This window comes from Rhipicephalus microplus, unplaced genomic scaffold (genome assembly GCF_043290135.1).
Source record: "Rhipicephalus microplus isolate Deutch F79 unplaced genomic scaffold, USDA_Rmic scaffold_14, whole genome shotgun sequence".
NCBI lineage: Eukaryota > Metazoa > Arthropoda > Arachnida > Ixodida > Ixodidae > Rhipicephalus > Rhipicephalus microplus.
The window spans coordinates 29,054,845-29,126,933 of record NW_027464587.1 but is presented as its reverse complement, the minus strand read 5'-3'; the positions used below and the strand labels follow the sequence as shown (position 1 = coordinate 29,126,933).

Sequence of the window (72,089 nt, the reverse complement as noted above, 5' to 3'; positions counted from 1 at the left end):
ATGATGTTGCTGGTATCCCAGTTCAAGTGTCGTTCAATCTTAAGTGAAAAGTTAGATGCCGTGCTTTGAGCAATCGTCGCAGTGGTCATGTTCGCACAAACTTTACATCGTGCTTTGTAACAGAGGTGACATTCAACAGGAGCAATGAATCTAGTCTTGGAAGAAGTTACCATGTCGCGCAAGTTCCTTGATCTCCGATATACAACTCGTGGTGATTCAGTGAAAATGTCCTTAAGCCAATCGCTCTGTGTCAATAAGTTGTAATGCTTTCATAGTATATGCGACACGTTTGGAATAGATATGGAATGCGTTAGAACGAGGTTGGTTCGGGAAGGTGGCGCTAATCGCTTGTCCTTACTGACGAGCTCTTCATGATCGAGACATTTGGCCCGCTGGAGAGCATCGTCGATTATTTGTGAAGGATATTGTTGTTCGGCTAAGGAATTACGAAGCTGGTCACAATTGTGAGTGAATTGCCTGTTGTCCAAAAAAAATTCTTTTAAAACGAATAGCTTGGCTATATGGGATACTTGTTTTGCAGTGTTCGACATGGGTGCTTTTAAAATGAAGATATTGTTGTCGGTCAGTGGGCTTCCTGTAAAGGTGCGTCGTTAGTTTACCATTGCTTAAAGCTACATTGACGTCAAGGAAGTTTAAGGCGACTGGTGAATAAGAGTGAGAAAATGAGATGAATGGTGCTACGTTGTTGAAGTCATCAATGAAAGAACATAATGCGGCTTCACTATGGTGCAAAATTAAGAAAATGTCGTCAATTAAGCTTTTGTAATAAAGTGTTTTAGGGTCACGAGTGGCGAGAAAGATATTTTCTCGAATGCCCATAAGGATGTTAACATAATTGGGACCTATTTTTGTGCACATCGAGGTGCCGCTGGTTTGAACGTAATGTTCACCATTATGTTCAAACTTGTTGAGCTTGAGTGTTAGTGCTAAAATAGTGCCTAAGGTGGAACCATCGATGGGTTTGTTATTCACCAAGTCATTGTATGCTTGGAGTACAAAGCGAATCTCGTCCGCATGGGGTATATTTGCGTACAGTGACACCACATCTAGTGTGACCAGAAGAGCTTCCCTCGAAACACGCATATTTACAATGTTACACAGAAAGTGATTAGTGTCCTGGACATATGAAGAAAAGGTAGGAGGAATGGAACTAATTAAGCTGTCTGCATATGGAGACATGCTTTCCGTGATGGTTCCTATTCCAGAAATTATTGGCCGGCCTGGATTGTTTTATAAATTTCAAGAAGCAGATAAAATCCACCAGCTACCGCACTTAGGGGGACTAAGGGTTTCAGAGCAGTTTCTAATATTTAATTTTTTCTTACAAGTTTTTTTAAAGTTTCTTTAACTTTGGTCTTAAATTCCTCGGTCGGGTCGTAGCTCTAATATCTGTAAAATGCGTGGTCATTCAGTTGTCTGTGGCCTCATGAAGGTAATGAGCCTTATTCATTATTACGATGGCTCCACCTTTATCAGCCGGTTTGATGACGATGTCGTCTCGGCAAACCAGGGTTTGGATCACTTGGTTTTCTTTGTCGCTTAGGTTGCGGTGAAACAGCGATTGCTTTTTGTATGCTTGGAGTGCATCTTGCTGCACTGCAATGATGTAAATATTGGGACATTTATCCCTTTGGGAAGGGGGAGTCAAATGCTTAGTAGAAAAAAACACTCTTTTGATAGATGGAGGCCGAATATGAAAGTATTCGCGTAAGTGCATGCTTCTTTCAATATTGTGTAAGTCACTGATTAGTTGGAATTCATTGTATCCTCCAGTGGCAGGACAAATTTCAAACCACGGGAAAGAACACTCAATTCCTCTGCCGATAACGTGGCACTAGAAATATTTACTATATTTTCAGCTTCTGCGGAGGACGATTGCACTCAAGACGTTGCGTCATCAGGAGTGCTGACGCTTGTGCAAATGTTAACGCGCATCAACTTTTTATATTTTTTGTCGCTGAGCTCGCGAATCTTTTCTTGCCTGTAGTTATCAAGCAACGCTCTTTCATCGGCAGTAAAATTCCGCGCGGCAAGGAGTTGGTTCTCTTTGTTCCTCGGCTGTTTCCAGGATGACTCATAATGGTTAGAGACAATGCGCGTGAGCTCCAGAGAAGCTTGTTTGAGTGTGCTGTCCCACCTGGAGAGATTATTGCTAGTCATTTAAGACGTAGCAGGCCTTAAGGTAAGGCTTAAATTTTTAGGTACTGTTGATGTACCAACATACATTTTTAAGGTGGAAGCATGCAGGTCGCAGCGAATGTGCTTTTTGATCACTGTTTTAAGCTTCCGAAAATGCACGGAGGCATCCGCAAAGGGAGTCTTTCCCCGGCTAGGTGGTAGTCATTCGGTTGCTTGGGTGGGATAAGGCCACTTGTTTCTGAATTGATGATGATGATATATGGTGTTTTTTGGCGCAAGGGCCAATTGTTGGCCAAAGAGCGCCAGTTAATCTTACTAATAATATGGACAATGATTGTGATAAGCGACTGTATAAGGGCCATAAAATTCCTCGCGATAAGGCGGGTAAGAACATACAAATAATAAAGCGATGACCATGCCGTGAAAGATGTGTGTGGTGTGAATAGATGACAAAAGTTGGTGATAATAAAGACGATGGTGGATATGTATGGCATTAGCGCAAGTGCCTCAACCGTTCATACCCTTGCGTCCAAGGGACGTGAGGCAAGTGCTTTCTTGTGTAACCTCCGCAGCAAAAACCTCTCTAGAGAGGTCGTGCTACGGAATGCCCGGGTATATGGTATGAAAATCATGAATTTCTTTTAAAAACGCTAACAATGATTTATAACTAAAAAGCGGTTCCCTACCGACGAACATTGCAGGGTGTAAAGGTATATGTTGTCGGTAGGGTAATTGAAAATATCGTTTTCTTAGAGTTTCTAAGTGTTTGCATTGGATTAACATGTGAAGGACTGTCAATTCTTCACCACATCTGTCACACAATGGTGGATCGCCACCGGACAAAAGATATGAGTGTGTCGTGTGTGTGTGTCCTATCCTGAGCCTCGTTAATGTTACCTGTGTATGACGTGATTTTGATACTGGTAGCCAATGGCCAAGGTGTGGCTTGATAACGTGTAGTTTGTTTTGTATGTGTGTATCCCACTTGCTCTGCCAGAAGTCCCTGAGCTTTCGTTTGATAGACGGCTTAAGATCAAGGGCCGGGATTGATGTGAGTGTAGTGGCGGTGCTTTCGTGGACGGATGCAGCAAGCTGATCCGCCATCACGTTGCCTTGAATCTCACGGTGCCCTGGCACCCAGCACACTACAACATGTTGGTTTAGTGTGTAGAGTGTGCATAAAATGGAGTAAAGTGAGACGAGGACAGGGTTTTTTTGTTTTTTAAGACTGTGCAGAGCCATTAACACACTGAGGGAGTCTATAAAGATTACCGCCTTTTGTATTTGAAATTGTTTGATGTGTTTAGCTGCCACAAGTATCGCGTAAGCTTCCGCTGTGAAGATACTTGTGCCTGGATGTAGAGGGCCAGCATCCAAAAAGGAAGGGCCAACAGCAGCGTAGGACACAGAGGAGTTGGACTTAGAGGCATCTGTAAAAAACTCAGGACGTGTGTATTTGTGTTGAAGTTCCAGGAAGTATGTTCGGATATGGGCAATAGGCACGTGTTCTGTAACTTCTAGGAAAGACACATCGCAGTCTATAGTCTGCCACTGCCACGGTGGCGGGTATGCTACAGGAGCCATTAAACTGTGTTCAAGTGACACTCCAGTTTCTTCAGCTAGGCCCTTCAGGCGCACTGAGAAGGGCTGCCTCATCGAAGGACTGTTTTGGAACAGAATGAAGCTCGACAGATCATTAATAGTAGAGTATGAGGGGTGCTTCTTGTCTGCTTTCACCTTCAGAAAATATACAAAGGACATGTAAGTTCTCTGCAGATGAAGCGACCACCCATTTGACTCAACATAAAGGCTTTCTACGGGGCTGGTGCGAAAAGCACCCGTAGAAAGGCGATGCCCAAATGGTGCACGGGGTCCAGCATTTTCAAAGCACTTTGAGTCGCAGACTGGTAAACAAGAGCCCCATAATCTAAGCGGGTGCGAATGAGGCTTCTATACAGGTTGATGAGACATTGCCTGTCACTACCCCACGTAGTATGTGACAACACTTTTATAACATTCATTGCTTTTAAACATTTGGTTTTTAAATACTTGATGTGCGGTACGAAGGTCAACTTGTTGTCCAAGATTAAGCCTAGGAATTTACGCTCCGCATTGACAGACAGACGTTGACCGTTCAGTTCAATGTCAGGTTCCGAATGCATGCCTCTCTTTCGAGTGAACAAGACACAGGTGCTTTTTTGAGGGTTAAGTCGAAATCCGTTTTCATCTGCCCATTTGGAGACCTTGTTTAAACCCAGCTGAACCTGCCGCTCACACATTGCCAAGTTGCATGACTTGAAGCCAAGCTGAACGTCGTCGACATATGTACAATAAAACATATTGCGGGGGATGGACAAGTGCAAGGAATTCATTTTGATAATAAAAAGTGTGCAACTAAGTACACCACCTTGTGGCACGCCTGTTTCCTGGACAAATGTTCGGGAGAGAACACTGCCCACACGGACACGGAATGTTCGGTTCGACAGGTAACTTTCAATTATGTGAAACATTCTTCCGCGCACACCAAGGTGGGACAGGTCTCTTAGAATTCCAAAACGCCATGTTGTATCATAAGCCTTTTCGATATCGAGGAACACAGAGAGAAAATATTGTTTATGGACGAAGGCGTCTCTGATCTGTGCCTCGATACGAACAAGGTGGTCTGTGGTGGATCTACTTTCTCGAAACCCGCACTGAAATGGATCGAGCAAATTGTTTGTTTCTAAGTAGTGGACTAAGCGGCAATTAATCATTTTTTCAAATAGCTTACAGAGGCAGCTTGTTAACGCTATAGGTCTGTAACTTGATACAGTAGAGGGATCCTTTCCCTGCTTCAAAATTGGAATTATAACAGCCTGCTTCCAGGAGGAGGGGATCACACCTGAAAACCATATGCGATTATAAAGAGAGAGGAGGGTTTCTTTAGTTTCGGAGGGTAGTTCCTTCAGCATCGCGTACATTACGTTGTCAGAACCTGGGGTAGATGTATTACAGCAGCTGAGTGCTGTTCGCAGTTCTGCTAAGCAGAATGGTGCAATATATGCCTCATTTCTTAGGGATTTTCTTTCTAACTTTTGTTTTTCTATTCGTGCCTTGTAATTCTGGAAGGATTCGGAGTAGTGTGAGAAGCTCGATATGTGTTCGAAATGTGTGCCAAGAAAGTTGGCTTGATCCTCCAAGCTTTCCCCGAGGCTATTTACTAGTGGAAGGCAATACGTTTTGTTTCTGAATTGGCACCTTGACTTAAACGACATCGCACTACTGGGAGGTGAAGAAGCTGCCGGTGTCGCCTTGCTGCTCACTGGATTGTTCGTAACACTGTAAAAAGTCACTGCTTTGTCTGTCATCGTCGTGCTCATCATCTTTACCGGTGTCTTGTGTCTCGTTTTCGGGCTGGTCGTTGCATTTGTTGAAGGTACACAGCTTGGCAATGTCTTTTTTGTTGATATCAACTTATTCACTGCATCTCTCGATGTGGCCTTGTTCTCAAAAGCTTCGAATTCAGAACCAGAATACAGTGAAAAGATCCACGACTATCTTTCAAAGCACACTAATTCAAGATCTAAATGTTATCATCGTGGAGGATTTCGATTCACCCGGAATAAACTGGAACAATCCTTCGCATGACGGATGGAAAGCACGAAGCTCGGATCTACTGTTGTCCTACGCGTTCAGTATTCATTTGATCAACTGGTTACTGAAGATATCCGAATAACTGCATCTTCATCATCGCTCCTTCACTGAATATTTGTGAGTAGCTCACTGCACGGATGCACAGTGTCCACAAAAAATGGCATTTCAGATCACAAAGCGATCATCTTACCCTGTCTCCTATCAACCGCCCGAAAACACAAAAAAACGTTGCCAATATACGTAGCAAACTATGCCCATGCAGACGATCCTGCCGTGTTCAGCTGCCTGGAGATGAATTTTGCATCTTCAATGAATTGAAAGACGTGAACAAACTATGGTCATGTTTCAAACGCATCGTTTCTTTTTGTGAAACTGCCCCGCCGTGGTGGCCTAGTGGCTAAGGTACTCGGCTGCTGACCCGCAGGTCGCGGGATGGAATCCTGGCTGCGGCGGCTGCATTTCTGATAGAGGTGGAAATGTTGTAGGGACGTGTGCCCAGATTTGGGTGTACGTTAAAGAAACCCAGGTGGTCAAAATTTCTGGAGCCCTCCACTACGGCGTCTCTCATATTCATATGCTAATTTTGGGACGTTAAACCCCACATATCAATCAATCAATCTTTTTGTGAATATAATTTTATTCCGCAAAAGAAAAACCGTTCCAATCGAGAATATCCTTCACTTACTCGAGAAGTAATACACTACAAAATAAAAATAAAGCACCGGCGGAAAAGGAAGGCAACGCTAACACCTACATCCTTATCTCGACTTTAAAACAGACGGTCACGGATGCGCAGTTACGCTTCCACGAAGTAACTTCATCTTCTTTTATCACGCACTGTCCTCAGAAATTTTGGCGACACTTAGCTGACAAAAGCAACGCCATTTCACAAATAGAAATGCACTATCGCATTATTTCCGAACCATAGTATATTGCACAGAAACTAAACGTGTTTTTTCAATCTGTTTTCACGAAATCTGCTTCTAATGCCCAGCTAGAACCGTATGCAATCAGATTACCCATGCCGCTATTGACCATAAACGAAGAAGGTGTCTTTTGTCTTCTAGAAAACCCGGATTTAACGAAATCCCCAGGTCCCGACAATATCACAAATTCAATTTTAAATCAATATGCCGTATGGGTAGCTAAATACCTGCATAAATGATTTGTCACCAATCTTGAGTCAGCAACGTTACCACACGATTGGTGCAGCGCTAACATAATTCTAATCTACAAATCAGGTTCAATGTTTGAATTCAATAGTTATTATCCAGTCTCACTAACGAGCACTTGTAAATTATTGAAACATGTAATCTCTAAAGCCCTAATATTCCACTTAGAAAACAATGAACTACTTTACAGCTGGCAACGTGGATTTAGATCAGGCCTTTCAACTGTAACACAGCTCGCTGAACAGACAGATGACATTGCTACTGCAATTAATAATGGATACCGAATAGATGCGATTTTTTAGACTTTTCGAAGGCGTTTGACATCAATCCGCATGAAGATTTACTCACAAGGCTACTCGCATTTGGAATTGACAGTAAAATAATTTCCTAAATCTTCAGTTTACTAACAAAGCGAACACAACGCGTTAAGATTAGAAAACATGTTTCACGGCAACTTGAGGTTTACCCAGGGGTTCCTCAAGGGTCCGTTCTCGCTCCAATCTTGTTTCTCATGTACATAGTGATATTTATTTCAAGGTTCATGGAATGACTCAAATGCGTCTGTTTGCCGATGACTGCGTAGTATATTGTCACGTTACTCTCGACAAACTTGATAAAAAATGGGCTCGTTTAGTCGACTACTCAAGCAGCGGCTCAGAGAGATCGTCTTTGTCTTCTTTCACCCTTCGATCTCACCCAAGCAAACCATGTGGCAATAGTCCCCCCCTTTGAAAGCATCGACTCGATGCTCGTAAATTGCCACATGGTTTGCTTGGGTGAGATCGAAGGGTGAAAGAAGACAAAGACGATCTCTTTTACTTGTGTCTGAATAGCCTCGCGTTCTTTGGCAGAAACGCGATAAGGCTGCTGCCGGATGGGGCGGACGTCATCGTCGGTAATAATTCGATGCTTCGTGAGGTGAGTTTGACGGACTTTAGAAGAAGAGGCGAAGCAAGATCTAAACTCCCTTAAAAGGTCGTGAAGTGCAGCCTTTCTCTCGTCTGACAGCGTCGAATTGATGTCGATGTGGTCTAGAAATTCCTTATCCTCACGCGTTTCCTCGGACGCGAAGCACTCCGTGACGTCGGCAACAGGTTCTCCATAGGCTAGGGTGGTTCCACGGAAAATATGCCGGTGCTCGTAATTGAAGTTCGTAGCTAGTATCGTTGACTGTCCGTCACGGACGCGCACTACACTTCGGGCGGCGCATGCACCTTGAAGCAGCAGAAGTGATAAGTTGCTTTCAGCCATCACGTCGCCGTCTTGAAAGTCTTCACAAGTGACTTCGATGGGAACAGTTGCTCGAGGTGGCAGCGTCACACTGTCGTCACCAACACGCAGCGCAAGTCTACGGCAGTTATCGGCGTCTCGATCTGTTGCGCCTTGACTCGAGAAGGTCACGATGCGCTCACGGAGATTTATGATGGCACCGTATTCCCGAAGGAAGTCCATGCCGATAATCAGCTGACGCGAACAGTCGGGGAGAACGAGGCAGCTGAGCACAAACGTTGACGCACGAATTTTCACTCTTGCGGTACAGCGACCCAGCGGTGTTAAAACGTGTCCTCCAGCTGTTCGAATTCGCGTTCCATTCCACGGCGTGATCACTTTTCTGAGATCTTTCGCTAGCCTCCCGCTGATGATCGAATAGTCTGCACCAGTGTCTACCAATGCACTGACCTGAAGACCGTCAACCAGCACAGGTATGTCGAGCGACACGCGGTCACTAAGTTCAGATGCGGATGTCGGCGTTTCTTCGGCACTGCGATTATTGTCTGACGAAATGCCTTCGGCGTTGCGTGCAAGCATCGATGGGAGGTCTTCCGCACTTTGAGTCCCAGCGACCTTGCCCCCGAAGGCCGCTGCCTTCAGTTTTCCCGACGAGGGCTCGGGGAGCGTTCCCGTGCCGTCACCCCGAAACGTGGCCCACTGGCTGCGGGTCTCCTCGGAGATGGTGACCGCGATTGCCGTCGTGTAAAGGGTGCACGCTGTTGCGCGAGATATTCTTCGATATCCCTTGGCCTTTGACCAATTCGGGGACGAGGGGAATTGACGGAAAATCCACGCAGTCCAAGTTGCCGGTATGATCATTCGCGGTAAATGTGACCAGCCTCACCGCAATGATAGCAGAGGGGTCGTCTGTCTGGCGTACGCCAGAGATCAGACTTGCGCGTCGGTGTACGGCGACTATCGATGTCCAAATCAGCGTGCGCTGACTGAATCGCGACTGACGGCATCATTGTCTGGATCGGGACGTATGGCATTGTCTGGATCGGGACGTGCGGCACTGTCTGGATCGGGACGTGCGGCACTGGCTGGATCGGGACTCCTTGACCCGAAAGAGGAGTGGCAGATCGCAAGGCTTCCGCGTACGTACGACGGCGACTGTCAGTAGACACAGGAGTCGTTTCCAGATCAACCGACGTGGGCGGAAAACGATGGGCGTGCAGCACCTGCTGGACCTCGTCGCGGATGACACTGGTGATAGACCCAACATCGATTTGCCTTGTCCCGTACATCTTTTCCATTTCTTCCCGGACGACAGATCGAATGATCTCGCGAATCCATTCGGGGCTCTTGCTCCCAGGGGTGGCGAAAATCTCGGGAGTTGAGGCAGCATTCACTTGACGGTCAAACTGGGCAGACCGTTGGTGCAGTACTCGCTCCATTGTTGCCGCTTCAGTAAGGAAGTCAGCAACACTTTTGGGGGGACTACGCACCAAACCAGCAAAAAGTTGTTCCTTCACACCACGCATGAGGTGGCGCAACTTTTTTTCTTCTGCCATAGCAGGATCCGCTCGCTTGAAAAGCCGTGTCATGTCCTCGACGTACATCGAGACGGTCTCGTTGGGCATCTGGATGCGTGATTGAAGTGCACGCTCCGCCCGTTCGCGGCGGTCGGGACTCCTGTAGGTCTCCAGGAGGCGACGCTGGAACTCGCGCCAAGATGTCAGAACATCATCCCTGTTCAAAAACCACGTCTTGGCACCGTCTTTTAGGCACGTGTACACGTTCTGGAGCTTCGCGGCATCATCCCAGTAATTGATCGCTGCGACACGTTCGAACTCACTCAGCCAGTCGTCAACATCTTCATGCTGCGCTCCGTGAAAGGGGCTAGGCATGAGCGGGTTCTGGACGGTGCAGTAGATCGGCGTGGAAGGTGTCGGAGCTTGCATGTGATCTTGTGTCGAAGTCATAGTCGCTGCGTCAGTGGTTGGTGTCTCAGGCGGTAGGCCTCGTTGGCGGTGGCTTACTCCATGAACAGGAGTGTCCACGGGTGCAGGGCTTGTGTTCCGGCTGCTGGACGGGGTCTTGGGCATCGGTTGGATTGCGAGACGTTGTACCCCGCACCTCCACCAGTCTTGTCACGTTACTCTCGACAAACTTGATAAAAAATGGGCTCGTTTAGTCGACTACTCAAGCAGCGGCTCAGAGAGATCGTCTTTGTCTTCTTTCACCCTTCGATCTCACCCAAGCAAACCATGTGGCAATATAGTGTAGCCCGCCATCATTATGACCAAATCCAACTGAACAACTCCTTACAATGTATGTGTTCGTGGTGTAATACATGGGGTATGAGACTTAATCCGTGAAAAACCAAGTGCATTGCATTCACCAATAAGGAAATGCCCATTGATTTGGATTCACTCTTGGCAACATTGTACTCGAAGAATGTCGTCAGGTAAACTACTTGGGCCTTATCTTCACCTCAACTCTTAGCTGGTATCCTCACATCTCCTCCATCTGTCAGACTACCAAACGCAAGCTATCAATCTTACGAAGGAAGTTGCGCAACACTCCACGAAATGTCAGATTAAATGCCTTTAAAACACTCATCAGACAATCTTTAGAGTAGGCTGACCAAATCTGGAGCCCTCACCAGAAAATATAACTGAAAAAACTGAGCGCATACAAAAGTTAGCGGCTAGATTCATATATTCTGTCTTTTCTAGACAATGTAGCGTCTCGGAATTATTAGTGAGAGCAAACCTTGAACCACTGTCAAAACGAAGAACTGTTTTAGAGCTTAAATTTATTTCTCTCCTGTACAACAACCATTTCAAAATTCCGAAGTCAGCTTATTTGCATCATCCTTTCTCACATTCATCAAGAACAAACCACAGCAAAACAATTAAACAGCCTTCTAGTCGCGTCAACCTACATGAACATTTGCTCTTTCTCTCATCACTTTCTAGGTGGAACAAGTTACCTGATAGTGTTGTGCAAAGTAGCACCGTGGAATACATTGTTTCTAAAGTACAAGCCATTGATTTTTTTTCGTGACTGCTTTATGTTGCCTTTTGTAACCACTCCTGCAAGGGCCGAGTGAGCCTGCAGTATATTCAAATAAAAGCAAGAATCCCTGCTGGTTGATGGCCACCTTGTCGTTGGCTTGCGTGTCGCTGCACTGCTTCCATATGTGTTGTTTGCTGTTGTCGCACTTGATCGACCTGTCGCTGAGTGAATTTCTATAGCTCCAATACCACTTGATGGCATCCTCGCAGAGGGTGGAGCCACTTTCTCTGATGACAGAAGAGTATCGCGAGAACGAGCTTTTTGGAGCGAGGCACATTACAAATATTTACGCTGCTTGCGTAGTCTTCCCAAGCAGCCGATGGCGCATCATGTGGATTTTTGAAGCACAACGGCCTAAAGTGGCATGCAAGTAGCGCAAAGCCCTCGAAGCTTGGGTAGAGACCATCGCTTGCGAGCACGCGAGATGGCGGAAGCCATTCAAATCTATGGTCGCCGTGAAATACCAGATTTGAACGTTGGCCAAAGTTACGAACGAGCTGGTTGAAAAATCTTGCGCACTTGTTGCAACGTAGCACAAAGGCTTGTTTTCTGCTACCTTAACGGCGGTTGCAGAATCGTGGCAGGACCTCTTGCGTAAATTCGACGTATGGTGGGGCGCCGTTTTTTTATGATACCCAGCATCTCGCGGTACATGGCAAAAGCCACGTTGCTGGAACACATTGTGACATCGTTGCTGTCAACGTGAAGGATGAGCGTTTTTGTTAACGGAGGCACGAAATCCAATAGTGAACTTGCATCACTAATGGTAGCACCCCTCAGAGAGATGAAGGCTGGCGCACCAGCATGGAGCAGATCAAACTGTTGATATAGATACTTCGTCTGTAAGTCTCACAAGAGGGCTGTCGATGCGGCAATCTTAGGGTACATGCAATCAACAATTTTCGTAGTTGGTTTTACGGGACTCAAAGAAGTAAATAGATTTAAAAACGAAGTTCTGTGGGTCTGGGGCACGTATAATCAAGAAATAAAGGAGCACACTTACGAAAATTGGATACTTTTACTCTACGTTTCGGCCGTGGCACGGCCTTCGTCGGGATGAACAGAAATGCGAGTATGTAGCCGCTTTTATGGGCAGGCATGAACACGTGAGTACAAAGCACGTGCGATCAGCATATGAGTGTCACAAAATTTTCTAAACAGCCATGACTACAATAAAAGCCATTAGAAAAAAATGTAATACCCATATACTTGTCTATTGTATTACACACACACACACACACACACACACACACACACACACACACACACACACACACACACACACACACACACACACATATATATATATATATATATATATATATATATATATATATATATATATATATATACTTTAAGGACACTCGGATAAGATCAACTGAAAGCTTTTTGTAGTGTGTGGTCAAAGTACGATAAACAGATATCGCGAATGGGCTTTCGCGAAACACATATCGCGAAGTGTACAACTATGGCAAGTTGGGCCAGTTGGATTTTGTTCATAATTGAAAAGTTTGTTGAAGTGCACCAAAACAAAAAAAGACTAACTGAAGAGGCCTCCAAGAAAAGTGGACAATGACAGCATGTGCTGTTCCTGTCAGCCCCTTCTGTCCGTCTGATTTTTCGTGGTGCGCTTCAACATAAATTCTAGTCAAATATACTTCAGGAATGTATGCATGACTTTATCTAAAAAGAAGGTATTTTATTTTTGAAGCACTCTCTCATTACGTGATTCACGTGTCTTGACACCTGGCGCAATTTTACTCTTCTACCACGAAATATAATGTGCATTAAAGAGAATCCGATCACTTCATGAGATTCATATTGTACTTTTTTGGAAATAGACTAAAGCAAGCACTGTGGTAGAACACCTGGTTGCCACGCTTTGGTTCAATTCTCGCTCAGACCGAGGTTTTTGTGCTATTTTTATTTGCACCTGACTTCATTGATATGTAGGGTTTAACATCCCAACACCACCATATGATTATAAGAGACGCCGTACACTCTAAGGCAAAAGGGTGTGTGGTTTGTCTTTTTTGAAACCAATGGGGCTGCCACAACCATTTTTCCCTTTAAGGACTAATGGCCCCGAGTCTGCACAGATGAGCTCAAGGGACTACCATTCAGTCCTCACATTTACACCTTAGTGAGCAACCGTTAGTCCCACCATTCACCTGAAAAGACTAACATTTATTCCTCGCATTTCCACCCTATAGGGCAACTGTTAATCCCCACATTTACACCTTACCGGGCAACCGTTAGTCCTCACAGTTGCACCTTGCCGGAAAAACGGTTGATCCACTCAAATACTCCAATCGAATGAACTTTTTGTCCCCAGTCCAAACATTGTTTCTTTGTTTATTTTCCACCAGACCTAATACTTTTTTCGCCTGTTTTTCTGCGCAGTGAGCAACAATTTGCGCAGAAGAGAACACGTGAAAAATTAGTTAGCCACCTATGTGTAACTGCTTTCGCCGTCACGGCAACAACGAAAGACAAAAGTGAAACATCGAAATCTTTTATTTTTCTACATACACATGAAGTTTTTTTCATATTTTTAAGTGAATTCATTGTGAAGTGTACAAGTCCATTGCCGTTGTCAAATTTTTTTCACTCCTTGGGGAGCTCCTCCGACGGAAGCGATAGATGACAGGCATTGCAGACGCCAGCGCACGCAGCCTTCTGCCCGTTGTGTTCTTACGGCTGCACGTACAATAATAAAGCAAAAATAGTTAGACACAAGTGACAGAAGATGGAGATTCACGCATATGACAAGTACGTGCACGTTGATATAAAAACAAACGTTAATATATGCCACACAAATAACTTTACCTTCACATGTCGCATAGTCCTTCTGAAGCTGCTCCGACGAAAAATGGATGAAAGGCATCGCAGACGCCAGCGCGCACAGTCTTCAGCACGGTGTGTGCCCACGGCTGCACAATAAGTATGTAAAATAGTGAGTCACACGTGACCGATGATGAATACAAATGCATATGAGAAATACGTGCAAGGTGAAATGAAAACATACGTGAGATATGACATGCTAATATTTTTACCGTGATGTCACACATCGTCAAGGACTCATTTCGATCCCCATAGCACAACAGCTTAGGAGCGGCGGCGGCAACCAAAACTCCGCGAACCACCGTGCCGCTAACAAGTCGGCTAGTCCTAAGCGAGCGACGTCGTTCAGCTCGAGCAAGCGAACGTGAGACCAAACACTGCACTGCATGCAGAGTGTCTGCGGCCATCGAAATTCGAACAGGAGAGTGAGCGTACGCTTGGCCGCCGCCACAAACAGCGCAGAGCTGGTTAAGAACAAGCGCCGAAGAAATCGACGGTAATGCGGCCCTTTCCCACAAACTCGAGCGAGTGCAGCGTGAAAACGCGAGTCCGTCGCCGCGGCCAACAGACGGCGCTGACCTGCTTGCGACCGAGTGACGGGAAGACCAACTGTAATGGCGACCAATTTTCAGTAAGTTGCGACGCTAGCGAAAGCACCGCCAGCCCGTGATGGTGCACTTACAGTGCGCGACATACTATAAGCAAGCTTTTTAGGAGAACCCGCAACGTGTTTTCGATGACTCCCAACACAGCGACGAGGTCTCAGCCCAATATCGTCAGCCAGGAGCTCATCGCGGAGGCGAAGACAGGTGAGCACTCGTTGAGCGAGCGTATGGGATGCCGACGGCAATGGCGGCCAATTTCCAGGTGGTCGCAAAGCACAGGTGAACGGCAGACGCCGAAGCTGACCTTCGCGATGGATTTCGCGCGTGCGATATACAACACGACCGAGCCCGTTGCCGGCAAGCGCGATCCGTATTGCACACGCGACAATTAGAGTAGAATAAAGACTCATACCTTCTTGCCTTAAAATTCAGTGCTGTTTTCTGCCCTGAGTCGGACTGAAGTATATATCCAATAGGCCAGTTGTCTTCTCGGCCGCCATACTGGCCTTCCCAACTGTTCGCGTTGGTTCGATTCCCGGCTGTGGCGGCTGCTTTTCCGATGGAGGCGGAAATGTTGTAGGCCCGTGTACTCAGATTTGGGTGCACGTTAAAGAACCCCAGGTGGTCGAAATTTCCGGAGCCCTTCACTACGGCGAAACCCCACGAATAATAATAATAATAAATGGCCTTCCCAACTGTTGCTGTCGTGTGTTGGTCGTGACTATCTTGAAGCCAGAGATATACAGCGAGGCGTGGTGACGTGTCGAGACTTGCTCCAGACTTCATGGGTGCAGCGAAACGCAACAGCAGCAGCCCACGATCATCCAAGCGTACACACAAGCACCACGGCATAATTCTTCGATCGTAGAATCCAGGTGGCCGTGGTCGAGCACTCCGAGCGCAACACAACGGCAACCGTCGCCGGCAAAGTACGGCGAAAGACTGAGCCAGCAGAGGAGGAGAAGAGAGAAGGACGGGCTGGTCACATTGACAACGCTTTTCGCGCTGCCTGCAATCCGCGGGTGGTTCGTCTCTTTGGAGCATGCGTTTTCGCGCGGCACGCTTCCCTCTGTGGTTGCTCCTCAACGGTTTATCCGTTCATCGCGCTCACCTATTTGGCTCCGTTACTCCTTTTTCGGGTAATTTTGGCTTGCTCCGTATTCTAGAACGTTGCTTCACTTAACGCTTCACCTTCACTTGAGAAAGCCGATGGGAGCGCCGTCTTTAGGTACGGCAAGTAACTGCTTATCAGTGATAACCTGCTACGATTCTTGAGTTGCGCAGCGTCATTTTCAGCAGAATGGTGGTGCAGTGCTCAACTCTGTCAGGTGAAGGGTGAAAGTTGAGTCGAGGATCGTTTGTTGATGATGATGATGATGATATGATAAGATATGTGGGGTTTAACGCCCCAAAACAACCATATGATTATGAGAGACGCCGTAGTGGAGGGCTCCGGAAATTTCGACCACCTAGAGTTCTTTAACGTGCACCGAATTCTGAGCACTCGGGCCGATAACATTTCCGCCTCCATCGGAAATGCAGCCACCGCAGCCGGGATTCGACCCCATGACCTGCTGGCCAGCAGCCGACTACCTTAGCCACTTGACCATCACGGTGGGGCTTTGCACCTGACTTGAATTTCGGCCATGGAAAAAGATGATTTTTCATTCACAACCAATGACGCCGACATTGACACTGGAATTTTTTAATGAAACATGATCTGAAACGCTATATCTTTAAGGGGCAAAAAGCTCGAGCTGATACTTGTTATTGTTTAGCCAAACACTGGTGAATTTCGCCATGACTACTTCAGTATTGTATCAGACGCTGTCAACTGCAATTTTCTAATAATATTGCTATCGATTCCTTTTAAGGAATGATTTCCTATATGCTCCTAAAATGCTCCCGCTGCTCATATTACGACGCCTTGCGGACGTTTAACTTATCCTTGACATTGTTCAAATGGTGCTTTTCCGCGACAAGGATGACGCATGAAAATGAGTGCAGCTTGGACAGTTCGCGCTTCTATCATTTTTCCGTTTTCTTCCATAGGCGACGTTTACGAGTGGGGAGAGCGATATCAGGAGTTATGATACGTTGATTGCCGTTTAGTTTTTCTATTATATTAGCATTTATTTTCATAGTTCTATATAAATACCGAGTGAAGTCTTTGCACGATAAGAGTTTTTTTTGTGCTTCAGTATCTTGCAATCAGGTCCGCATTCGTGGAAAGTTGCTCGAAGCATTGTTCAGCATATGTGCACCGGTAAACAGAGGAGGAAAGAGGCTGCTAGATGAATAAAAAGCTCGCAAAAAACTTTGCAGGCTTAGTTATTTGAATTCCAACGGTTGAGTGGACCACACCAAATTAGGCAACAATATTCTGTAGTGCCTGGTGACTGGATATTTCGCAATACCGCATAGTGGAATGAATCCGTGCCCTGAAGAAGGAGGCAGTCTGCAATTCACCAGCATTTCTAAAGGACATCAACTAGTGTGTTCCCTTGTTCCATTTTCAATACCGCAGTGACACGGTCACTTATATTCGGGCAAAACAAGATTCGGTATCTTTTTCTGTGTGTTTAACAGTGTAACCCTCAATCTACGTGTCCTATAAAAAAAGACAAAAATTTCGTCATAAATAAAGCTAAAGATACACGCTGTTTTTTTTCTGCATGCGCTTCATACAGAATGCGAACTGAACTTATGTCGTCACATCACCATGCTGTAGAACTCTGGAAGGTCTTCAAACCTAGTCAGATAAGCTTAAGCGGAGCGTGAAATCAAATGAACATCAGGCTACTGTCGTTCTGAATCGTTTTTGATGGATGCCTCTGAAGAAGGATCGCATTGTCCTTTGTTTCAAGAGGCAAACCTACTGGGACTCTTTGATTTGCACATAAATATAATATGTTCGGTCACATCGCCTTCTTTATATATATATATATATATATATATATATATATATATATATATATATATATATATATATATATATATATCATTATATATATATATATATATATATATATATCATTTACTCCGACGAAGGCAGGCCCACCTGCCGAAACGTTAGTAAAAACTGCGTTTCGTACGTTTGTCGTCTTCCTTTTTTCGACTGCATTTCCTACCGGAACCATTGGATTTATCTCTCGCCTATATATATATATATATATATATATATATATATATATATATATATAATATATATATACAAATATATATATATACATATATATATATATATAATATATATACAAATATATATATATATATATATATATATATATATATATATATATACAGGGGAAAGAAGTGTATACCTAAGGGCTCGTTTTTCCGTGTTTTAACACAATATTAATGAGATCTAACAGACAGTAATGCCAAGAAATGTACAGGGGAAGTTAATAGAACCAATGGAATGTAAATAGGAAGAAAGAAAAGTGGATGAAAAAATAGAAAAATAACCAACCGTGAGCAGGAATCAAACCTACGACCTTCGAATAACGCATTCGTTGCTCTAACCACTGACCTACCACAGCGGCCTTCCCTCCATCCAGTTTTTTGGGGTTTATATGGGAATTTTGAGAAGTAGGAGTGACAGTCAGCGCCATCTATAAGCCAAACGACGAGTGTGAAAACACTCTTATGCTCATGTTTGGCGTCACGTATATATATATATATATATTGTAGTGGGGAAGAGAGAGAGAGACAGTATCCAGGAAAGACGACTACGACGAAGAGCTGAGCTCGTGACAGTGACTGACACCTCTTGAACCAGGCAGTTGGTTTTATTCAATAAATCCCCTTATAATTTGGTAGAAGTGCTGGGTAGTCTTCGAAGCTGGAACTACGAAGTCGCACCTTACCTGCAGTGCCAGCAATGCTGGAAGAACCCTCCACCCAAGGTACCTCGCAAGTTTTCGCCTCTGCATGTCCCGGCATGTGGCCACTGCGTCACTCACCGATCTTCAGCGGCACTGACGGCCAAGACGTTGAGGAGTGGCTGGCTACTTGCCACAAGGTGAGCGCAGCGAACAAGTGGGAAGATGCAGCTAAGCTGACCTATGTAGGCTTTTAGTTGTCCTCGTCGCTAGTCTCTGGTTGCGCAATCACGAAGCCGACATTGCCATCTGAGATTCATTCAAGGCCTCCTTTTCGAAAGTCTTCGACCGCCCTGCTGTGCGAAAACTCCGCGCAGAACAACGACTTGGTGAGCGCACTCAACAGCCAGGAGAGACCTTTACAAGCTACATTGAAGACGTTGTTGACTTGTGCAAGCGGGTGAACCCAGCGATGCTCGAAGCCGCAAAATCAAACAAACCCTCAAGGGCATATGCGATGACGCATTTCAAATGTTGTTAGCCAAGGACCCACAAACCATTGCCGAACTCGTCAGCTTGTGCCAGAGTTTTGACGAATTGCGCAAACAACGCGCCCAAACACGGCGCTCTCTGGAACGTGATTCGATCGCAGCCTTGACTCCCGAAGACCAGAATGACATGTTGGCTCGCATAAAGCAGTTCGTGCGTGAGGAGTTCACTCGGCAGCTCTACATTTTATCGAGCGCGCCCGAGCCAGCACAAACGCATCCTTTGGCCCCAGATTATGTGGCCCCGGCCATAAGGCACGTCATACAAGATGAGGTAGCGGACGCTTTGCTTTTCGCTCGTTCACCACCTCTGGAGGCCGCACCCTTCACGTATGCGCAAGTCATTGCAGCCAGAGCACCTCTACAGCCCACTTATGCTACCTCACCAATCCCTCTTCGGTCATCACCAGTTCCGTTCAGCTGGCCGATTGCAGCGTTTCCGAATCCGTGGCGCACCGCAGACAACCGCCCGATTTGCTATTCTTGCGGTTACGCAGGACATGTGGCTCGCTTGTGCTGCCGCCACCCTCTCGTTCAGAGCGACACCATGCAAAGATTGTCGCACGACTTTCGGCGCTTTAACAACACGGCACGTCCACAAGGATCCTCTTCACCCGACCACCCTCCCTCAGTCAGTCACCGATCTCCATCTACCCGACGTCGCTCCCTGTCACCTATGCGCCGTCGACCCTGCCCTTCAGACGCGGAAAACTAGATGCCGCAGTTCCGGAGGCACGAACTGCGTCGTCGTCGAAAGAATCAAGTCCTCGCATTTCTCCGACAAACCTTATCGACGTTTTTGTGGATGGTTACCGTGCCCTTGCGCTTGTGGACACTGGTGCTGCCGTTTCAGTAATTGATTTAAAAAATTGCCGCCTGCTTCGGAAGGTTACCACGACGCCAAAGGGGTGGTCCCTCCATACTTCAAGTGCTCACGATATTCGACCATCAGCTACCTGTACCGCCCGCGTTCTCTTCAAAGATGTTTTGTATACCGTGTATCTCCTGTTGAGCGTCGTGTGATCACCGAGCAAATGGCCGACATGCTTCAACGTGGCGTCATTCGGCCGTCCAGCAGTACCTGGTCTTCACCTGTAGTACTTGTGAGGAAAAAAGATGGCTCGATTCGCTTTTGCGTCGATTACCACCGTTTAAACAAAGTCAGGATTAAAGACGTATACCCCTTGCCGCGCATCGATGATGCCCTGGACTGCTTGCAAGGCGCTGAATTCTTCTCATCACTAGACCTACAGTAGCGCTATCGGCAGGTCCCCATAGCACCATGAGATCGTCCCAAAACTGCTTTTGTGACGCCCGATGGGCTATATGAATTTAATATAATGCCCTTCGGACTTTGTAATGCGCCAGCCACATTCCAAAGGATGATGGATAGCGTCTTACGTGGGCTAAAATGGAAGACATGCCTATGCTACTTGGATGATGTCGTTGTTTTCTCCCATGATTTCGACAGCTACCTCCATCGTCTCAGCGAAGTCTTGAGCTGCCTCACGAGCGCAGGCCTTCAACTAAACATCAAGAAGTGCCACTTTGGAGCTCGGAAGCTCAGAATACTTGGTCACGTTGTCTCAAAACAGGGCGTCCTCCCAGACCCAGAGAAGCTTCGTGCTGTCGCTGAGTTCCCGAAGCCTACGACCGTAAAGCGCTTCGCAGTTTTGTCGGAGTATGCTCGTACTTTCGCCGCTTTGTGAAGAACTTTGCTTCGATAATCGCACCACTGACACAGCTGATTTCTGGCGATCGACACCTCTCTGATTGGTCGACAGCATGCGTTGATGCTTTTGCAACATTACGCCATCTCCTTACTTCCCCACCTATCTTACGCCACTTCGACCCTACTGCTCCAACCGAGGTGTACACGGATGCCAGTGGCATAGGCCTTGGCGCTGTCTTGCTCAACTCAAGCCTGGCTTCTCGGAGTATGTAGTTGCGTATGCCAGTCGCACCCTAACCAAGGCAGAGCACAAATACTCGGTTTCCGAAAAGGAATGTTTGGCCATTGTTTGGGCATTACAAAAATTTCTTCCTTACTTATATGGACACCCTTTGATGTAGTTACAGATCACCATTCACTTTGTTGCCTCGCTTTATTGAAGGATCCTTCGGGCCGGCTTGGACGTTGGGCGCTACGTTTACAGAAATTTGATATTCACGTCATATACCGCTCAGGCCGCAGGCACACCGACGCAGATGCCCTTTTTCGTTCACCCCTTCCTTCAGCCGTTGCACCTGTTTCCTTCGCCGAAGCTACCATCGGCAGCATCGATACCGCTGACATGCCTTCGGAACAACGCAAGGACCCTTGGATAGCCTCGCTCATTGGCGTTCTCTCCTCGTCTTTGGTGACACCACGCCAGCGTCTACGTCGTGCACTACGTCGGCAAATTCCCCATTATGCAATACGGGATGCCATGTTGTACCGTCGCAACTATCAGCCGGATGGTAGGAAATGGCTTCTTGTTATACCTCGCCATTTGCGCTCCGACATGTGCGCGTACTACAACGCAGACCCTAAAAACGCGCACGCTGGCGTTTTGAATACATACGACTGGCTTCGTCAGCGATTTTTCTGGCGTGGATTGTACTCATACGTTCGCAAGTACATACACTCCTTCACTGAGTGTCAGCGACGGAAAACAACTTGTCATGCCTCTGGCGAATTACAACCATAGCCGTGTCCCGCTCAGCCGTTTGATAAAATCGGCATCGACCTCTACAGCCCACTACCTTGTACTCCTGCGGGATATCGCTGGATTATTGTGGCCGTTGACCACCTAACCCGTTACGCTGAAACCGCCGCTTTGCCAGCCGCTGCTGCTCGTGATGTCGCCTTGTTCATCTTGCGTAGCATTGTCCTTCGCCATGGCGTGCCACGTGAGCTGCTTAGCGACCGTGGGCGTGCGTTTCTATCGCAAGTCGTCCAGAAGCTTCTCAGTGAGTGCAATATTATTCATCGCACCACCACAAGCTATCACCCACAGACAAACGGTTTGACAGAGCGCTTTAACCGCACGCTCGGTGATATGCTTTCTATGTACATATCTTCCGACCATTCTAATTGGGACTTGGTGCTCCTTTTCGTAACGTACGCGTATAATACGGCCGCGCAAGCAACTACTGGGTTTTCACCTTTTTTTTCTACTGTACGGACGCGGGCCCTCTTCTACGCTTGACACGATACCTACTTACCGCCCAGATTCTCCAGAATACCGCCCAACCTCCGAACTTGTTCAGTGTGCCGAAAAGTGCCGCCAATTAGCGCGTTGATTTACGTCCGTCGCACAAGGTCTCCAAAAAGAACGACTTGACCAAGACAAGCGTGCTCACAGCTTCCCCGTAGGCTCATTTGTATGACTTTCGATTCCATTCCAGTCCCCCGGCCTCTGCCGAAAGTTTGCACCCAAGTACAATGGTCCGTACCGCATCGTTCAATGCACGTTACCGGTCAACTACGGCATCGAACCAGTGACACCTGCCGAGGACAGACGATGCCGTGGTCGTGAGACAGTCCACATCAGCCACTTAAAACCTTACTATGATTCCCTTGTGTTTGCTTCGCCGTGAGTCGCCAGGATGGCTTCTCTTCACCACCGGCGCAAATGTAGTGGGGAAGAGGAAGAGAGACAGTATCTAGTCGGAGCACCTGAAAGACGACTACGACGAAGAGCTGAGCTCGTGACAGTGACTGACGCCTCTTGAACCAGGCAGTGTGTTTTATTCAATAAGCCCCCTTAAAATATATATATATATATATATATATATATATATATATATATATATATATATATATATATATATATATATATATATATATATATATATATATATATATATATATATATGTGTGTGTGTGTGTGTGTGACGCTATGATGAATTGGGAGACGTGGACTGGCTCATACGCCATGTTCCCTTCTGCACTTCTTCATCGGCTTCTACCAACCATCGCTTTATACATCACACGATTCCCCCTCCCCCCGAAAGAAGGCATGGATTACGAACAAGAAAAAGTAAACCAGAGGTTAAAAAGTTACAAATGTCAAAATTCACAATTGGTTCTATTCTCCAGGGGAGTTCCGTAAACGTTCAAACACTTCATGGGAGAGTGAAGCAGTCCGGTTAACGCTGCAGTTCTGGTGAGCGAGGCTGGTGGTTGCGTCCTAGATAACAAAAAAATGCTTTGGACGTAGAGATAGGAGTAATCACAGCTGGCATTCTTGTGAAGAACGAACGAGGTTCTAACATCTTGCAGAATCGACAGTTCCGATATTGTAGGCATCGAATGCCTCTTATTGGGTGATACACAGGCCGTGCAGGCAGCTTCCGTGCTCGTTGATCGAGGTTGATTGGGCGCTGCCTGTGTTTCTGCCGAGTACAAGGGGTGCTTTTGTGGCTTTTGGAGATTTTTCTATAGCTATGTCGCACATGTTTTGATCGAAGGCGCATTTTCAATCTCTGGTGGAGAATTTATCCACGACGATGGGCCTTTTCACAATGTTCTTTGAGCCTTAAGAGTGGTTTCGATGAAGTTTTCTTTCGTCGTTGACAATGATATAGAATACGTTGACATTGTAGTTTCTTGGTTTTATCGACTTGCTTGTGTGTGACACTGATCGTGGTGTGCCCGGATTCTCAGCAAGCCCTCCGCAGGCTTCTACGACGCCAACCGATGCAGCTGTTTCTGACGCAAGCCAATGGGGGGGGGGGGGGTGCGCGCACTTGACTTTCCTGTACTCAAAAACCGTGATTGTTGGTCGTGGCCTGAAGGGTACTTGTGTCATCAGAAGTCGTACCTACGGCTGTGGCGGCTGCATTTCCGATAGAGGCGGAAATGTTGTAGGCCCGTGTGCTCAGATTTGGGTGCACGTTAAAGAACCCCAGGTGGTCTAAATTTCCGGAGCCCTCCACTACGGCGTCTCTCATAATCATATAGTGGTTTTGGGACGTTAAACCCCACATATCGATTAATCAAATCAAGAAGTCGCACCTACGCTTTTGTTTTCAGTGTTGGCAGTAAGGTTGTGCACTGGATTGACGTCCCTTCGATCTTGGGATTGATGAACACTAGACGCTCCTGCAAAATACTTCTTCACAAGATGCTGATTCTGAATGCTTCTGCCTTTGAGGAACTGCTGAGCTGAATACCAAGTCAGCTTGAAAAGCACGCATGTGGCACGAAGGATTCAATGCATCTGAGTCATCAATAGTGGATTCAATTTTTTATGCAGCGGAGAGTGAAGCATTGGCGATATTTGCGCGGATGAGGAACCAGGTGGAAGGTTGGGAAAACGACAGCGTGGTCTTTTCATGAGCATGTGGCTAACTTCACCTGACGGGAATTGTAAAGTCATGCTCTGTGCTCGAATGCGTGAAGGCTGCTTATGACTGCGATGACTGAGTTCGAATGTACTGAGAGTGGGTGTTCTAATCGAATCTTCATTAAAGCCTTGAAACCAGACGATCATTTCTTGTTTGTAATCGTTTGCCAAGACTTGTCGTTGTCGAATATGTGGGTGAGGTAAAATTTAAATGCCTCACCAAGGAAGTAGTCGCTGAAGTTCGTAACCATCTCCCGTTCCGACCAAGATGCAGCGGTTGCGTGGAGCTCGAACAGGTCGAACCAGTCCTGTACAGGTCCATTGTCCGCTGCTCCCGTGTACTTGGGAATGGGAAGGTCAGTCGATGATTCTGTCATGATGCTGGTCGCTGTGTGCGGCCAGGAGATAATTCCGTAGTCGATGTATGGTCAGGGCGTCTTGTGGAGAACTGCGTCGATGATGAGACACTGATAAAGTGGCTGGGAGGTCTTCATCCTGTCGACTCGTGTGACGCTATGATGAATTGGGAGACGTGGCCTGGCTCATACGCTATGTTGATTCCATCCTGCACTTCTTCATCATCGGCTTCTACCAACCATCGCTTTATATATCCCACACACATATATACATAAATATACATATATATATATATATATATATATATATATATATATATAAAGTAATGAGCGAGGCAGAGAACACGAGACAACACCCGATCCTGGGCCAGCTGTTCTTATTCTGACTTCTTCTTCTTCCTCTACCTTCTCCTAGCTGCCTACGCGCCCCAGCCCCAGCGTCTTTCTTCGTCTTGACACTCGGCCATGACTGCACGCGCGCGGAGCAAGTGGCAAAATTTCTGCTGTGTGGGCTTGGCTGCATCGTGGTGGTCGTCCGGAACCACTATGCAACATGGAGTGACGGTCTGGGAGAAGCGTCTCTGGTGGACGACACTGGCTGCCTCGAGCAGGTCGGTCAACGCCATGGTGCGCCTCTGCTTGAAGCTCTGTCAGTGTGTACTCAGATGGGCGGAGATGGCTTTGTTGCTGCGGTTGAACTCGTCCATGGTACAACGTTTCCTGACAATTTGTAGATTACCACTCAGGCGGACGCCCCTGACTGTTCCAGCAAGGTCGCAGAGTAACTTGGAAATGCTGGTATTTGTCCCACCGCCGTTTGTGGACTGAACTGCAACGGGACGCTCTGTGAGGCAGCCGTGTGGACGTTTGTGCCATTTCTTGAAACGAATTGCGGCGAAGCTCATGATTGGGCATCAATACCACAGCAGAACTCTCTGAAGTTGTCCAGCTGGTGGCTTCTGGCGAACTGTCACGTACAGACTTCGTGTCCTGGGAGGGAACAACACGAGGGCTGGTCCTTGACAAGTTCTCAATGGCAGTGGCCTCAGCCTGGCTAGGTGTCTGGCTTTTCTCAAAGCAAACATCCCTTGGAAGCCAAGTGCCTGCACGGCTGAGCGTATGTTCGTCTACGAAAATGAATGTATGAGTCGTCTGCAAACATGGCTGTGTCAGGTTATGGCTGATCTTGTTCGCATCCTTGGAAAGGCCTGCTTTGTGAAGCGGTAAGGAGGGCATTTTGTTTCCGACGATCATGGTCTGGTGGGGTTCAGATGTGTCTGGTACGATAGATGTGAGCGCCTCCATGTCCTCACGCTCGTTGTTGTTGGAGGACAGTATCTCCTGAGGAAGGTCTGGTGGTGGTATTCCTGGGTCTAATACCGATGCAGAGTTCACGACCTGCAGAGGAGGACTGTGGTCACTTTGGTCAGGGTCAGCAGCAGGAAACTCTTCAACATACTTCATTTCTCGAGAGGCGTCTTTTTGCAAGGCGGAAATGCTCTCATGTTCAGTTACTGAATCATTTAAAGCGTGCAGACCCACTTCCGTCTGGTCAAGGATGAGCATGGTCAAATCCACAGGCACGTGCGTTTGATGAAGCGGTAGAACGTCCAGTAAGATGGAGGCTGGCGCCTCAGCATCTACCAAATTGTCTGACGACTCCGGATGGCGTTCATTGGGGCCTGTCGCAGGGCGTTTTGCAAAACTTGCCGTGAGAGACCTACCGGACACAGGCGCACCATCGGGCCGCTGCTCCATGACAGCAGAAATGCCTGTGCAAGGCAGAGCTACACGATCGTGATTGTTCTCTACATCTTGGTCACCGAGAGATGACAGGATGGTAGGGGCTCGAACCGCATCCTCTAGGTCGGGCATTTCCCGTGTTCCGTCTTGAGAGAAGGTCGAGTTACATGGACAGGTGGCACACGAAATCGGACCGAAAGCAGCTATGAGCTTGAAGCTCCACTCCGCCTATGACTGCTGCTTCCAACCTCCATACTGGTGCCACGCCGCTGCACCTTCCCGAAGACGGTCTATAGCCACACATCATTTCTGAATATCTGTCCAGGCCTCGCGCATTGCTAACGCGTAGACCGTTGCCACCCAGCTGTCGGCGTCGTTCCGGACCCCGTGGAATCCCGGTAGTTCGCAGACGGCTGGTGATTGTGAGATGGCAGGTGGCAACACAGAGATCACCGACGCGAAGCAGTCGAGCTGGTGTGAGAGCTCGATCAGAGAAGACCGAAGCTCCCCGCGATGCTCCGGTGTGCTTGCCTCAAGGTCGTATGAGGCAGCTACATCCCACACTGCGTTAATGTCACGCAATGCTGGCAACATTTTAGGAGCTCGCTCGGCGATCAACGCTGTCAGTTTGTTAGTCTCGGCGTGGAGCAGTGCGATGGTACGCCGCAGCTCCACGTCACTGTCGCACGAGGCTCATGTACCGCTTTGGTTCGCGTGCGTGAAGTACGTGGTTCTAGTAGTACTCACGGTGGTGACACGCACGTCCAAGAAAGGATGAACAGCGTTTATTGCCAGCTCATGTGTTGGAAGAGTTCCGGACAGGGAATGCAGGCTGTGGGAAGCTCGAACACCATTCCCAAAAGACAGAAACCCGTGCGTATCACGGCAGCGAAGTGGTAGCATAGTGTCCATTGGGTGATGCCCTGGTACCACAGAGGAGGCATGGACACCGTCCACTGATGGTCCGATGGGCAGCTGAAGCGGCGGCGGGGTTCTTGACTCCGTCGCCAAAGAAGCGTGAACGGCGTTCCTGGATGGAGAAGCCCGCACTGCCGACGAACCACGAAGACACGTACTGGCGGCTTCCCGCAGAGGGTTCACTTGTCGGCTTGCGCTGACGGCCGCCGAGGATGCCTTGACGCTGTCCCCGAACGGTGGTGGCGGTGGCGGCAGGTGAACAGCCGCGAGGAGGCCTTGACGCCGTCCTCAAGCGGGGCTTATCGCGGCTGTCCTGGATGACGAAGCTGCGACGTAAGACTTCTTCGTCGACTGCGCCATTGTAATGAGCGAGACAGAGAACAAGAGACAACACCCGATCGTGTGCCAGCTGTTCTTATTCTGACTTCTTCTTCTTCCTCTACCTTCTCTTAGCTGCCCACGCGCCCCAGCCCCAGCGTCTTTCTTCGTCTTGACAATATATATATATATGTGCAGGCATGCTGGTTGAGTGGCCGTAGCGTTGCATATAGTCAAGTAGATCCTCCATGAGCGGTCACAACGTGGTTTATTTTGACGTTTCGGCCTAGAGCCTGGCCTTCCTTGATGAAGGTCAGACTTTAGGACAAAACGTCGAAATAAACCACGTTGTGACCACTCACGGAGGATCTACTTGACTATATATATATATATATATATATATATATATATATATATATATATATATATATATATATATTCACTTACTCTGACGAAGGCCGCGCCACGGCCGAAACGTTAGTAAATACGATCCTTTTCTTATGTGCTATCTTCAAGTTAATTCAATATATATATATATATATATATATATATATATATATATATATATATATATATATATATATATATATATATATATATAGAGAGATAGATAGATAGATAGATAGATAGATATAGATATAGATATATATGATGATGAAGATATATATATATATATTGTAGTGGAGCATACGCACCAACGCGTATGCGCCTTCGGAAGACAACGAGAAGCCCGTGCTCTGATTGCGCGAGAACCTGTGCCGCCTTTGCCAGACCTGCTGTTCGCCCATTTTCCGTCGCGACCTCGTTGCGACTCCTCTGTTCTAATAAACATCTTCGCATTTGGTGGAGGCTGCTGAGATCCCCAAGCAGACCTGGAGCTCCGCTCTCGCAAGTTGGCCGAAAGACTACCGTACAACATGACTGACGCAGTCGCCAACCAGCCCATCCCAGCACAGCCAGCACCATCGGCTGCCCCGTCGACCTGCCCCGGTGCTACCCGTCAGCGGGACCCACCAATCTTCAGCGGCAGTGGTGAGCTAGACGTCGAAGACTGGCTCTCTTTGTACGAACGCGTGAGTGCCAACAACAAATGGGACAACGACTCCAAGCTTGCCTATGTCATCTTTTACTTGGCTGACGTCGCCAAGCTATGGTTCACTAACCGCGAAACCGCCATCGCCAGCTGGTCCACCTTCAAGACCCTCGTGACCGAAGCGTTCGGCCGACCAGAGGTCCGCAAGCTCCGCGCTGACCAGCGTCTGCGCCACCGAGCCCAGCAACCTGGTGAGACCTTTACTAGCTATATTGAGGATGTGCTCGACCTCTGCAGGCGTGTTAACTCATCCATGCCTGAAGAAGAGAAAATTCGACATATTCTCAAAGGCATCGAGGATGGCGCATTCCAGATGTTGCTGGCGAAGAGCCCGACCACGGTGGCAGTCCTCGTAAGCCTGTGCCAGAGCTTCGATGAATTGCGTCGTCAACGTTCCATCGCCCGACAGAGTGTTCCATCACCAGATTCGATCTCGGCCGTCGCACTCGCCAATGGCAACGTTCACCAAGGAACTCTGTCGAACCAGATTAAAGACTTCATCAGGGAGGAAGTCGCCCGACAGCTTTCCCTGCTGCCGCATAGTGACGCGCCCACGACAAGCCTCCCTTCGAATATGCAGCAGGCCATACGCACTGAAATTTGCAATGCACTCCCTACAGTTCCGGCCTCTTACCCGTGCACTCCGGTGCCATCTGATCTCTCAACTGCTGGCCACGCACCAACTGCGCCGCCTTCACCTCTCAGCTACGCAGCTGTGGTCGCGCGGCCCCCACCGCATCCAGTCGCCTTATCGGCTCCACCTCCTCCGGCCTCGCCTCCAGTCTACAGGCCCCCACCTCGCTTTTTCCGTCCATCTAATGAGTGGCGCACCCGAGACAATCGTCCCATCTGCTTCGCGTGCGGCATCGCTGGCCACATTGCACGCTTCTGCCGCCGCCGTCCCACGCCTGCGCACGCATACTTCGGAGCTCCTACCTACGCACCGCAGCAGACCACCACGTCTGCATATGAACAGAGGCACTCCGACTCGGATCGCCACCCATCGACTGCTCGTTTCCCATCACCTCGTCGCCGATCGCCATCGCCTATGCGTCGTCGACCACCTCTTGAGGAGGGAAACTAATCAGTGCAGTTCCGGAGGCAAGAACTGCAACTTGTGCGCAATTCCCAAGGCCTCCATTTTCGCCGCAAAATGTTGTTGATGTCGATGTTGAGGGAGTCGCCACATTAGCGTTAATTGATACCGGGGCCGCCGTTTCTGTGATGAACGCAAACTTTTGTAGGAAACTGAAGAAAGTGACCACATCTCTCAGTGGCTTGGTGCTGTCCACGGCTAGCGCGCAACGCATTCATCCCTCGGCTGTGTGTACGGCGCGCGTCGTCATCCGAGACGTTTTGTACGTCGTACAGTTTTTTGTTCTACCATCTTGCTCTCATGACCTTATCCTGGGTTGGGATTTCTTATCACGTCATGAAGCTATCATCGATTGTTCCCGTGCCGAAGTGTCCCTTGTGCCAACATGTGAATTTCCACCACCCGACCGCTCTCCTCTGCTCTGCAAAGTCATCGCTGATGACGACATCACCTTGCCTCCTGAAGCTTCGGTCCCTATTAGCCTTTCATGTCTGGCGCAACCTGACGGCACGGTGGTGTTTACGCCATCTCCGGTTTTTACTGAACGCAAGGGCATCGTTCTCCCATTTGCTGTTCTTACAATTGCGTCTGGTTTAACCGTAATGCTGGTCACCAACCACTGCAACTACCCCATTGGCTTACTTCGTGGTGAAACGTTAGGATATGTGCAACCTGTCGACCATATCGATGATATTATTCTTCCCGACGAAACGCCATGTGACATTGCTGCAATCACTCATGCGTCTGAGCCATCAAGTTCGTCAGCCTTCGACAATGCTATTGACGCAGACCTTCCCCTCTCGCATCGCCGCCAACTTGTTGCTCTCCTTAACAAGTTTCGTTCTTTTTTCGACTTTCAAGAACCTGCTTCGGGCCGCACCACGACTATCGCTCATACTATTGACACCGGCTCACATTCGCCTCTGCGACAGCGTCCTTACCGCGTTTCCGCCGAAGAGCGCCGCGTCATTACGGAGCAAGTAGATGACATGCTTAAACGTGGAGTCATACAGCCTTCTCAAAGCGCTTGGTCATCACCTGTGGTTCTGGTCAAGAAAAAAGATGGCACCGTACGATTTTGCGTGGACTATCGCCGCTTAAACAATATTACGAAAAAAGATGTCTACCCGCTACCACGAATAGACGATGCTCTTGACTGTTTACAAGGCGCCGAGTACTTTATATCTTTGGATCTGCGTTGTGGGTATTGGCAGGTGCCAATGGCTGAATGTGATCGCCCTAAAACAGCCTTTGTAACGCCGGATGGCCTATATGAGTTCAAAGTCATGCCATTTGGGCTCTGCAACGCGCCTGCCACATTTGAGCGCATGATCGACACCATCTTGCGTGCCCACAAGTGGAAAACCTGCTTATGTTACCTGGACGACATCGTAGTCTTTTCATCTGATTTCCCGACACATCTTGCTCGCCTCCACGAGATTCTGACGTGTCTAACTTCTGCAGGCCTACAACTTAACTCCAAGAAGTGCCACTTCGCAGCACGAAAACTAACCATCTTGGGACATGTCATCACCAGAGACGGTGTTCTTCCGGATCCCGATAAGCTTCGAGCTGTCGCTGACTTTCCGTTGCCCACATCTCTGAAAGCCCTAAGAAGTTTCGTCGGTTTCTGCTCCTACTTTCGTCGCTTCGTGCGCAACTTCACGTCCATCATCGCACCTCTCACGAGTCTGCTTTCCAACAGCAAAGGCATATCTGCATGGTCACCTGCATGTGACGACGCATTTCGCCAGCTCCGCCGCCTGCTGACCTCACCACCTATTCTTCGTCACTTCGACCCTGCTGCGGCCACAGAAATTCACACCGATGCAAGTGGCATCGGTCTTGGTGCAGTTTTGGCACAACGGAAAGGCACCCAAGCTGAATACGTAGTCGCCTATGCAAGTCGCGCTCTCAAGAAGGCTGAATTGAATTACTCCGTGACAGAGAAGGAGTGTTTGGCCATAATCTGGGCGTTGACGAAGTTTCGCCCGTACCTTTACGGCCGTCCTTTCGACGTGGTCACAGACCACCACGCTCTATGTTGGCTGTCCACCTTGAAAGACCCGTCCGGACGCCTGGGGCGTTGGGCACTTCGATTGCAGGAATACGACATCCGTGTCGTATATCGTTCCGGTCGCAAGCATGCGGATGCCGATGCACTTTCGCGATCGCCATTAACACCAGATGTGGCTTCTCTGTCTCCCCCTTTTACCACCTTGTCACCGCTCGACACGACTGACATGCTTTCGGAGCAGCGTAAAGACCCACACCTTGCCTTGTTAGTCGACTACCTTACCGATCCGTCTGCTGTCCCTTCCACGAGAGCGCTACGCCGGCAAGCAGCCCACTTTTCCTTACGAGACAACATTCTGTACCGCCGTAACTACATGCCTGGTGGTCGAAAGTGGCTCCTTGCTGTCCCAACTCATATGCGCTCTGACATCTGCATGAATTTCTATGCAGATCCCCAAAGTGCTCACGCAGGTGTCCTGAAATCCTACGAAAGGCTGCGCCAGCGCTATTACTGGCGAGGAATGTATCGCTTTGTGCAGAAATACGTTCAGTCTTGCACCACTTGCCAACAAAACAAGACACCTCCGCGGCACCTTACTGGCATGTTACAGCCGCTCCCGTGCCCGGCTCGCCCATTCGACCGCGTGGGTATAGACCTCTATGGCCCCCTCCCATATAGTATCTCTGGAAACCGGTGGATTATTGTCGGAGTCGATCATCTGACACGCTACGCTGAGACTGCAGCTCTACCGGCAGCGACCGCCCACGAAGTTGCACTCTTCATTCTCCGCAGCTTCATTCTACGCCATGGTGCTCCGCGGGAATTACTCAGTGATAGGGGTCGAGTGTTCCTGTCGGAGGTCATCCAAGCTATCCTCGCTGAATGCAACATTATCCACCGGAAATCTACCGCATACCATCCACAGACAAATGGTCTTACTGAGCGGTTCAACCGCACACTTGGCGACATGCTGAGGATGTACACCTCCTCCGACCACACTAACTGGGACGCTGTATTGCCCTTTGTTACCTTCGCTTATAACACCGCGACGCAAGCGACTACCGGTTTTTCCCCGTTCTTTCTATTGTACGGCCGCGAACCTTCCCACCCACTCGACACTATACTACCGTATCGCCCTGATGCATCTGAGTGCTCTCCGCTTTCGGAAGTCACCAGATACGCTGAAGACTGCCGTCAGTTGGCTCGGTCTCTGACAAGTGAGGCTCAAGGCCTACAAAAGACTCGACACGACGACGCTCACCGCATAGCTCCTACATTTCGTGCTGGCTCCCTTGTGTGGCTTTGGGTGCCCCCGCACGTTCCTGGCCTGTCTTCTAAACTTCTGGCCCGGTACCATGGTCCCTACCGTGTCATTGACGCGACCTCCCCGGTGAATTACGTCATCGAGCCATTAACACAATCACCAGATTTGCGCCGTCGAGGACGCGAGACCGTACACGTCGACCGTCTCAAGCCCTACTACGACCCCCTCATTGTGCCTACTCCCTGAGTCGCCAGGATGGCTACCCTTCACCCCCGGGGTATTGTAGTGGAGCATACGCACCAACGCGTATGCGCCTTCGGAAGACAACGAGAAGCCCGTGCTCTGATTGCGCGAGAACCTGTGCCGCCTTTGCCAGACCTGCTGTTCGCCCATTTTCCGTCGCGACCTCGTTGCGTCTCCTCTGTTCTAATAAACATCATCGCATTATATATAAATATATATATATATATATATATATATATATATATAAGGGAAAGAAGTGTATACCTAAGGGCTCGTTTTTCCGTGTTTTTTGACACAATATTAATGAGATATAACAGACAGAAATGCCAAGGAATGTACAGGGGAAGTTATTAAGATCAATGGAATATAAAATAAGAAGAAAGAAAAGTGGATGAAAAAATTACCAACTGTGAGCGGGAATCGAACTTACGACCTTCGAATTACGCGTTCGATGCTCTAACCACTGAGCTATCACAGCGGCCCCTCCTCCATCCACTTTTTTGGGTTTATCTGTGAATTTAGAAGTAGGAGCGACAGTCAGCGCCATCTATAAGCCAAACAACGAGTGTGAAAACACTCTTATGCGCATGTTTGGCGTCACGTAGCACGTGAACTTATTATGAGCGGGCAGCTGATTAATTGTCCCTCTTATACAACCTAAACACACCTAGTCTGCCAGTACGAGACCCTCGTTCAATGAAATAAGGGAAAGAAGTGTATACCTAAGGGCTCGTCTTTCCGTGTTTTTTAACACAATATAATGAGATATACCAGACAGTAATGCCAAGGAATGTACAGGGGAAGTTATTAAGATCAATGGAATGTAAAATAAGAAGAAAGAAAAGTGGATGAAAAAATTACCAACTGTGAGCAGGAATCGAAACTACGACCTTCGAATTACGCGTTCGATGCTCTAACCACTGAGCTATCACAGTGGCCCCTCCTCCATCCACTTTTTTGGGTTTATCTGTGAATTTAGAAGTAGGAGCGACAGTCAGCGCCATCTATAAGCCAAACAACGAGTGTGAAAACACTCTTATGCGCATGTTTGGCGTCACGTAGCACGTGAACTTATTATGAGCGGGCAGCTGATTCATTGTCCCTCCTATACAACCTAAACACACCAAGTCTGCCAGTACGAGACCCTCGTTCAATGAAATAAGTGAAAGAAGTGTATACCTAAGGGCTCGCCTTTCCGTGTTTTTTAACACAATATTAATGAGATATACCAGACAGTAATGCCAAAGAATGTACAGGGGAAGTTATTAAGATCAATGGAATGTAAAATAAGAAGAAAGAAAAGTGGATGAAAAAATTACCAACTGTGAGCAGGAATCGAACCTACGACCTTCGAATTACGCGTTCGATGCTCTAACCACTGAGCTATCACAGCGGCCCCTCCTCCATCCACGTTTTTCGGTTTATCTGTGAATTTAGAAGTAGGAGCGACAGTCAGCGCCATCTATAAGACAAACAACGAGTGTGAAAACACTCTTATGCGCATGTTTGGCGTCACGTAGCACGTGAACTTATTATGAGCGGGCAGCTGATTAATTGTCCCTCTTATACAACCTAAACACACCAAGTCTGCCAGTACGAGACCCTCGTTGAATGAAATAAGGGAAAAAAGTGTATACCTAAGGGCTCGTTTTTCCGTGTTTTTTAACACAATATTAATGAGATATAACAGACAGTAATGCCAAGGAATGTACAGGGGAAGTTATTAAGATCAATGGAATGTAAAATAAGAAGAAAGAAAAGTGGATGAAAAAATTACCAACTGTGAGCAGGAATCGAACCTACGACCTTCGAATTACGCGTTCGATGCTCTAACCACTGAGCTATCACAGCGGCCCCTCCTCCATCCACTTTTTTGGGTTTATCTGTGAATTTAGAAGTAGGAGCGACAGTCAGCGCCATCTATAAGCCAAACAACGAGTGTGAAAACACTCTTATGCGCATGTTTGGCGTCACGTAGCACGTGAACTTATTATGAGCGGGCAGCTGATTAATTGTCCCTCTTATACAACCTAAACACACCAAGTCTGCCAGTACGAGACCCTCGTTCAATGAAATAAGGGAAAGAAGTGTATACCTAAGGGCTCGTTTTTCCGTGTTTTTTAACACAATATTAATGAGATATAACAGACAGTAATGCCTAGGAATGTACAGGGGAAGTTATTAGGATCAATGGAATGTAAAATAAGAAGAAAGAAAAGTGGATGAAAAAATTACCAACTCTGAGCAGGAATCGAACCTACGACCTTCGAATTACGCGTTCGATGCTCTAACCACTGAGCTATCACAGCGGCCCCTCCTCCATCCACTTTTTTGGGTTTATCTGTGAATTTAGAAGTAGGAGCGACAGTCAGCGCCATCTATAAGCCAAACAACGAGTGTGAAAACACTCTTATGCTCATGTTTGGCGTCACGTAGCACGTGAACTCATTATGAGCGGGCAGCTGATTAATTGTCCCTCTTATACAACCTAAACACACCAAGTCTGCCAGTACGAGACCCTCGTTTAATGAAATAAGGGAAAAAAGTGTATACCTAAGGGCTCGTTTTTCCGTGTTTTTTAACACAATATTAATGAGATATAACAGACAGTAATGCCAAGGAATGTACAGGGGAAGTTATTAAGATCAATGGAATGTAAAATAAGAAAAAAGAAAAGTGGATGAAAAAATTACCAACTGTGAGCAGGAATCGAACCTACGACCTTCGAATTACGCGTTCGATGCTTTAACCACTGAGCTATCACAGCGGCCCCTCCTCCATCCACTTTTTTGGGTTTATCTGTGAATTTAGAAGTAGGAGCGACAGTCAGCGCCATCTATAAGCCAAACAACGAGTGTGAAAATACTCTTATGCGCATGTTTGGCGTCACGTAGCACGTGAACTTATTATGAGCGGGCAGCTGATTCATTGTCCCTCCTATACAACCTAAACACACCAAGTCTGCCAGTACGAGACCCTCGTTCAATGAAATAAGTGAAAGAAGTGTATACCTAAGGGCTCGTCTTTCCGTGATTTTTAACACAATATTAATGAGATATACCAGACAGTAATGCCAAAGAATGTACAGGGGAAGTTATTAAGATCAATGGAATGTAAAATAAGAAGAAAGAAAAGTGGATGAAAAAATTACCAACTGTGAGCAGGAATCGAACCTACGACCTTCGAATTACGCGTTCGATGCTCTAACCACTGAGCTATCACAGCGGCCCCTCCTCCATCCACGTTTTTCGGTTTATCTGTGAATTTAGAAGTAGGAGCGACAGTCAGCGCCATCTATAAGACAAACAACGAGTGTGAAAACACTCTTATGCGCATGTTTGGTGTCACGTAGCACGTGAACTTATTATGAGCGGGCAGCTGATTAATTGTCCCTCTTATACAACCTAAACACACCTAAACATACTGTCGCTCCTACTTCTAAATTCACAGATAAACCCAAAAAAGTGGATGAAGGAGGGGCCGCTGTGATAGCTCAGTGGTTAGAGCATCGAACGCGTAATTCGAAGGTCGTAGGTTCGATTCCTGCTCACAGTTGGTAATTTTTTCGTCCACTTTTCTTTCTTCTTATTTTACATTCCATTGATCTTAATAACTTCCCCTGTACATTCCTTGGCATTACTGTCTGTTATATCTCATAATTATTGTGTTAAAAAACACGGAAAAACGAGCCCTTAGGTATACACTTCTTTCCCTTATTTCATTGAACGAGGGTCTCGTACTGGCAGACTTGGTGTGTTTAGGTTGTATAAAAGGGACAATTAATCAGCTGCCCGCTCATAATAAGTTCACGTGCTACGTGACGCCAAACATGCGCATAAGAGTGTTTTCACACTCGTTGTTTGGCTTATAGATGGCGCTGACTGTCGCTCCTACTTCTAAATTCACAGATAAACCCAAAAAAGTGGATGGAGGAGGGGCCACTGTGATAGCTCAGTGGTTAGAGCATCGAACGCGTAATTCGAAGGTCGTAGTTTCGATTCCTGCTCACAGTTGGTAATTTTTTCATCCACTTTTCTTTCTTCTTATTTTACATTCCATTGATCTTAATAACTTCCCCTGTACATTCCTTGGCATTACTGTCTGGTATATCTCATTAATATTGTGTTAAAAAACACGGAAAGACGAGCCCTTAGGTATACACTTCTTTCCCTTATTTCATTGAACGAGGGTCTCGTACTGGCAGACTTGGTGTGTTTAGGTTGTATAAGAGGGACAATTAATCAGCTGCCCGCTCATAATAAGTTCACGTGCTACGTGACGCCAAACATGCGCATAAGAGTGTTTTCACACTCGTTGTTTGGCTTATAGATGGCGCTGACTGTCGCTCCTACTTCTAAATTCACAGATAAACCCAAAAAAGTGGATGGAGGAGGGGCCGCTGTGATAGCTCAGTGGTTAGAGCATCGAACGCGTAATTCGAAGGTCGTAGGTTCGATTCCTGCTCACAGTTGATAATTTTTTCATCCACTTTTCTTTCTTCTTATTTTACATTCCATTGATCTTAATAACTTCCCCTGTACATTCCTTGGCATTACTGTCTGTTATATCTCATTATATTGTGTTAAAAAACACGGAAAAACGAGCCCATAGGTATACACTTTTTTCCCTTATTTCATTGAACGAGGGTCTCGTAATGGCAGACTTGGTGTGTTTAGGTTGTATAAGAGGGACAATTAATCAGCTGCCCGCTCATAATAAGTTCACGTGCTACGTGACGCCAAACATGCGCATAAGAGTGTTTTCACTCTCGTTGTTTGGCTTATAGATGGCGCTGACTGTCGCTCCTACTTCTAAATTCACAGATAAACCCAAAAAAGTGGATGGAGGAGGGGCCGCTGTGATAGCTCAGTGGTTAGAGCATCGAACGCGTAATTCGAAGCTCGTAGGTTCGATTCCTGCTCACAGTTGGCAATTTTTTCATCCACTTTTCTTTCTTCTTATTTTACATTCCATTGATCTTAATAACTTCCCCTGTACATTCCTTGGCATTACTGTCTGTTATATCTCATTAATATTGTGTTAAAAAACACGGAAAAACGAGCCCTTAGGTATACACTTCTTTCCCTTATTTCATTGAACGAGGGTCTCGTACTGGCAGACTTGGTGTGTTTAGGTTGTATAAGAGGGACAATTAATCAGCTGCCCGCTCATAATAAGTTCACGTGCTACGTGACGCCAAACATGCGCATAAGAGTGTTTTCACACTCTTTGTTTGGCTTATAGATGGCGCTGACTGTCGCTCCTACTTCTAAATTCACAGATAAACCCAAAAAAGTGGATGGAGGAGGGGCTGCTGTGATAGCTCAGTGGTTAGAGCATCGCACGCGTAATTCGAAGGTCGTAGGTTCGATTCCTGCTCACAGTTGGTAATTTTTTCATCCACTTTTCTTTCTTCTTATTTTACATTCCATTGATCTTAATAACTTCCCCTGTACATTCCTTGGCATTACTGTCTGTTATATCTCAATAATATTGTGTTAAAAACACGGAAAAACGAGCCCTTAGGTGTACACTTCTTTCCCTTATTTCATTGAACGAGGGTCTCGTACTGGCAGACTTGGTGTGTTTAGGTTGTATAAGAGGGACAATTAATCAGCTGCCCGCTCATAATAAGTTCACCTGCTACGTGACGCTAAACATGCGCATAAGAGTGTTTTCACACTCGTTGTTTGGCTTATAGATGGCGCTGACTGTCGCTCCTACTTCTAAATTCACAGATAAACCCAAAAAAGCGGATGAAGGAGGGGCCGCTGTGATTGCTCAGTGGTTAGAGCATCGAACGCGTAATTCGAAGGTCGTAGGTTCGATTCCTGCTCACAGTTGGTAATTTTTTCATCCACTTTTCTTTCTTCTTATTTTACATTCCATTGATCTTAATAACTTCCCCTCTACATTCCTTGGCATTACTGTCTGTTATATCTCATTAATATTGTGTGAAAAAACACGGAAAAACGAGCCCTTAGGTATACACTTCTTTCCCTTATTTCATTGAACGAGGGTCTCCTACTGGCAGACTTCGTGTGTTTAGGTTGTATAAGAGGGAAAATTAATCAGCTGCCTGCTCATAATAAGTTCACGTGCTACGTGACGCCAAACATGCGCGTAAGAGTGTTTTCACACTCGTTGTTTGGCTTATAGATGGCGCTGACTGTCGCTCCTACTTCTAAATTCACAGATAAACACAAAAAAGTGAATGGAGGAGGGGCCGCTGTGATAGCTCAGTGGTTAGAGCATCGAACGCGTAATTCGAAGGTCGTAGGTTCGATTCCTGCTCACAGTTGGTAGTTTTTTCATCCACTTTTCTTTCTCCTTATTTTACATTCCATTGATCTTAATAACTTCCCCTGTACATTCCTTGGCATTACTGTCTGTTATATCTCATTAATACTGTGTTAAAAAACACGGAAAAACGAGCCCTTAGGTATACACTTCTTTCCCTTGTTTCATTGAACGAGGGTCTCGTACTGGCAGAGTTGGTGTGTTTAGGTTGTATAAGAGGGACAATTAATCAGCTGTCCGCTCATAATAAGTTCACGTGCTACGTGACGCCAAACATGCGCATAAGAGTGTTTTCACACTCGTTGTTTGGCTTATAGATGGTGCTGACAGTCGCTCCTACTTCTAAATTCACAGATAAACCCAAAAAAGTGGATGAAGGAGGGGCCGCTGTGATAGCTCAGTGGTTAGAGCATCGAACGCGTAATTCGAAGGTCGTAGGTTCGATTCCTGCTCACAGTTGGTAATTTTTTCGTCCACTTTTCTTTCTTCTTATTTTACATTCCATTGATCTTAATAACTTCCCCTGTACATTCCTTGGCATTACTGTCTGTTATATCTCATAATTATTGTGTTAAAAAACACGGAAAAACGAGCCCTTAGGTATACACTTCTTTCCCTTATTTCATTGAACGAGGGTCTCGTACTGGCAGACTTGGTGTGTTTAGGTTGTATAAGAGGGACAATTAATCAGCTGCCCGCTCATAATAAGTTCACGTGCTACGTGACGCCAAACATGCGCATAAGAGTGTTTTCACACTCGTTGTTTGGCTTATAGATGGCGCTGACTGTCGCTCCTACTTCTAAATTCACAGATAAACCCAAAAAAGTGGATGGAGGAGGGGCCACTGTGATAGCTCAGTGGTTAGAGCATCGAACGCGTAATTCGAAGGTCGTAGTTTCGATTCCTGCTCACAGTTGGTAATTTTTTCATCCACTTTTCTTTCTTCTTATTTTACATTGCATTGATCTTAATAACTTCCCCTGTACATTCCTTGGCATTACTGTCTGTTATATCTCATTAATATTGTGTTAAAAAACACGGAAAAACGAGCCCTTAGGTATACACTTCTTTCCCTTATTTCATTGAACGAGGGTCTCGTACTGGCAGACTTGGTGTGTTTAGGTTGTATAAGAGGGACAATTAATCAGCTGCCCGCTCATAATAAGTTCACGTGCTACGTGACGCCAAACATGCGCATAAGAGTGTTTTCACACTCGTTGTTTGGCTTATAGATGGCGCTGACTGTCGCTCCTACTTCTAAATTCACAGATAAACCCAAAAAAGTGGATGGAGGAGGGGCCGCTGTGATAGCTCAGTGGTTAGAGCATCGCACGCGTAATTCGAAGGTCGTAGGTTCGATTCCTGCTCACAGTTGGTAATTTTTTCATCCACTTTTCTTTCTTCTTATTTTACATTCCATTGATCTTAATAACTTCCCCTGTACATTCCTTGGCATTACTGTCTGTTATATCTCATAATTATTGTGTTTAAAAAACACGGAAAAACGAGCCCTTAGGTATACACTTCTTTCCCTTATTTCATTGAACGAGGGTCTCGTACTGGCAGACTTGGTGTGTTTAGGTTGTATAAGAGGGACAATTAATCAGCTGCCCGCTCATAATAAGTTCACGTGCTACGTGACGCCAAACATGCGCATAAGAGTGTTTTCACACTCGTTGTTTGGCTTATAGATGGCGCTGACTGTCGCTCCTACTTCTAAATTCACAGATAAACCCAAAAAAGTGGATGGAGGAGGGGCCGCTGTGATAGCTCAGTGGTTAGAGCATCGCACGCGTAATTCGAAGGTCGTAGGTTCGATTCCTGCTCACAGTTGGTAATTTTTTCATCCACTTTTCTTTCTTCTTATTTTACATTCCATTGATCTTAATAACTTCCCCTGTACATTCCTTGGCATTATTGTCTGTTATATCTCATAATTATTGTGTTAAAAAACACGGAAAAACGAGCCCTTAGGTATACACTTCTTTCCCTTATTTCATTGAACGAGGGTCTCGTACTGGCAGACTTGGTGTGTTTAGGTTGTATAAGAGGGACAATTAATCAGCTGCCCGCTCATAATAAGTTCACGTGCTACGTGACGCCAAACATGCGCATAAGAGTGTTTTCACACTCGTTGTTTGGCTTATAGATGGCGCTGACTGTCGCTCCTACTTCTAAATTCACAGATAAACCCAAAAAAGTGGATGGAGGAGGGGCCACTGTGATAGCTCAGTGGTTAGAGCATCGAACGCGTAATTCGAAGGTCGTAGTTTCGATTCCTGCTCACAGTTGGTAATTTTTTCATCCACTTTTCTTTCTTCTTATTTTACATTCCATTGATCTTAATAACTTCCCCTGTACATTCCTTGGCATTACTGTCTGGTGTATCTCATTAATATTGTGTTAAAAAACACGGAAAGACGAGCCCTTAGGTATACACTTCTTTCCCTTATTTCATTGAACGAGGGTCTCGTACTGGCAGACTTGGTGTGTTTAGGTTGTATAAGAGGGACAATTAATCAGCTGCCCGCTCATAATAAGTTCACGTGCTACGTGACGCCAAACATGCGCATAAGAGTGTTTTCACACTCGTTGTTTGGCTTATAGATGGCGCTGACTGTCGCTCCTACTTCTAAATTCACAGATAAACCCAAAAAAGTGGATGGAGGAGGGGCGGCTGTGATAGCTCAGTGGTTAGAGCATCGAACGCGTAATTCGAAGGTCGTAGGTTCGATTCCTGCTCACAGTTCGTAATTTTTTCATCCACTTTTCTTTCTTCTTATTTTACATTCCATTGATCTTAATAACTTCCCCTGTACATTCCTTGGCATTACTGTCTGTTATATGTCATTAATATTGTGTTAAAAAACACGGAAAAACGAGCCCTTAGGTATACACTTTTTTCCCTTATTTCATTGAACGAGGGTCTCGTAATGGCAGACTTGGTGTGTTTAGGTTGTATAAGAGGGACAATTAATCAGCTGCCCGCTCATAATAAGTTCACGTGCTACGTGACGCCAAACATGCGCATAAGAGTGTTTTCACTCTCGTTGTTTGGCTTATAGATGGCGCTGACTGTCGCTCCTACTTCTAAATTCACAGATAAACCCAAAAAAGTGGATGGAGGAGGGGCCGCTGTGATAGCTCAGTGGTTAGAGCATCGAACGCGTAATTCGAAGCTCGTAGGTTCGATTCCTGCTCACAGTTGGTAATTTTTTCATCCACTTTTCTTTCTTCTTATTTTACATTCCATTGATCTTAATAACTTCCCCTGTACATTTCTTGGCATTACTGTCTGTTATATCTCATTAATATTGTGTTAAAAAACACGGAAAAACGAGCCCTTAGGTATACACTTCTTTCCCTTATTTCATTGAACGAGGGTCTCGTACTGGCAGACTTGGTGTGTTTAGGTTGTATAAGAGGGACAATTAATCAGCTGCCCGCTCATAATAAGTTCACGTGCTACGTGACGCCAAACATGCGCATAAGAGTGTTTTCACACTCGTTGTTTGGCTTATAGATGGCGCTGACTGTCGCTCCTACTTCTAAATTCACAGATAAACCCAAAAAAGTGGATGGAGGAGGGGCCGCTGTGATAGCTCAGTGGTTAGAGCATCGCACGCGTAATTCGAAGGTCGTAGGTTCGATTCCTGCTCACAGTTGGTAATTTTTTCATCCACTTTTCTTTCTTCTTATTTTACATTCCATTGATCTTAATAACTTCCCCTGTACATTCCTTGGCATTACTGTCTGTTATATCTCAATAATATTGTGTTAAAAACACGGAAAAACGAGCCCTTAGGTGTACACTTCTTTCCCTTATTTCATTGAACGAGGGTCTCGTACTGGCAGACTTGGTGTGTTTAGGTTGTATAAGAGGGACAATTAATCAGCTGCCCGCTCATAATAAGTTCACCTGCTACGTGACGCTAAACATGCGCATAAGAGTGTTTTCACACTCGTTGTTTGGCTTATAGATGGCGCTGACTGTCGCTCCTACTTCTAAATTCACAGATAAACCCAAAAAAGCGGATGAAGGAGGGGCCGCTGTGATTGCTCAGTGGTTAGAGCATCGAACGCGTAATTCGAAGGTCGTAGGTTCGATTCCTGCTCACAGTTGGTAATTTTTTCATCCACTTTTCTTTCTTCTTATTTTACATTCCATTGATCTTAATAACTTCCCCTCTACATTCCTTGGCATTACTGTCTGTTATATCTCATTATTATTGTGTGAAAAAACACGGAAAAACGAGCCCTTAGGTATACACTTCTTTCCCTTATTTCATTGAACGAGGGTCTCGTACTGGCAGACTTCGTGTGTTTAGGTTGTATAAGAGGGAAAATTATTCAGCTGCCTGCTCATAATAAGTTCACGTGCTACGTGACGCCAAACATGCGCGTAAGAGTGTTTTCACACTCGTTGTTTGGCTTATAGATGGCGCTGACTGTCGCTCCTACTTCTAAATTCACAGATAAACACAAAAAAGTGAATGGAGGAGGGGCCGCTGTGATAGCTCAGTGGTTAGAGCATCGAACGCGTAATTCGAAGGTCGTAGGTTCGATTCCTGCTCACAGTTGGTAATTTTTTCATCCACTTTTCTTTCTCCTTAATTTACATTCCATTGATCCTAATAACTTCCCCTGTACATTCCTTGGCATTACTGTCTGTTATATCTCATTAATATTGTGTTAAAAAACACGGAAAAACGAGCCCTTAGGTATACACTTCTTTCCCTTATTTCATTGAACGAGGGTCTCGTACTGGCAGACTTGGTGTGTTTAGGTTGTATAAGAGGGACAATTAATCAGCTGCCCGCTCATAATAAGTTCACGTGCTACGTGACGCCAAACATGCGCATAAGAGTGTTTTCACACTCGTTGTTTGGCTTATAGATGGCGCTGACTGTCGCTCCTACTTCTAAATTCAAAGATAAACCCAAAAAAGTGGATGGAGGAGGGGCCGCTGTGATAGCTCAGTGGTTAGAGCATCGCACGCGTAATTCGAAGGTCGTAGGTTCGATTCCTGCTCACAGTTGGTAATTTTTTCATCCACTTTTCTTTCTTCTTATTTTACATTCCATTGATCTTAATAACTTCCCCTGTACATTCCTTGGCATTACTGTCTGTTATATCTCATAATTATTGTGTTAAAAAACACGGAAAAACGAGCCCTTAGGTATACACTTCTTTCCCTTATTTCATTGAACGAGGGTCTCGTACTGGCAGACTTGGTGTGTTTAGGTTGTATAAGAGGGACAATTAATCAGCTGCCCGCTCATAATAAGTTCACGTGCTACGTGACGCCAAACATGCGCATAAGAGTGTTTTCACACTCGTTGTTTGGCTTATAGATGGCGCTGACTGTCGCTCCTACTTCTAAATTCACAGATAAACCCAAAAAAGTGAATGGAGGAGGGGCCACTGTGATAGCTCAGTGGTTAGAGCATCGAACGCGTAATTCGAAGGTCGTAGTTTCGATTCCTGCTCACAGTTGGTAATTTTTTCATCCACTTTTCTTTCTTCTTATTTTACATTCCATTGATCTTAATAACTTCCCCTGTACATTCCTTGGCATTACTGTCTGGTATATCTCATTAATATTGTGTTAAAAAACACGGAAAGACGAGCCCTTAGGTATACACTTCTTTCCCTTATTTCATTGAACGAGGGTCTCGTACTGGCAGACTTGGTGTGTTTAGGTTGTATAAGAGGGACAATTAATCAGCTGCCCGCTCATAATAAGTTCACGTGCTACGTGACGCCAAACATGCGCATAAGAGTGTTTTCACACTCGTTGTTTGGCTTATAGATGGCGCTGACTGTCGCTCCTACTTCCAAATTCACAGATAAACCCAAAAAAGTGGATGGAGGAGGGGCCGCTGTGATAGCTCAGTGGTTAGAGCATCGAACGCGTAATTCGAAGGCCGTAGGTTCGATTCCTGCTCACAGTTGGTAATTTTTTCATCCACTTTTCTTTCTTCTTATTTTACATTCCATTGATCTTAATAACTTCCCCTGTACATTCCTTGGCATTACTGTCTGTTATATCTCAATAATATTGTGTTAAAAAACACGGAAAAACGAGCCCTTAGGTATACACTTTTTTCCCTTATTTCATTGAACGAGGGTCTCGTAATGGCAGACTTGGTGTGTTTAGGTTGTATAAGAGGGACAATTAATCAGCTGCCCGCTCATAATAAGTTCACGTGCTACGTGACGCCAAACATGCGCATAAGAGTGTTTTCACTCTCGTTGTTTGGCTTATAGATGGCGCTGACTGTCGCTCCTACTTCTAAATTCACAGATAAACCCAAAAAAGTGGATGGAGGAGGGGCCGCTGTGATAGCTCAGTGGTTAGAGCATCGAACGCGTAATTCGAAGCTCGTAGTTTCGATTCCTGCTCACAGTTGGTAATTTTTTCATCCACTTTTCTTTCTTCTTATTTTACATTCCATTGATCTTAATAACTTCCCCTGTACATTCCTTGGCATTACTGTCTGTTATATCTCATTAATATTGTGTTAAAAAACACGGAAAAACGAGCCCTTAGGTATACACTTCTTTCCCTTATTTCATTGAACGAGGGTCTCGTACTGGCAGACTTGGTGTGTTTAGGTTGTATAAGAGGGACAATTAATCAGCTGCCCGCTCATAATAAGTTCACGTGCTACGTGACGCCAAACATGCGCATAAGAGTGTTTTCACACTCGTTGTTTGGCTTATAGATGGCGCTGACTGTCGCTCCTACTTCTAAATTCACAGATAAACCCAAAAAAGTGGATGGAGGAGGGGCCGCTGTGATAGCTCAGTGGTTAGAGCATCGCACGCGTAATTCGAAGGTCGTAGGTTCGATTCCTGCTCACAGTTGGTAATTTTTTCATCCACTTTTCTTTCTTCTTATTTTACATTCCATTGATCTTAATAACTTCCCCTGTACATTCCTTGGCATTACTGTCTGTTATATCTCAATAATATTGTGTTAAAAACACGGAAAAACGAGCCCTTAGGTGTACACTTCTTTCCCTTATTTCATTGAACGAGGGTCTCGTACTGGCAGACTTGGTGTGTTTAGGTTGTATAAGAGGGACAATTAATCAGCTGCCCGCTCATAATAAGTTCACCTGCTACGTGACGCTAAACATGCGCATAAGAGTGTTTTCACACTCGTTGTTTGGCTTATAGATGGCGCTGACTGTCGCTCCTACTTCTAAATTCACAGATAAACCCAAAAAAGCGGATGAAGGAGGGGCCGCTGTGATTGCTCAGTGGTTAGAGCATCGAACGCGTAATTCGAAGGTCGTAGGTTCGATTCCTGCTCACAGTTGGTAATCTTTTCATCCACTTTTCTTTCTTCTTATTTTACATTCCATTGATCTTAATAACTTCCCCTCTACATTCCTTGGCATTACTGTCTGTTATATCTCATTAATATTGTGTGAAAAAACACGGAAAAACGAGCCCTTAGGTATACACTTCTTTCCCTTATTTCATTGAACGAGGGTCTCGTACTGGCAGACTTCGTGTGTTTAGGTTGTATAAGAGGGAAAATTAATCAGCTGCCTGCTCATAATAAGTTCACGTGCTACGTGACGCCAAACATGCGCGTAAGAGTGTTTTCACACTCGTTGTTTGGCTTATAGATGGCGCTGACTGTCGCTCCTACTTCTAAATTCACAGATAAACACAAAAAAGTGAATGGAGGAGGGGCCGCTGTGATAGCTCAGTGGTTAGAGCATCGAACGCGTAATTCGAAGGTCGTAGGTTCGATTCCTGCTCACAGTTGGTAATTTTTTCATCCACTTTTCTTTCTCCTTATTTTACATTTCATTGATCTTAATAACTTCCCCTGTACATTCCTTGGCATTACTGTCTGTTATATCTCATTAATATTGTGTTAAAAAACACGGAAAAACGAGCCCTTAGGTATACACTTCTTACCCTTGTTTCATTGAACGAGGGTCTCGTACTGGCAGAGTTGGTGTGTTTAGGTTGTATAAGAGGGACAATTAATCAGCTGTCCGCTCATAATAAGTTCACGTGCTACGTGACGCCAAACATGCGGATAAGAGTGTTTTCACACTCGTTGTTTGGCTTATAGATGGTGCTGACAGTCGCTCCTACTTCTAAATTCACAGATAAACCCAAAAAAGTGGATGGAGGAGGGGTTGCTGTGATAGCTCAGTGGTTAGAGCATCGAACGCGTAATTCAAAGGTCGTAGGTTCGATTCTTGCTCACAGTTGGTAATTTTTTTCATCCACTTTTCTTTCTTCTTATTTTACATTCCATTGATCTTAATAACTTCCCCTGTACATTCCTTGGCATTACTGTCTGTTATATCTCATTAATATTGTGTTAAAAAACACGGAAAAACGAGCCCTTAGGTATACACTTCTTTCCCTTATTTCATTGAACGAGGGTCTCGTACTGGCAGACTTGGTGTGTTTAGGTTGTATAAGAGGGACAATTATTCAGCTGCCCGCTCATAATAAGTTCACGTGCTACGTGACGCCAAACATGCGCAAAAGAGTGTTTTCACACTCGTTGTTTGGCTTATAGATGGCGCTGACTTTCGCTCCTACTTCTAAATTCACAGATAAACCCAAAAAAGTGGATGGAGGAGGGGCCGCTGTGATAGCTCAGTGGTTAGAGCATCGAACGCGTAATTCGAAGGTCGTAGGTTCGATTCCTGCTCACAGTTGGTAATTTTTTCATCCACTTTTCTTTCTTCTTATTTTACATTCCATTGATCTTAATAACTTCCCCTGTACATTCCTTGGCATTACTGTCTGTTACACCTCATATAGGCCTGGGGTGCGGCCTCACCGGCAAACACCGCCGAGAACGCACTCCCTCACCAGAGAAGGATTGGCCACCCTGGTGCAGTATCTGGCCACTACCTCCCACATGATTACGTCAAATAACTCACGGCCCTCAGTCCCCAGCAGCTGCGAAGCAACTGATCACGGCGGCGGTCAGATCTGCAACGCAGCAGAGGGTGCTAAGAATCTCTGGATCCGGACAGGCCGCCATTGGAACCTGAACTTGGCAACGTTTAACGCTAGAACCTTATCTAGTGAGGGAAGACTAGCTGTACTATTCGAGGAGCTAGAGGGTGTTAAATGGGATATAATAGGGCTCAGTGAGGTTAGGAGGACAGATGAGGCCTATACGGTGCTACAGAATGGGCACGTCCTTTGCTACAGGGGCTTGGCAGACAGAAGAGAACTGGGAGTGGGGTTCCTCATTCACAGAAACATAGCTGGCAACATAGAGGAATACTATAGCATTAATGAAAGGGTGGTAGGTATCGTAATTAAACTGAATAAAAGATACAAGATGAAGGTAGTACAGGCTTACGCGCCTACATCCAGCCATGATGACGCTTCAGTTGAAAGCTTCTATGAAGACGTGGAATCGGCAATGAGTAAGGTAAAAACACAGTATACTATAGTGATGGGCGACTTTAATGCAAAGGTAGGGAAGAAGCAGGCTGGAGACCAGGCAGTAGGAGATTATGGCATCGGTAATAGAAACGCCAGAGGAGAGCTACTAGTAGAATTCGCAGAACGCAATAGTTTACGGATTTTGAATACCTTCTACCGAAAACGAGAAAACCGCAAGTGGACATGGAGGAGCCCTAATGGCGAAAATAAGAACGAAATAGACTTTATAATGAGTGCACACCCTGGAATCGTGCAGGATGTGGAAGTGATTGGCAAGGTACGATGCAGTGACCATAGAATGGTACGGTCTCGAATTCGCCTAGACTTGAAGAAGGAACGACAGAACTTGATACGCAAGAAGCCAATCAATCAGCTAGCACTGAGAGGGAAAGTACAGGAATTCAGAGTGTCACTGCAGAACAGGTACTCGGCTCTCAGTGAGGAAACCAACCTTAGCGTAGATACAATGAATGATAATCTGACGAGTATCATTATGGAGTGTGCAGTAGAAGTTGGAGGCAGGGTAGTTAGACAGGACACTGGCAAGCTTTCACAGGAAACGAAGAACCTAATTAAGAAGCGTCAAATCATGAAAGTGTCAAGTACTACAGTCAAAATAGAACTGGCAAAGCTTTCGAAGTTGATTAATAGACGTAAAGTATGCGATGTAAGAAGGTATAACATGGAGAGAATTAAACACGCTCTAAAAAACGGAGGAAGTGTCAAAGCATTGAAGAGGACACTTGGGATAGGCAAAAGTCGGATGTATGCACTAAGGGAAAAAGAAGGCAAAATAACTACCAATATGGATAGGATAGTTAAGATAGCGGAGGAGTTTTACAGGGATCTGTACAGTAGCCGAGACAACCACGACCTTAATACTATAAGAACTAGCAGTAACCCAGATTACACCCCACCAGTAATGATAGAAGAAGTGAGAAAAGCTTTGGAGAGCATGCAAAGGGGCAAAGCTGCTGGTGAGGATCAGGTAACATCAGATCTGCTGAAAGATGGAGGACAGATTGTGTTAGAAAAACTAGCCACCCTGTTTACGAGGTGTCTCCTGGCGGGAAGAGTACCAGAGTCTTGGAAGAACGCTAACATCATCTTAATACATAAGAAAGGAGATGACCAGGACTTGAAGAATTACAGGCCGATCAGCTTGCTCTCTGTAGTATACAAGCTATTTACAAAGGTAATTGCTACCAGAGTAAAGAAAACATTAGAATTCAATCAACCAAAGGAACAAGCAGGATTTCGAACAGGCTACTCAACAATTGACCACATTCATACTATCAACCAGGTAATTGAGAAATGCTCAGAGTATAACCAACCACTATACATAGCCTTCATAGATTACGAGAAGGCGTTTGATTCAGTAGAAATATCAGCCGTCATGCAAGCACTGCGGAATCAGGGCGTAGATGAAGTATATATAAACATTCTGGAAGAAATCTACAGGGGATCAACTGCTACCATAGTGCTTCATAGAGAAAGCAACAGAATAGCAATCAAGAAGGGTGTAAGGCAGGGGGACACAATTTCCCCAATGCTGTTTACCGCGTGCTTACAGGAGGTTTTCAGAAGCCTAGAATGGGAACAGTTAGGGATAAGAGTCAATGGAGAATACCTTAGTAACCTGCGCTTCGCCGATGACATTGCATTGCTGAGTAACTCGGGGGACGAATTGCAACTCATGATTACGGAGTTAGACAAGGAGAGCAGAAAAGTGGGTCTTAAAATTAATCTGCAGAAAACGAAAGTAATGTACAACAACCTCGGCAAAGAGCAGCGCTTCGAGATAGGTAATAGTGCACTTGAAGTTGTAAAAGACTATGTCTACTTAGGGCAGGTAATAACCGCAGAGCCGAACCACGAGATTGAAGTAACTAGAAGAATAAGAATTGGGTGGAGCACATTCGGCAAGCACTCTCAAATTATGACAGGTAGATTGCCACTATCCCTCAAGAGGAAGGTATATAACAGCTGTATCTTGCCGGTACTTAGCTACGGAGCAGAAACCTGGAGACTTACAAAGAAGGTTCAGCTTAAATTGAGGACGACGCAGCGAGCAATGGAAAGAAAAATGGTAGGTGTAACCTTAAGAGACAAGAAGAGAGCAGAGTGGATTAGGGAACAAACGGGGGTTAAGGATATCATAGCTGAAATCAAGAAGAAGAAATGGACATGGGCAGGGCATGTAGCGCGTAGACAGGATAACCGCTGGTCATTAAGGGTAACTGACTGGATTCCCAGAGAAGGGAAGCGGGTTAGGGGGAGACAGAAGGTTAGGTGGGCAGATGAGATTAAGAAGTTTGCGGGTATAAATTGGAAGCAGCAAGCACAGGACCGGGTTAACTGGCGGAACATGGGAGAGGCCTTTGTCCTGCAGTGGACGTAGTCAGGCTGATGATGATGATGATGATGATGATGATACCTCATATATATATATATATATATATATATATATATATTCATCATCATCATCATCATCAGCCTGACTACGTCCACCGCAGGACAATTGCCTCTCCCATGTTCCGCCAGTTAACCCGGTCCTGTGCTTGCTACTGCCAATTTATACCCGCAAACTTCTTAATCTCATCTTCGCACCCAACCTTCTGTCTCCCCCTAACCCGCTTGCCTTCTCTGGGAATCCAGTCAGTTACCCTTAATAACCAGCCGTTATCTTGTCTACGCGCTACTTGCCCGGCCCATGTCCATTTCCTCTTCTTGATATCAGCTATGATATCCTTAACCTCCGTTTGTTCCCTAATCCACTCTGCTCTCTTCTTGTCTCTTAAGGTTACACCTGCCATTTTCCTTTCCATCGCTCGCTGCGTCGTCCTCAACTTAAGCTGAACACTCTTTGTAAGTCTCGAGGTTTCTGCTCCGTAGCTAAGTACCGACAAGATACAGCTGTTATATACCTTCCTCTTAAGGGATAGTGGCAATCTACCTGTCATAAATTGAGAGTGCTTGCGACATGTGCTCCACCGCATTCTTATTCTTCTAGTTACTTCAATCTCGTGAGTTGGCTCCGCGGTTATTACCTGCCCTAAGTAGACATAGTCTTTTACAACTTGAAGTGTACTATTGCCTATCTCGAAGCGCTGCTCTTTTCCGAGGTTGTACATTACTTCTGTTTTCTGCAGATAAATTTTAAGACCCACCTTTCTGCTCTCCTTAGCTAACTCCGTACTCATGAGTTGCAATTCGTCCCCTGAGTTATTCCGCAATGCAATGTCATCGGCAAAGCGCAGCTTACTAAGGTACTCTCCATTAACTCTTATGCCTAACTGTACCCAGTCTAGGCTTCTGAAAACTCCCTGTAAGAATGCGGTAAATAGCATTGAGGAGATTGTGTCCACCTGCCTTACACCCTTCTTGATTGCTATTCTGTTGCTTTCTTTGTGAAGCACTATGGTACCAGTTGATCCCCTGTAGATTTCTTCCAGAATGTTTATATATACTTCATCTACGCCCTGATTCTGCAGTGTCTGCATGACAGCTGTTATTTCTACTGAATCAAACGCCTTCTCGTAATCTATGACGGCTATGTATAGTGGTTGGTTATATTCTGAGGATTTCTCAATTACCTGGTTGATAGTATGAATTTGGTCAATTGTTGAGTAGCCTGTTCGAAATCCTGCTTGTTCCTTTGGTTGATTGAATTCTAATGTTTTCTTTACTCTGTTAGCAATAACCTTTGTAAATAGCTTATATACTACAGAGAGCAAGCTGATCGGCCTGTAATTCTTCAGGACCTTGTCATCTCCCTTCTTATGTATTCAGATGATGTTAGCGTTCTTCCAAGACTCTGGTACTCTTCCCGTCAGGAGACATCTCGTAAACAGGGTGGCAAGTTTTTCTAACACAATCTGTCCTCCATCTTTCAGCAGATGTGATGTTACTTGATCCTCACCAGCAGGTTCGCCTCTTTGCATGCTCTCCAAAGCTTTTCTGACCTCTTCTATCATTACTAGTGGGGTGTCATCTGCGTTACTGCTAGTTCTTATAGTATTAAGGTCGTGGTTGTCTCCGCTACTGTACAGATCTCTGTAAAACTCCTTCGCTATTTTAACTATCCTATCCATATTGGTAGGTATTTTGCTTTCTTTGTCCCTCGGTGCATACATCCGACTTTTGCCTATCCCAAGTTTTTCTCTTCACTGCTTTGACGCTTCCTCCGTTTTTCAGAGCGTGTTCAATTCTCTCCATGTTATACCTTCTTACATCGCATACCTTACGTCTATTAATCACCTTCAAAAGCTCTGCCAGTTCTAATTTGTCTGTTCTACTTAACACTTTCATGATTTGACGCTTCTTAATTAGGTTCTTCGTTTTCTGGGAAAGCTTGCCAGTTTCCTGTCTAACTACCCTGCCTGCAACTTCCACTGCATACTCCGTAATAATACTCGTCAGATTATCATTCATTGTATCTACGCTAAGGTTGGTTTCATCAATAAGAGCAGAGTATCTGTTCTGCAGCGACACTCTGAATTCCTGTACTTTCCCTCTCAGTGCTAGCTCATTGATTGGCTTCTTGCGTATAAGTTTCTGTCGTTCTTTCTTCAAGTCTAGGCGAATTCGAGACCGTACCATTATATGGTCACTGCATCGCACCTTGCTAACCACTTCCACATCCTGCACGATTCCTGGGTGTACACTCATTATAAAGTCTATTTCGTTCTTATTTTCGCCATTAGGGCTCCTCCATTTCCACTTGCGGTTTTCTCGTTTTCCGTAGAAGGTATTCAAAATCCGCAAATTATTGCGTTCTGCGAATTCTACTAGTAGCTCTCCTTTGGCGCTTCTAGTACCGATGCCACAATCTCCTACTGCCTGCTCTCGAGCCTGCTTCTTCCCTACCTCTGCATTAAAGTCGCCCATCACTATAGTATACTGTGTTTTTTCCTTACTCATTGCCGATTCCGCGTCTTCATAGAAGCTTTCAACTGAGGCGTCGTCATGGCTGGATGTAGGTGCGTAAGCCTGTACAACCTTCATCTTGTGTATTTTATTCAGTTTAATTACGATACCTACCACCCTTTCATTAATGCTATAGTATTCCTCTATGTTGCCAGCTATGTTTCTGTGAATTAGGAACCCCACTCCAAGTTCTTTTCTCTCTGCCAAGCCCCGATAGCAAAGTACGTGCCCATTCTGTAGCACCGTATAGGCCTCATCTGTCCTCCTAACCTCACTGAGCCCTATTATATACCATTTAACACCCTCTAGCTCCTCGAATAGTACAGCTAGACTTCCCTCACTAGATAAGGTTCTAGCGTAAAATGTTGCCAAGTTCAGGTTCCTTATATATATAAATATATATATATATTGTCACGGGGTTGTGACGTAGCCGAAGACAGGAAACTTTGTGTTTGAAATAAATGTTTATTTGGGCGAACCTGTGCCCGGTAAACGGAAAGTACGATTACAGTAGCAGTCTTGGACTGATTGCGGCAAACGGAGCGTCGGCCGTCGATCAACTACTAAAGTCCGGAAGCTTCTCGAAAACTGCACGCGCGTTTTGCGCTGAGAAATGTGTAGTGTTTTGGGGCGATAACAAAACTTGAGAAATGGAACGTGGCATTGCTCCCTCTGAAAAAGGCATCGTCCCAATGCTTTAACTAAAGATGAAGGTACAACAATAATAAAGTACAATACAACAACAAATAAATACTATACAACAAACAAATACAAATACTATACAACAACAAATAAATACAACAAATCAATAAATAATATACAACAAATAAATACAATAAAATTACAATGATTGAATTACGATACAACAATAATACAAAAAACACTGTTTCAGTGTGTTAACGCGGATGAAACGGCTTGAGGCGCGCGACATGGACGACTTCAGGTCGCGATCGGCGTCGTTGAGAGTTCGTGATGCCGTCGGGGACAACCTCGTAATCAAGTGGGCCGAGACGTCGAACCACCCTGTACGGTCCGAAGTACCGTCGCAGAAGCTTTTCACTTAGTCCACGTCGGCGTATCGGCGTCCATACCCAGACACGTTCACCGGGCTGGCATTCCACGAAGCGTCGTCGAAGATTGTAACGGCGGCTGTAGACGCGCGAGTTGTCGGGCTTCTTCGGCGAGTTGAAGGTACTCACTCACATCGAAGTTTTCTTCGTCGGTGACGTTGGGTATCATGGCATCGAGCGTCGTTGATGGGCTCCTTCCATAGACCAATTTGTATGGAGATATCTGCGCCGTCTCCTGCACCACCATGTTGTATGTGAAGGTCACGTACGGAAGAATGGCGTCCCACGTCTTGTGTTCGACATCGACGTACATTGCCAGCATGTCTGCGATCGTCTTGGTAAGCCGCTCGGTGAGGCCGTTGGTCTGTGAGTGGTACGCTGTCGTCCGGCGGTGGTTTGTCTGGCTGTATGCCAAGGTCGCTTGAGTTAAGTCAGCAGTAAATGCAGTTCCTCTGTCGGTGATAAGGACCTCCGGGGCGCCGTGACGTAGGACGATATTTTCGACGAAGAACTTAGCTACCTCGGATGCACTGCCTTTGGGAAGGGCTTTTGTCTCGGCGTAGCGGGTGAGGTAGTCGGTAGCTACCGCGATCCACTTGTTTCCGAAAGACGACGTCGGGAACGGCCCCAGCAGGTTCATACAATTCTGCTAGAAAGGTCGACAAGGTGGTTCAATTGGCTGCAGACGTCCCGCTGGCCTTGTCGGCGGTGTCCTGCGTCGCTGACAGTGCCGGCATGTCCTCACATAACGAGTGACGTCGGTGGTAAGACGTGGTGAGTAGTACCTTTCTTGTATAAACAGAAGCTTCTCGAAAACTGCTTTTGCGCTGAGAATTGTGTAGTGTTTGGGGGTGATACCAAAACTTGAGAAATAAAACGTGGCAATATATATATATATATATATATATATATATATATATATATATATATATATATATATATATATATGCGTGTGTTTGTGAGTGTGTGCGCTACACTTCTTAGGATACTGTATGGCGTCACGTAGCGCGCGAACTCATTACGAGCTGTCAGCTGACCAATACCCCCTTGTATACAACCTTAGGCACCCAGTCTGCCACCCTCGTTAATGAATGAGGGAAAGAAGTGTACATTCAAGGGCTTCTTTTTTCACGTTTTCACACTATAATAATGAAATCGAACAGACAATAACGCCAAGAAAAGTATAGGGGCGGTTAGTAGATTGAATTGTAAGGTAAATGTGAACAAAAAAAAGTGGGGAAAAGATAGCTTGCCGTGGGCAGCAACCAAACCTGCGACCATCGAATAACGCGTTTGATGCTCTGCCCCTGAGGTACCATGGCGGCTATCCTCCCAACCACGTTATTAGTTATATATGTGATTTTAAACGTGGGAGTGCCAGTCAGCGCCAATTGTAGCCATAACAGCGGGTGTGGCACACTCTTCCTGAGCCTGTGTGGCGTTACGTAGCTCGTGAATTTATTACGAGCTGGCAGCTGACCAATAGTCCCTCGTATACAACCTAAGGCACCAAGTCTGTCAGTACGAGGCCCTTGTTAATGAATACGGGAAAAAAGTGTATACATAAGGGATCGTTTTTTTGTGTTTTGACTCATTAATTTTGAGATCTAACAGACTAACGCCAAGAAAAGTATACGGGAATTTATAAGACCAAAATGTAATATCGATGATAAGGAAGAGAAGTGGTTGAAAGGATAACTTCCCATGGGCAGGAACCAAACCTGCTACCTTCGAATAACGCGTTTGATGCTTTACCAACTGAGATACCATGACGGCTATCCCCCAGCCACTTTAATAGCTTTATATGTGAATTAAACGTGGGCGTGTCAGTCAGCGCCACCAGTAGCCAAGGCGGTGAGTGTTAGGTGGTGAGTAGCCAAGGCGGTGAATGACGTGTTAGATGCTCGACCGCGTCATTCGAAGGTCGCAGGTTTGGATCTTGCCCACGGCAAGTTAACTTTTCACCCACTTTTCTTCATATTTACATTACAATTTGGTCTAATATCTTCCCCTATACTTTTCTTGGAAATATTGTCTCTTAGGTCTCAATAATATTGTGTAAAACACGGAAAAACGAGCGCTTAGGTGTACACTTCTTTCCTTAATATATATATATATATATATATATATATATATATACATATACATTACAGACAGAAAAAGGCCGGGCACAGCAGGCACAGCCAAGTCCCCGCGCATATCAGTGAGCGTCGTCTTCGTCTTTTCTGTCTTACTCTTTATCACTGACAGCGCTTCGTTGCATCACCACCGGCGGCGAAGGCACCCACGCGGTGCTCTACTGGTGGGTGTAGAACCGCTTTTGTCACGTTACGTGAACGATATCAAATTATTTCACAATGATGATCTCCAGAAGGTCGACTTTGTGCGTAGCGTCAGTGATTTGGCGCAAGACTTGATATGGACCACAGTATGAGGAAGTCATCTTGTCGCATAGACTAACTCGCCGCAGCGGTGTCCAAAAAAGAAACATGACACCAGGATTGAAGTGGACATCTCGGCAGCGAGCATCGTAGATTAGTCGTTTATTGCGAAGTGTTAAGGCAAACTCGGGCAACTTCGCATGCTTCTACAGCTCTAGCGATTGCATCACGAGTGTATTCTGATGTATCAAGAATGGGCGCAAGGAGTGTGTGAAAAGGCAGCGTGGGTTCTCGTCCATACGAATAAAAAAAAGGAGAGAAACTTGTAGAGTTATGACTGGATGAATTGTAGGAAAACATTAAGAATGCCAAAGTTTTGTCCCACTTACGATGATCTGACGAAAGATACTTAGCAAGCGTGCCCGTAGGCCTTCTTTTGAACAGCTCTGTTAGGCCGTTGGTCTGTGTGTGACACGTAGTGGTGAACAAGTTTTTGGTAGTGCAAGAGGGCAGGATGTCCTCAACCCCATTTGATAGAAAGGGTCGACACTGTTCTGTAATCATCTCTCAAGGACCACCATGACGAAGTGTGATGACTTCACGGAGAAAGTCAGCGACGTCGGTGGCACAGCTGGTAAGGATAGCCTGGGTGGTCGCATACTGAGCCGTGCAGTCGGTGGCAACAGCTATCTACTTGTTTCCTCTGATGGATAGTGAAAATGGGTCGAGCAGTTGAAGAGCAACCCTGCAAATTGGTTTAGATGGTTTGAGGCATCCTTCAGGAAGAGTGGGCGGTGTTTTGCGTTGCATACACAATTTGCACGAAGCTACAGAACAACAAGCGTAATGGTAAATACTGGACCACGTCTCAAGAAATTACCACCAGGTGACATCAAACGTGGACGTAATTCCTCTAGACACCCAGGTGACTGGCGGCAGGAATGTAACGCAACTGCACGAGAACAATCTGACGCATCTGGGTAAGTGTCGCTAAGCAAGTTTGAAAATGATTGCTGGATTGGAAGCCCCCGCAGTGCTTTGCCAGCAGCAGTAAACCCAGCTTTTGCCCTCCAAATATCCTATACGTGCTATTTTCCGGTGTTACCCACATAGACGTCAAGTGGCTCTGATTTGTTAGTTGTAAGGCTTCGGTAAAAAAAATGGTTTCGGAAAAAACAATCCCCAAAGACCAGTATTGGTGATTTATTCTACAATAACTTCGTCTTGAATTAGAGGTTTCCTAAAGAAAACCAGTAACAAAAGGACCCACGTTTAGCACTAGCTAATTAAAAAAGATTTTCGCGTTAAACATGTAGGGCGTGCGAAAAAAAAACGCTCCCACTCAATCGGTGAACGCCAATAGCTCATCATGGCCTTAGTAAGATGGCTGACGCAGCTGCCATCTTACGGTTCGCATGGCTACACTCGTGGGCGAGAATTTCCACTGCAGCAATTTTTCCCTCCTTGGGTATGCCCAGCAGCAAGTTCCATAATGGTGCATGTTGTAATAGTATAGAATGCCAACATGGAGCCCTAACATACTGAACGATAGAAGATAAGTTGAGTAATTCAGACAGTTGATGATATCTCTGAAATTTGAATCATGTTTCTGATCTGCTATGTTTACCAATATAAAAATGGCAGCCCGCACGTGGAATCGGCCTTCTTAGAAAGGTCTGGTAGATTTACGAGGTGAAGAGACAAGTGTAGCATCGGGCACCAACATCATCATCACCAGCAAACAGTGCGATTCCCCTGTCTCATGACGCTGACGCCGAGCGTGAGCTTTGGTTCAGCGAGGTTCTGACCGTTGTAGAATAACCGACGTGTCACATAGGTTCAGTTGATTGAGACTCGTGTGTTCTGACAGTGGCAACAAGGACAACGACGACCTCAACGTGCCCTGGGCACGTACAGCCATGAGCGTACGAGGGCCACCATTGTTTGAAAGAACATTGTCAACGTATTGAGTTCACCTCGAAACCTACTTCGAAGCGTTAGACATCGCGGACGTGACAAAGCGACGAGCAGTGTTAGTGGCCGCGCTACCGGACAGAGCGATTCGAGTGGTCCAGCGACGTTGCCATTAGAGGCAAATAAACACAATCGTTTATGACGAAGCCGTTAAGTACCTCGAGGAGCACTACGCTCCGGAAGTCAACAAAATAGTGGCAAGGTATCCTTTTTATCACTCGTTCACAAATAGAAGAGAGTGTACAGAAATTTATTGCCGAAATAAAGCGACTGGCAGAAACATGCAATTTCGAATCGCTGCTCTAACGCACGCTACGAGACCGAATCGTGTGTCGAGTTTTAGATGAAGATGTAAGACAAGATTTGCTGACTCTCACGAAGCTGACGCTTACGGAAGCAGAGGATTTTGTTATTTCAGCACAGAACGGGGCCACAAATGCCAGAAACATGCAAAAATTTTGATCAAAGTAGCATCCACTTCATGCGTCAGAATCGCTCAAGAAAAGGGCAGTCGAATACCTTGCTGCAGGTGTGGCAGTGAAGGCCTCTCGAAGGAGCAGTGCTGTCCCATCCGTACGGTCTGCCGCCGATGAGGTAAACGAGGACATGTCAGTCGAGTGTGTCGAGAGCTCCGTGGAAGCCCCGTGGCACTTACGCCCTGTCAGCAGCAGTTGATAATAACTCAGAAGGTGAGAAGAAGCTATACACTTTAGTGGCTCTTAAAGCAAGTAATAGCCGCATGGTGAAGCCAATTTTCAAGAAAACTACGTGGTATGGTGTGCCTGTTTCCATGTTGATTGATACGAGGTCACCTGTTAGGGTTTTGCAATGAGCCTGTCCAAGTGGAAGCATAGCAGGTGGCAACCCCCATGCAGCACCGCTTTCTGATTGTCGTGTTTGTGGCAGAACTTCCAGTGTTTGGAAAACTGCACATGAAAGCAACCCGTGAGGTGCACGACCTAAAGGGCACCTTGGTTATCGTCGATACACCTTGTCCAGCGTGCAGCGGACGGAACATCATCAAGGCGTTCAACAACTGTGTAGTGCTCATGTTGGACTAAATGTCATCGCAAATCTCAACATGCTGAAGGAAGACCGCAAGAGCCAGGAACATTGCCCTTCGCACATGAAATTCCAACATGTGTGTGCGGCAGCTTTATGACTGCACAAAGTTCCACATGTGAAGCTGATTCTGAAAGAGAATACCGCGCCCTTTTTTTTGCAAATCAAGTACGGTGGCCTGCGCTTCGATAACCAAGGTGTCTGATAGTTTGTTGATTCGTTGTCGAGGGTGTTATATTGTCACAAAGACACAGGCACGTAGGTACAAAATAGGGCGTTTACTTTCGTAACCCAAGGGCCGGAAACGCGAACACCAGAGCACGCGCACACAGAACTACTTCGTTGTCCTCTTCAGAGGCTGGCTACTATAGTTGCCAGCCTACCTTACGTCAAGTCCCCTTTTTCAAGAGCGGCCGTCCCGGTCGATTGACTGAGATGCTAGAAGTGGCCATAAAAGAAAAGAAATGATCACGTCAATGAAAAAAAAAAGCCCACGCTATTGTGGATAATAAGGAAAAAGTTCGAAGTGTTCATAACTCGCGGGCGTGGTACGGTTTCATCCATACTACATGGACTACTTCTGGACGTGGACATCTATGGTTTAAACTGGTGTCGGAGCTTTAGGGAACTACCTCGTAATTCACGTCACTGAGGCAGCGCACAACTTCGCAAGGGCCAAAGTAGCGCCACAATAGCTTCTCCGAAAGCCCACGATGTCGAACTGCTGTCCACACCCATACATAGTCACCTGGTTGATAGTGGACGCTCCTTCGGTCTTGGTTGTAACGGTGAGCGTCGATATCTTGCTGCGCGCGAATGCGGTTCCGTGCAAGCTGGCGGGCTCCCTCGGCTTTCTCAACGAAGTCGTCAACGCTGTCATTTCCGCTGTTGTCCTGGTCTACGGGGAGCGTAGCGTCTAACGGTGTTGTGACGCGACGGCCATAAACAAGATCAATTGGTGTTAGGTCTGTGGTCTCTTGCACAGCGGTGTTATAAGCAAACGTGACGTACGGCAAAATTTCATGCCACGTTTTGTGCTCTACATGCACATACATAGATAGTATGTCGGCCAATGTTTTGTTTAACCTCTCCGTCAAGCCGTTCATTTGAGGATGATAAGCTGTTGTTTTCCGGTGGTTGGTGTGCGTCAGCTTGGTGACTTGTTGCAATAACTCTGCCGTAAATGCTGCTCCGCGATCGGTTATGAGAACAACAGGTGCACCATGGCGCAAAACAATGTCGTGGACAAAGAATCTGGCGACTTCAACTGCAGTTCCTTTAGGCACAGCTTTTGTTTCTGCATAGTGAGTCAGATAGTCGGTCGCGACAATTATCCACTTATTTTCTGCGGATGACGTAGGGAAGGGACCAAGAAGATCCATCCCTACTTGCTGAAATAGTGCTCGAGGTGGATCTAAAGGTTGGAGGAAACCGGCGGGCTTTGCGGGTGGAACTTTACGCCTCTGACAGTCACGGCAGGTGCGGACATAGCGCTGAACGGACGAATACAGCTGTGGCCAGTAGTACTTCTGTCGGATGCGCGCTAATGTCCTAGCAAAGCCTAAGTGACCGGCCGAAGGATCGTCATGGCACGCCTGCAAAACGTCCTCACGCAGTGCCATTGGAACGACGAGGAGGAAAGTTTCCTGGCTGCTCTCAAGATTTCTCTTGTAGAGAACATTGTTCCGCAGGCACTACGTAGTCAAACCACGCGAGAGTCGGCGTGGCACGATAACGTCTTCTCCTTGAAGATGCTGGATGACAGGAAGTAGCTCAGTGTCCTCACGTTGAAGCTCAGCCATCCACACCACATCGACGATGCCAAGAAACGGTAAATCTTGTTCAGTGTCAGATGACGTCGGGGAAATAGGAGCACGAGACAGGCAGTCAGCATCTGTATGCTTATGTCCTGGTCAGTAGACCACCGTTATGTCGTACTCTTGAAGGCGGAGGCTCTAGCGGGCGAGGTGGCATGATGGATCCCGTAGATTGGCAAGCCAACAGAGCGAATGGTGGTCACTGACCGCTCGAAATGGCCGGCCGTATAGGTAGGGTCGAAACTTGCTAATGGCCCAAACGACTGCTAGGCACTCTTTTTCGGTAGTAGAGTAATTAGCCTCTGCTTTTGTGAGACTGCGGCTCACGTAAGCGATCACATGCTCTGCGTCGTTCTGCCATTGAACTAGAATGGCTCCGATTCCCACGTTTCTGGCGTCTGTGTGGATCTCGGTGTCGGCAGTGTCGTCGAAATGTGCCAGCACTGGAGCTGTCTGCAGTCGATTACGCACCTCTACGAAGGCTTGTTGTTCTTCTTCCGTCCATACGAAAGGTACATCTGGCCGTGTCAGTCTTGAAAGAGGTTCCGCAATTTTCGGAAATCCTTCGACAAAACGGCGGTAGTACGTACAGAGTCCGAGGAATCGCTGAACAGCCTTTTTGTCTCCAGGACGAGCGAAATCGGGAACGGCTGCCAGCTTTCCGGATCTGGTCGAACACCCCCCCCCCCCCCCCGGGCTAATCACGTGGCCGAGAAAGTCGAGTTCCTGATAGCCGAAGTAGCAGTTTTCGGGCTTGATGGTAAGGTTCGCTCTCCTTATTGCAGTGAGGACACTTTTTAGCCTTGAAAGATGCTCGTAAATTGTGGTTGAAAACACAACGACATCATCCAAATATACAAGACACGTCTGCCACTTTAGTCCAGCTAGTACAGTATCCATCATGCGTTGAAACGTGGCGGGAGCGGAACAGAGACCGAAAGGCAGCACTTTAAATTCGTAGAGCCCGTCAGGCGTCACAAACGCGGTTTTCTCACGGTCGCCCTCGTCAACTTCAGTTTGCCAGTACCCTGACTTGAGATCTAGTGATGGGAAGAACTGGGCGTGGCGTAGACGGCCTAAGGCGTCGTCAATCCGTGGCAGGAGGTGAACGTCGCGTTTCGTGACTTTGTTAAGCCGTCGATAGTCGACGCAGAAGCGTAGTGTGTTGTCTTTTTTCTTTACTAAGACCACAGGTGACGCCCACGGACTTGTCGAGGGTTGGATGACGTCATCATTCAGCATTTCTTGAACTTGACGCTTATTAACCTCTCTTTCCTTCGGGGACACATGGTATGAATGTTGGCGAAGAAGCCGCGCCGACTCCTTGGTAACAATGCGGTGTTTTGTAACGGTGGTACGCTGAACTTTCGATGCTGTGGAGAAGCACTCCAAGAATTCTCTCACAAGGTTTGGCAGCCGCTTTTTTCGTAAATCTGGCAAGTCTGGATTAACGTGAATGCGGCTTCCCAGGTCAGCACAAGCTTTTGCATGCGGTGAAGTCGTATCCAATGTGCCGATATTGAAAAAGTCGGCGATTTCACTGAGGAAAGCGACAGTAGTCCCTCTAGGAACGTGCTGAAACTCATTGCTGAAGTTGGTCAGCAGAACTCGTGAGCGTTTATTCTCTAACCGGACAAGTCATCGGGCTATGCATATGTTTCGTTTGAGCAGCAGCGGGTTATTTGCCTCAGCAATACCTTCATAGTCGTTGAATTGGTCAAAAACGTCGCAGGCTACCAAGGTGAACACGCTACTCTTCGGCGGTAACGACACGTCATCGTCAACAATTCTCAAAGCATTTACGTAACTGCCGTGAGGGTTGCGCGCTAATGCGTGTGCCATAGAAAACGGCACTTGCGACTGTTGCAAATCAATCACGGCTCCATTATCACGCAGATGGTCCAGTCCGAGAGTTATGTCCCTTGAGCAACTCTGCAGTATTACAAAATCTCCGAGATAAGTAAATCCGTGAATACTGACTCGCGCTGTGCACCGCCCCACCGGAGTAAGAAGATAGCCTCCTGCCATACGTATCTGCGACCCAGCCCACTGGGTAGAAACCTTCTTCAGTGTCCAGGCAAGACCCATGCTCATAACGGAAGTGTCTGCTCCAGTGTCAATTAGCGCCATTACTTCTTCGTCGTCCACAGTTACCGCAATGTTTGATGTCACCACTCTTCACATCACGTTTGACTGCGTATGTACATCTTTTTGCTGCTGTCGCTGTCGTCGTAGTGGACGATCTTCCGTAGAGTCAGCGTCAGCGGCCTCACCTCCGGAGGTCGCTGAACTCAATTTTCCCGACTTGCAGGACTGGGTGAGCGGCGTCTTGAAGCGCCGCGTGAATAGGCTGGGCTCAGTGACCTGTAGCGAGCAGGCGACGACAAGCGAGGCTCTTGTGACCGATTTTCGATACTACAACGATTCGAGATGAACCTCTATTTCCTGTGGTAGCTCGCCAGGTCGTGGACGAGGGGCATTAGGCGAAAATCCACGGAGACCCACACGACGGTATGGACATGTTCGGCAGACGTGTCCGGCTTCCCCACAGTGGAAACAAAGGGGCCTGTGGTCGGTTGTACGCCAGATGTCACTCTTTCTAGGTCTTGCTTCGGCGATCAACGGTGAGCTGTGAGGGCGGAAGCCTACCTCCGTTTGCTGAGCGTGTCGCTCATTGGGGTAAAATACGCTGGTTGAACTGCACGATGGAGGACGTTGCACTGCTTCCGCGTAGCTCATCTCGACGCAGTGCCTCTGTTGTGGCGCCTCGGATGGTTGGGAAGCGTGAACGGCTTGCCGTAGCTCGGCGCGTACCATCTCCGCAATGGAGAGCTGCTCTGCAGGTGAAGCAGTCACCTGCATCTTTTGTAGCTCTTCCTTAATGAGAGCTCTGATAAGCTCTCGCAACGCGCTGATGTCATTGCCGAGAGTGACAGAAGTGACCTCACTTGGGTTTACACCACGATAAACTGCCTGGCACGCTGTTGAAGGGCCCTCTCCATGGCAGTGGCTTCCTCATGGAACTCCGCAAGTGTCGCAGGCGGGTTGCGAATCAGGCCGGCAAAAATCTCTTCTTTAACACCACGCATTAGGTGGCGAACTTTCTTGGATTCGGACATACAGGGATCTGCACGTTTGAAAAGCCGATCCATGTCCTCTACGTAGGTCGTCAACCTTTCGTTAGGGCCTTGAACCCTTGCCTCTATAGCACGCTCCGCTGTCTCTTTCCTGTCCTCTCGGGCAAATGCCTTGAGGAACGGCCGTTGGAACTCATCCCATGACGTGAGCGCTGCTTCATGGTTCTCAAACCACGTTTTCGCGGAGTCCTCCAGGAAGCAGTACACATAGCGTAGCTTACGCTCTGGGGTCCAATCGTTGATGACGGCGACTCGGTTGAAATACTCGAGCCAGTCGTCGGCATCTTCAAAAGCAGCTCCGTGAATGTCTTCGGCGTCTTGGGCTGGTTGATAACCAGGTGCGCTGGTGCTGGCACGGTGACGTTAGGCGGTGTTTGATTCATAGACCTCTGACGTTCAGGCAGCAAACCGTGCTGTGGCTCGAGTTCCTGGAGACGACGGCTGGAACGTACGTGCACAGGGGTAAGCTCGGCTGAGATACTCGATGGACTTGCGTCAGGGGTGCTCTGAGGGGACCGTATCATCTACCGTACCCAGCACTTCTACCAGAAAATGTCACAAAGACACAGGCACGTAGGTACAAATAGGGTGTTTACTTTCGTAACCCAAGGGCCAGAAACGCGAACACCAGAGCACGCGCACACAGAACTACTTCGCTGTCCTCTTCAGAGGCTGGCTACTATAGTTGCCAGCCTACCTTGCGTCAATATTACCGGTTATGGCAACATTATGGGCGACACCAGTGGTTCCAGTTACGACTGATGAGTTCATTCGACTGTGTGGGACTTTTCCGCTGACAGTGAACATGGCTGCAGTGACTGAACATTACCCACTACCTCGTGTGAATAAGATTTTGGCAGAACTGATTGGCGGTGAAGCATTTAGTGCATTGGATGTGACTCAAGCGTACAAGCAGCTACCCCGGGACTACGAGCCTAAGAGGCTGATGGTCATAAACATTCACAAGAGCCTATTTTGCTTCAATAGGCTTCGTTTTGAAACTACCTCAGCTCCGGCCATCTTCCAGAGGCATATGAATTGCCTGTTCAAGGATCTTCCGGATGTGCAATCCTATCTGGATGACATCATGGTGGCTTGAAAACACAATGACACTTCATTGCTAAAGCAAAGCTTGCGGCGCTTACGGGACTAAGTTCTGAGGCTAAATATCAAAAAAGGCAAGTTTAGACAAGAAGTCACCTTTCTTAAATATTGAACTGGTGTTAATGGGCTCAAACAAAAGGACAGCATTGAAGCTGTTCTTCAAGCCGCAGTCCCCACGTCAGTGGGTGAACTGAAGTATTTCTTGCGCTAAATCAACTAGTATGCAAAAAAGTTTCTAAACTTTTCCACATTACTAGCGTCATTATGCAATCTCCTAAGTAAGGTAGCTACGTGAAAATGGCAACAGGTACACAAGGAAGCAGTTGGAAATGTTAAGCAGGTTATACAAACGTCAAAGTTTTTGACAGACTTTGACCCTAACAAGCCTTCCAAGTTGAAATCTGACAATTCATCTGTTGGAATTGGGTAGTACTTTCCAAACGCACTAATGACACAGACTATCCAATTGGATTTTGCTTCAGAACTCTGTCCAAAGCGAAACAAAACTACACCCAGCTGAAAAAGAAGTGTTGGCCATTGTATTCGGCATGACGCGATTTAGGGACTACCTATATGGGTATCACTTTGTTCCGGTGGCTAATCATAATTTATGACTGCTCTGTTTAATCGAGAAAAAAGCCATTCCTCCCAAGGCTGAGGCAAGAATTCAGATGTGGGCTATTCTCTTGGACAGCTATATTTACACATCGCAGTATCGCAGGGGATCAGAAAACTGAAATGCTGATGCCTTAATTGGACTGTCATTACCGAACAAACTACATATTACCAGAACAGAAAATGCACCAGAGTATGTCCTGTACCAGGAATACTTGCAAAAAAACGATAAGTGTCAGAGATGTGGGGTTTTTTACAAAAACTGATCCTCTGCTGCACTAAATGAAATTCTGAATTTAGAAAATCTGGTCGAAATTTTTGTCTGAAGAGCACAGCCGCTTTCGACTGTACTTCAGCAAAAAGCCTGAGCCCACTTATTATCAAGACTTGGTCTACTGGGGACATCACATGGTGCTTATGACGGCTCTAAACCAACGCATCTTAGACTTCCTTCATGAAGCGCACCAAGGTATTTCAACCAGAGAGAACATTGCAAGATCCCCGTTTTGGTTTCCAGGTGAAGACGAGCGATTGGTGCGTGGATGTCCTGCTTGTGTTAATGCTGCACCAACGCCTCCAGCGCGAACACCTGCACCATGGCCCACGACGGGTGAGAAATGGAGCCGGTTGCTCACCGACTATGCTGGTCCTAATGAAGGACACATATTATAGGTAGTTGTGGATCCCGAAACGAAGTGAAGGGAAGAAGTTCTAATAGAATACGCAGCAGCAGCAGTGACAGTGGAGGCGCTGAGAGCTATGTTTGCGAGGTTTGGTATGCCTCGTACTCTTGTAATGGATAATGGTCAACAATTCACGGGTTTCTGCTTCCGCAATGGGTCTTTTCCTACTCCGAACACTGCACCAAGTGAAGATCATCGAAATAAAAGCTGGTGACTCTTGGACTACAAAATTGCCCCTCCACATGCCAGTAGGCACTCTCTGAGGCCTGCGTTCACGCCTCTCTTTGGGAAAAATTCTTCCATACGTGTCGAAGATATCAGACGACGCAGATGTCTTCACTCTGAACAGAAGAGTGAGCATCGAGGAACTCTAACTTATCGTGACGTCTTGGCTACCAAAAATCATGGTGCGTGCCATGCCCATGCCTCCTCGAGGGCGGTGCGCATACACAGATAACCTACGCGAAAAAAGCCCATTTCCTACACTTTAAAAAATTTTACACCCTTAAAGGTGTAAAACGGGTGTACGCATTAAAATCGCCCTTATGAACACCCTTCATACGCCCCATTTTTAAAATCTGAGGTGTTCGTAATTAAAGCACCCTCAGAACACCCCATTTACACCCTTTATTTGGGGTGTAATGAACAAGGCTACAAAGAATTGATTGATATGTGGGGTTTAACGACCCGAAACCACCATACGATTATGAGAGACGCTGTAGCGGAGGGCGCCGGAAACTTCGACCCCCTGGGGTTCTTTAACGTGCACCCAAATCTGAGCACACGTGCCTACAAGGCTACAAATGCACGACATTTTCGGGCTGTTTTGCTTAATTACGTTAACCATGTTAATACCAGCAAGGCTCCCACTACTAGCTGCTTGCGAGTCTAGTAAGGAATCGAAGCAGAAAGTAATGTGACCGAAACGTTGTTTTCATCGATAAAAGCACGCAAACTACTATAAGATGGAAGATACGATAGGAGCGACGCTTGTTCAATAGAGTGACGGCCAATGCTCCTGTACCTGTTTCTTTCATCTGTGTCACTTGCGTGATTAGTCAACACTCACAAAGTACATGATTTGCCTGAACAAGGTAATGTCACGCACATTGGTGTAGCCATGCATAGAACACTCCCCCCTCCCCCCGTCCCCCATCCATAATATCGAAGCTTTTAAAGCTGAAGATAAAACGTTCCCCACCTGCAAAAAAAAACAACCACAGCACAGTTGTTTAGCCATAACCACCATGTCAGCAGGCCAGCAGGTCCCTTAAAAACGAACATTCACGTCATGTATTTTTAGCAGGCACGTTTTATTTATTTACTATAGCGACTGTTCCTCTTCATGTGTCTTTAAGAGTACGTCATGGAAATTAGGAAGAGGACACCGACCATAAAAAATGCAGAATAGGGACGTTTTGGTGTCCTTGACGCAGCCTTGCTCACAATGACGGGAGCCTAGTGGACTAAATTGCGAACAAAGCTCTCCTCAGGCGAGCCGAAACGCATTCTTTAGTTCTCTCTCTCTCTCCGTTATTTCTGGATCCCCTTCTTTTAATTTACGTAACGTCCCCAGCAGACGTGCTTCGGTCAAAGCCTTGACTGTAGGAAGTTAAAAAACAGCGTTGATGAAATATTCTCAGCCGTGGTCTTGTTCCAAGGACTGCAAGCTAAGTTCAAATGTATTGCTGCAACGTGAAGACAGAAATAGTAATTGTAACGAGGGCAGTGGGCATGGAGCTCGAGTATAGAAAAAGAAGAAGACTTGCTGTGATCGCAGGCTTGCGTTCAGTTAGCCCTTGCGCTAAATAAAGCTCTGCTTCGCCGAGGCAACTCCTGCTTGTTCAACAACACGTTTCAAGTGGTGGAGGTGCTGGGTACATCTGGTCCTCACCCTGGAACTTCGCAGCCGCACACTCCAACGACCTTCTACAATGACTGACCCGGGGCTATCTCATGCTGCTACTCCAGATCTCGCACCTGTGCCTCTCTTCTGCGCTGGCGCTCTCCGGCAGCGCGACCCCCCCCCCCCCCATATTTGGTGGCACAGAGGACCAAGATGTGGACAACTGGATTGCCGAGTATGAACTGGTGAGCGCCGTCACTAAGTGGAACGCAGCCGATAAGCTCACAAATGTGAGTTTTTACCTGACCGACGTGGCAAAACTATGGTACGAAAATCATCAAAGTGATTTTAGTACCTGGTCGGAATTGGCGAAACCCCTCGCGAAAGTCTTTGGCCGTCCTGCTGTCCGCCGCCTTCGTGCTGAACAGAGCTTGCGGGGAGAGTACAGAGAGCAGATGAAACTTTCACGAGCTACATCGAAGATGTGCGATTTCTCTGCAAGCTCGTCGATTCGACTCTGGACGAGGCAGGCAAGATCAAGAACATCATGAAAGGAATCGACGACGGTGCATTCCAAATGCTGGCTGCGAAGAGTCCCCAGACGGTCGCCGAGGTGATTCAGCTCTGCCAAAACTGTGATGAGCTGCGTAGGCAGCGCGCTTCTACACGTTGCGCTGCTCAAGACACCGCGGACATCTCATCTCTCGACTATCGCCATGACACCGCCGACCACTCTGCATTGATGCCAGTCATAAAGCAATTCATACGTGAGGAGGTCTCCCGGCAGCTATCTATAATCACAAGAACTACCGAGCCGACGGCACCCTTGTCGCCTTCGCTTCGCCAGGTCATTCAATCGCAAGTTGCCGAAGCATTGCCGCCAGCTCAGGCTCCACCAACTGTTACCGCACCACTAACGTATGCAGCCGCAGTTGCTCGGCCACGTGCGCCAGCGTCTCCGGCCATCTACGAAGCTACTCGCCACGTTTATTCTTCGACGCCACCTTCCCGCTCGCTGACCGTCCCGTCTCCGGCTGTATATGAAACAGGTCAGAACGTTTATATGACGCCGCCGCCTGCACGACCATTTATGGTACCTTATTCAGCGAACAGTGCCCCTATCGTCAGCCGATGGCACACTCCGGATAATCGGCCGATCTGTTTTTCATGTGGCATCCCAGGCCACGTAGCTCGTCACTTCCGTCGTCGCAGCTTCACTTCCCATGACATTCCAGGGGCCTCAGATTACATGCCCACCATGCCCACTCAGCCGCGATATCCCGTTCCCGCTGATCCACCTCTAGACGTACGTCCCGGTCGCCGACCATCCGGCTCAAGTCGTTCACCTTCTCCTCGTCGTCGATCTATTGCGCCGATGTTACGTCGCAACAGCCCACCGAGAGGGGTAAACTGACGGGCGCAGTTCCGGAGGCAAGAACTGCGTTGGCAGCGAAAATTTCAAGACCTAACTGATGTCCCCCGAACGAAATCGAACTCTATATTGATGGCATTAAGGTGCACGGACTTGTTGACACTGGAGCTGCCGTATCTGTAATTAGCGAGAAACTGTGCCGAAACTTGAAGAAAGTGACCACGCAACTTACCAACCTATCTTTGCAGACAGCTACGTCCCATCATATTCAGCCTTCAGCTTTGTGCACTGCACGAGTCGTCATTCAAGATGCGATGTACGTCGTAACATTTGTAGTTTTATTCTGTTCTTCGCATGACGTTATCCTTGGGTGGGACTTTCTTTCGTCAAATTCTGCTTTGGTCGACTGTGCTCGTTCTGAACTCGCGTTATCTGTGCCGTGCTATGACCCCGACGATGTTGCTTCTTGTAGAGTGTTTGCTGCTTCTGACGTTGACATTGCGCCTTTATCAGCTGTTGTTGTCTCGGTGTCGTGTGCCTCCTCTTCGAAATCGCCAGTGTTGTTAATGCCATCGGTCCCATCTGCGTGCCGTCGAAATATCATGCTTCCGTTTGCCGTCGTCATTTTCGCAACGATCACGCTGCCATTTATGTGTGCAATCCCTCGGACAGCCCGTCATCCCTAATACGTGGAGAATGCCTGGGAAGCTACGAACCTTGCGAGTGCATTCTTCCGGCTACTATACCCGATTCAACGGTTTCGCTCCCAATTTGTGCTGTCACTTCTACCAACGCGCCTAATGATGCTCTGGACGTATTCTCGGATGCCATCGACTCTGAGCTCGCACCAACTCAGTGCCAAGAGATTATAAATCTTCTTCTCCGCTA

At 46.6% G+C, this 72,089-nt stretch overlaps 12 non-coding genes across 12 annotated transcripts; 9 read left to right on the top strand and 3 right to left on the bottom strand.

Annotated features, from left to right (window-relative positions):
• Positions 1-34,783: 34,783 nt before the first annotated feature.
• On the bottom strand, positions 34,784-34,856 carry TRNAT-CGU (transfer RNA threonine (anticodon CGU)). The gene has a single exon. It is a non-coding gene; the product is annotated as a tRNA-Thr (tRNA).
• Positions 34,857-35,241: 385 nt separating this feature from the next.
• Positions 35,242-35,314, bottom strand: TRNAT-CGU (transfer RNA threonine (anticodon CGU)). The gene has a single exon. It is a non-coding gene; the product is annotated as a tRNA-Thr (tRNA).
• A 1,301-nt stretch (positions 35,315-36,615) lies between these two features.
• On the bottom strand, positions 36,616-36,688 carry TRNAT-CGU (transfer RNA threonine (anticodon CGU)). The gene has a single exon. It is a non-coding gene; the product is annotated as a tRNA-Thr (tRNA).
• A 257-nt stretch (positions 36,689-36,945) lies between these two features.
• Positions 36,946-37,018, top strand: TRNAT-CGU (transfer RNA threonine (anticodon CGU)). The gene has a single exon. It is a non-coding gene; the product is annotated as a tRNA-Thr (tRNA).
• An 843-nt stretch (positions 37,019-37,861) lies between these two features.
• Positions 37,862-37,934, top strand: TRNAT-CGU (transfer RNA threonine (anticodon CGU)). Its single transcript has one exon. It is a non-coding gene; the product is annotated as a tRNA-Thr (tRNA).
• A 1,757-nt stretch (positions 37,935-39,691) lies between these two features.
• TRNAT-CGU (transfer RNA threonine (anticodon CGU)) lies at positions 39,692-39,764 on the top strand. The gene has a single exon. It is a non-coding gene; the product is annotated as a tRNA-Thr (tRNA).
• A 385-nt stretch (positions 39,765-40,149) lies between these two features.
• TRNAT-CGU (transfer RNA threonine (anticodon CGU)) lies at positions 40,150-40,222 on the top strand. Its single transcript has one exon. It is a non-coding gene; the product is annotated as a tRNA-Thr (tRNA).
• Positions 40,223-42,440: 2,218 nt separating this feature from the next.
• TRNAT-CGU (transfer RNA threonine (anticodon CGU)) lies at positions 42,441-42,513 on the top strand. The gene has a single exon. It is a non-coding gene; the product is annotated as a tRNA-Thr (tRNA).
• Positions 42,514-44,271: 1,758 nt separating this feature from the next.
• On the top strand, positions 44,272-44,344 carry TRNAT-CGU (transfer RNA threonine (anticodon CGU)). The gene has a single exon. It is a non-coding gene; the product is annotated as a tRNA-Thr (tRNA).
• Positions 44,345-45,645: 1,301 nt separating this feature from the next.
• On the top strand, positions 45,646-45,718 carry TRNAT-CGU (transfer RNA threonine (anticodon CGU)). Its single transcript has one exon. It is a non-coding gene; the product is annotated as a tRNA-Thr (tRNA).
• A 1,758-nt stretch (positions 45,719-47,476) lies between these two features.
• On the top strand, positions 47,477-47,549 carry TRNAT-CGU (transfer RNA threonine (anticodon CGU)). Its single transcript has one exon. It is a non-coding gene; the product is annotated as a tRNA-Thr (tRNA).
• An 844-nt stretch (positions 47,550-48,393) lies between these two features.
• On the top strand, positions 48,394-48,466 carry TRNAT-CGU (transfer RNA threonine (anticodon CGU)). The gene has a single exon. It is a non-coding gene; the product is annotated as a tRNA-Thr (tRNA).
• Positions 48,467-72,089: the final 23,623 nt, after the last annotated feature.